The sequence below is a fragment of the Cucumis melo genome, chromosome 9 (genome assembly GCF_025177605.1).
Source record: "Cucumis melo cultivar AY chromosome 9, USDA_Cmelo_AY_1.0, whole genome shotgun sequence".
In the NCBI taxonomy this organism is placed as follows: Eukaryota; Viridiplantae; Streptophyta; class Magnoliopsida; order Cucurbitales; family Cucurbitaceae; genus Cucumis; species Cucumis melo.
This window is the reverse complement of record NC_066865.1, coordinates 24,004,923-24,060,240: the sequence shown is the minus strand read 5'-3', so window position 1 is coordinate 24,060,240 and position 55,318 is coordinate 24,004,923. Positions and strand designations below refer to the sequence as shown.

At 32.3% G+C, this 55,318-nt stretch overlaps 7 protein-coding genes across 10 annotated transcripts; 3 read left to right on the top strand and 4 right to left on the bottom strand.

Moving 5' to 3' along the window:
• Positions 1-1,284: 1,284 nt before the first annotated feature.
• LOC103482829 (bidirectional sugar transporter SWEET4-like) lies at positions 1,285-3,931 on the bottom strand. The gene is made up of 5 exons (XM_008439178.3): positions 3,684-3,931; positions 3,558-3,594; positions 2,582-2,963; positions 2,243-2,362; positions 1,285-1,841 (listed from the first exon to the last, which is right to left on the bottom strand). The coding sequence occupies exons 1-5, from the start codon at positions 3,724-3,726 to the stop codon at positions 1,626-1,628; spliced, it is 798 nt and encodes a 265-aa protein (XP_008437400.1). The 5' UTR covers positions 3,727-3,931; the 3' UTR covers positions 1,285-1,625.
• Positions 3,932-16,489: 12,558 nt separating this feature from the next.
• On the top strand, positions 16,490-20,356 carry LOC103482828 (luminal-binding protein 5). The gene is made up of 8 exons (XM_008439177.3): positions 16,490-16,699; positions 17,374-17,641; positions 17,739-17,953; positions 18,058-18,300; positions 18,609-19,088; positions 19,176-19,330; positions 19,421-19,503; positions 19,593-20,356. The coding sequence occupies exons 1-8, from the start codon at positions 16,642-16,644 to the stop codon at positions 20,086-20,088; spliced, it is 1,998 nt and encodes a 665-aa protein (XP_008437399.1). The 5' UTR covers positions 16,490-16,641; the 3' UTR covers positions 20,089-20,356.
• Positions 20,357-20,854: 498 nt separating this feature from the next.
• Positions 20,855-26,189, bottom strand: LOC103482827 (glutamine-dependent NAD(+) synthetase). 2 transcript variants are annotated; one of them, XM_008439175.3, is made up of 14 exons: positions 26,026-26,189; positions 25,695-25,914; positions 25,165-25,470; positions 24,763-24,986; positions 24,497-24,600; positions 23,891-24,025; positions 23,567-23,735; positions 23,033-23,168; positions 22,591-22,729; positions 22,178-22,354; positions 21,903-22,070; positions 21,599-21,694; positions 21,392-21,520; positions 20,855-21,278 (listed from the first exon to the last, which is right to left on the bottom strand). In XM_008439175.3, exons 2-14 carry the CDS (start codon positions 25,886-25,888, stop codon positions 21,093-21,095), a joined length of 2,163 nt encoding a protein of 720 aa, XP_008437397.1. In that variant the 5' UTR covers positions 25,889-25,914; positions 26,026-26,189; the 3' UTR covers positions 20,855-21,092. The 2 variants fall into 2 exon arrangements, with proteins under 2 accessions (XP_008437397.1, XP_016898869.1); XM_017043380.2 differs by lacking the exon at positions 26,026-26,189 and having other exon boundaries at positions 25,165-25,483; positions 25,695-25,876.
• Positions 26,190-27,028: 839 nt separating this feature from the next.
• LOC103482826 (ABC transporter F family member 3) lies at positions 27,029-35,929 on the top strand. Its single transcript, XM_008439174.3, has 18 exons — positions 27,029-27,469; positions 27,811-28,026; positions 28,292-28,481; positions 29,604-29,812; positions 29,940-30,080; positions 30,460-30,588; positions 30,722-30,823; positions 30,919-31,065; positions 32,213-32,275; positions 32,467-32,513; positions 32,610-32,669; positions 33,246-33,328; positions 33,536-33,630; positions 33,837-33,923; positions 34,884-34,971; positions 35,158-35,243; positions 35,338-35,400; positions 35,542-35,929. Exons 1-18 carry the CDS (start codon positions 27,266-27,268, stop codon positions 35,662-35,664), a joined length of 2,133 nt encoding a protein of 710 aa, XP_008437396.1. The 5' UTR covers positions 27,029-27,265; the 3' UTR covers positions 35,665-35,929.
• A 930-nt stretch (positions 35,930-36,859) lies between these two features.
• LOC103482825 (uncharacterized) lies at positions 36,860-40,089 on the top strand. The gene is made up of 6 exons (XM_008439173.3): positions 36,860-37,117; positions 37,249-37,404; positions 37,776-37,934; positions 38,379-38,639; positions 38,949-39,599; positions 39,684-40,089. The coding sequence occupies exons 2-6, from the start codon at positions 37,324-37,326 to the stop codon at positions 39,771-39,773; spliced, it is 1,242 nt and encodes a 413-aa protein (XP_008437395.1). The 5' UTR covers positions 36,860-37,117; positions 37,249-37,323; the 3' UTR covers positions 39,774-40,089.
• A 2,025-nt stretch (positions 40,090-42,114) lies between these two features.
• LOC103482824 (putative uridine kinase C227.14) lies at positions 42,115-47,685 on the bottom strand. Of its 2 annotated transcripts, XM_051089907.1 has the most exons (13): positions 47,486-47,685; positions 47,028-47,179; positions 46,885-46,928; positions 45,570-45,647; positions 44,453-44,645; positions 44,032-44,062; positions 43,894-43,952; positions 43,613-43,686; positions 43,027-43,113; positions 42,835-42,896; positions 42,504-42,532; positions 42,334-42,404; positions 42,115-42,221 (listed from the first exon to the last, which is right to left on the bottom strand). In XM_051089907.1, the coding sequence occupies exons 1-13, from the start codon at positions 47,517-47,519 to the stop codon at positions 42,179-42,181; spliced, it is 957 nt and encodes a 318-aa protein (XP_050945864.1). In that variant the 5' UTR covers positions 47,520-47,685; the 3' UTR covers positions 42,115-42,178. The 2 variants fall into 2 exon arrangements, with proteins under 2 accessions (XP_050945864.1, XP_008437394.2); XM_008439172.3 differs by having other exon boundaries at positions 42,115-42,404.
• A 2,071-nt stretch (positions 47,686-49,756) lies between these two features.
• Positions 49,757-52,523, bottom strand: LOC103483077 (short-chain dehydrogenase TIC 32 A, chloroplastic). 2 transcript variants are annotated; one of them, XM_008439509.3, is made up of 8 exons: positions 52,179-52,523; positions 51,861-52,092; positions 51,682-51,761; positions 51,422-51,578; positions 50,634-50,715; positions 50,444-50,531; positions 50,314-50,360; positions 49,757-50,185 (listed from the first exon to the last, which is right to left on the bottom strand). In XM_008439509.3, the coding sequence occupies exons 1-8, from the start codon at positions 52,294-52,296 to the stop codon at positions 49,985-49,987; spliced, it is 1,005 nt and encodes a 334-aa protein (XP_008437731.2). In that variant the 5' UTR covers positions 52,297-52,523; the 3' UTR covers positions 49,757-49,984. The 2 variants fall into 2 exon arrangements, with proteins under 2 accessions (XP_008437731.2, XP_050945863.1); XM_051089906.1 differs by having other exon boundaries at positions 50,634-50,718; positions 52,179-52,501.
• Positions 52,524-55,318: the final 2,795 nt, after the last annotated feature.

The window sequence follows — 55,318 nt, the reverse complement described above, 5'->3', positions numbered from 1 at the left end:
TATACTAAATTCGTCGGTGGTGAATGACATGTATTTCTTAGTTAGTTGAGAGTTACATTTTATAAACACTACATAGCTAAATAAATTGATAAGATCGAGATTATCGATAATCAACAAATCCTAATGAGATAAAATACAGAGGGGCCTAAGTCAACAAATATAGATGAGAGATAAAGTTGGTAAGATAGTGAAAGTTTGCACAGTCCCAACAAAGACTTGTATGGTTACAACATTAATGTATAAAGAATCTAAAAGAGCTATTCATGAGTTGATGTGTTAAGAATAACTTCCATCATTTTTTACGCAACAACACTTAAAATGCAAAATATATATATTGTTGGGTCTAGTCTATGTTTCTCTTTCAACAAAAACGACAATATATAACTCAAAGAATCTAACAATCAAAGTCCTAGCCCCTCTCAGAAGTGAGGATAACAACAATGAAAGGAAAGAAGAAGCCCAAGTTAATTTGATCGTGAAACTGTTGTTCTCTTCTCCAAGCATTTTATAGAAGGAAGAAACATTTGCAAATTTAACTAAAAGGCGAACACCTTTTGATTCATCCACAAAATAACGACTTAACAATCTAAGAGTTCGACGATTTCTAAAAAGTTCGAATTCGACTCTCGATAACTTAAGGTTAGTTAATATAAAATTTTTCTTTTGTCTCAAACAAGATATAGGTATGAAAGTTAATCAACTTCAAAATAAATTAAACTATTTCTAAAAGACGACTTTTGTTTTGTAAAAGATATTTGAATTTACCCTAAAACACGTAAAGTTCAACCACTTTTTTTCCCAATAAAACAGTAGCATTTTTCAAATTTTTTTTTAAGAGTGATAAACTATCCACAAGCAACCCCCAAATCCATACACTAACTTCCATGGTAACTTATGGATAAATAAAAGAAGAAAAAAAAAGTCATAATCTATAATCTATACACTATAACTATATGAGAATCTTTAGAAAAGATATGATAATTAAATCTCTCCTGTGATGTATTTCATGGGTTAGGTAACATTGTAATAAAAATATAAACATGAAAAATAATGTTCAATTTTGAGATATACTTTAGCAAACACTTACGTCGTTTGTAATATACAAAAATTACATCATTTTAATTAATTGCCATTTTAATTTTTTGGAAATTTGTAGTCTTTTATATCTGCCAATAGTTACAATTATATTTCATTAATTAATTGGAATCTTATAGATGTGTTAATATTAAAATAAAATTATTTATTTTCCATCCACCACACATGTTATGGGATAGTCATTTCAAATTTGAAAACTTGAAAATTCCAAAAATATATTGAAAGAAAATCAACAAAATGTAAATCAAAATGCCTTTTTATTTTCCCTCTCTTTTCTTCTCAAGGAAAAAAAAAAGACCCCCAAAAGAAAGTAAAAAAAAAAAAAAGAAAAGAAAGAAAGAAAAAAGAAAAAGACCCAACCCAAACCACAATTATTATTATTACTTTTTTGCTTAAGTAAATAATAATAACAATTAGGTTTATTCATAAAAAAACCATATAATTCCCAAAATCTCTTCTTTTTTAATTATGAATTGGGTTTTCACGCATCCAACAACTCATCCAAGTCGGCGCCGTCGTCCGTCGGGCTATCAAGCCTTCCGGGTGGCCGTCGTGTCAGAAGTAGGGGTAGTTGAAGCTCCGCCGTTCGCGGTCTTTTCCGGTAGAGAGGGGGCGCCGTTGACGACGACTTCAGAGAGATGAATTTGGGCTTTTCGTTCGGCAATTTGGCGTTGAGTTGATTTGTAAAAGGTGGCGTAGAGAAGAAGCTGAACTAGGGCCGACAATGTCCCGAGGCCGTTGGGGACCTGAAAATACGCCATTAATGTAATTTTGAGGTCAGTAGTTTTTCTTGGCTGAAACCATGGCGGATTTAAATGAAAGAAAATAAAATTTATTAATTTTTTAAAAAAACCATAAAACATAATTTGTTAAATTTTCGTCCGAGTACGTTGAATTTTAGTTTTTCAACTTAAAATTTTATTAAAATAATCATTTTGAAATTGATTAAACAATAATTTTAAATTTTATTCAAATAATTTTCATGCAAACATTAAATATGTGAATGTGAATTTTTTAAAATTTTATAGTGAAAATATCAATAAATAAAAAAATTAGCAAGTAAAAAATACACAAAGATTAAAAATGAACAAAAGTACTTTGGAACATATAGTGTTTTGATTTTTTTTTTCTTTTTTCTTTTCCTTACCGTGATGAAGGGGTCGAAACGGATGCAAGCGTAGGCAGTCCAAACGACACCGTTTGCTAATGAAGCAAAGGATAGAAAAAACGGCATATATTCCACACTTTTTGTCTTAATCACCAGTTTCTGCATCACACAATACAACACATCATTCTAATTTATTACTTTTAATTTCATTGGGAAACTAAAATTATAAATTAAGAAAACACATGTCGTTGTTTTCATATTTGTGTATAAAAAAAATATTAATTATTTTAAATAATCAATCATCCAATCATTAATAATTTGAATATTATTGACCCACTAGATCTTCATATAGCAAAAGGGAGAGGAAATTATACTAACCATGACGGTCAAGGGTGATGCATACATCATGATGTTAAAGAGAATACAAACGGTCCCGACGATAGCGGAGCGACGACGGTAAGTATGAGCCAAAGTGAGAACCAAAAGGGCTAAGAGAGCCACGAATATGACCTCAACTAACATCATCAACAACACTTTCAACCGCTTTTTCTTTCCGTCGGAATAAATCAAGAACAAGATAATGTACACAAGCTCGATGACGACTCCAGAGCCATTGATTGTCACCACGAGTATGCTACCCGGATGCACCATCGGTAGACCGTACAATGTCCACACCATGCAGTTTATCAGTGTCGCCAAATATGGTACTGGCGAGTACTGCTCCACTGATCCCTTCTTCCATATTTGAATAAATGTCGGTCTGCATAAACATATATAGTTCAACGATTAGAACATTATCATCGAATTAATTTTGAATTATGATGTTTTTATTGCAAATTAATATTAATAGTTTTGCAAATAACACACTTTTGTTTTTGGCGAATTTTAATGCTGATTTTGTCTCTTATTGGTTGGTTTTAAACTTTTTGTGTTCTCCTTGATTTTCTCTCTTTTGCCGGTGATAAAGCGGCATGCAAGCAGGAATAGATTATCCTTATCACGTATAGCATTAATAGCAAACAAGATAAACTTCAACAACTTTTTTTTAAAAAAATACACACATCACTATTTGTAATAAAGAATTTCTTTCAAAACAGAAGAAAATGTTTAGGTGCTGATTCAAATACCAAATAAAAATTTGTCAAATAAACAAGCAAAGACTACTGCATGAGATAGGAATACAGTCTAAGCTACACCTAATCAAAGTTCTTGAACAAAAAAGCCACGAAAATCGACAGTTTATGTTATAACATGGGGACAGGGGTACTCATGGGTCGATTGAGGTCGATTTTAGACAAAAATCAAGACCGTCACGGATGACTCTGTATCAATGGGAGGGGATTAAAATACTTACACTGGGGAGAGAAACAAGAAGAGAGATATGACATTTCCTGTAAAAGAAAAAAACACATAAAACTCAAAATTTTACCCAAAAGAACAAAGGGGTGTCGTTTTATGAAGAGAAAAAAATGAAACCCACCAAAAATTCCAAGAATTGTGCGAATGGCATCTGGAGAAACCATAGTGAAGAGTTAAAGAAAAGAAAAGAAGAGAATTTTGGATAATGTGTTTACAGGATAAATGAGAGAGAGAGAGAGAGTGTGTGTAATATTATTTTGTGTGTGGGATTGGAAATGGGGGGAGGAGTTGTTCTATATATAGAAGGGGAGGGAGTAAAATGAGTTGTAAGCAAGAAGGGTTAGTCACTTGCAAGACATGTACTGGGCACAGCAATTTTCAGCCAACACATGGATTCAAGAGAAGGGACCCATAAATAAGGAGAGAGAGAGTGATAAGGGGAAAGAGGTGACCAAGCAGGCACTTTATTCGAGATTTCCCATGAAAAATATTTAGTATACTAGTGTAGTATGTTAAAAATCGCTCTTAATTTCTAATGGAATTTTGGTTTGTTTGAAAAAATTTAGTCAATAAACAATTCAGTCTTTATAGCATTAGAATCGTAATTATTTAGTTTTTAATATATGTAAAATTAGTACAAAGACTTAATTAAAAGGTTTTTTTCATAACTAAACTAATCAGAGATTGGATAGTTTTATACAATATAAAATATATAACTTAAACTATTGGTATTTGAATTTTTTAGACGTTAGGGACTAAATTGACAAATACAAGAATATAAGTATCAAATTGTTACATAATAAAGTTTAGAGACTAAATAATTGGTTATAAAATTGAAAGCAATAAACTAAGTTGAACTAAAATCAAGAGATCACTAAATTGTTACTTTCATGAAATTTTAGGAATAAAGGTGTTTTATAACCTTGATCGTAATTTTACCTTTTTCCATGAATGTTTGGTATTAGCGATGGTGATGTGACAGCCAGTGAATGCATACTAGAATCTCGCGTATGAATGCTCCTCCTATTTATTATATGATATGTCAACTTTATCTTTTCTTTTTACGAGTTAAAAATTTATTTGTAAAGATAAAATATAGTGTGAACAATAGAGTAGATACTCTTAGTAATATGAGAAGTTTTATTAAAAAATATGTTCTTTAACTATCTTGACGTACTCTAAATATCTCAAATCATTTAAGTATGTGTCAAATTTTTAACGATTGTTGGAAAAAGTACTATCCTTTTCCTTTTATGTTCTTAGTGTTTGAACGAGAAAACTTATAAAACCATTTTAGTTCTATGGTATATAGTATATTGTTTAATTATGTGTCAAATTATGAATATTGAATGTTGAGTATGTAAACATGTATTATCATAGTATTAAAAAATTAATTATTTAAACTTCGTTTGATTAATTTATTTATAAAAATTAAGTACATGTCCCCCCAACTAAATATAGAGATTTTCATCATTCATAAGTAAATGGTAAAAACTACTTTTTCTTAATTTTCGTGTATTGTTTTTCAAAAATATTTATAGAAAGCAGACGATATATTAAAAAATTATAAAGGTATAAAATAACGTATATAATTTTAGAAAATAATTAAGATCTTGAACTTTCAACTTTACATTTGATAATATCTAATATTTTTGAAAGAAAAAAAAAGTGAATCAAGTCAAAAACTTATAAAAAGAAAAAGTTAAATGCTATCACTAACTATTTTATTTTTCTTTTATTCTTAAAATTCAACAATGAAATACGTTAGGACAACAAAACCTTCAAAATATCCACTTTGATATATATATATTATATTTTTATGACTTTGTTTTTGATATCATCTCGAGATGTCTCATATTAACGAAGATAATCGTTTTTACTTATATAGGGAGGTCCAAGTCCAAATCTAGGCTCCTCCAAAAACATATATACTTATAAAATAAGATTAGTAGCGGTAGAAAGAAAGGAGTAAAATATTGGAGCGGTAGGAGAGAGGAGGGGAGAGGGGGATTGGAGGAAACAGATGGCGGTTGTGCATGCAGCAGATTCCCATAGAATTTAAGTCCAGCTTATCCATAACTTTCTTCCAAGATGGGAAGTTGTTTTAACTCTCTCTCTCTCTCTCTCTCTATACTCTCACCCCCCCACCCTCCACCCTCCCTTTATTTATTTATTTCATTATTATTCCTTCTCTCTTTCTCTCTCCTACCACACTTTTCTCTTTTTCTCTCTCTCATTAGTCAACGTGAAACGCCAAATTTCATTCTTCAAAATCTTGACCAAAATCCAAATATATTCTTCCCTCATTCTCTCTTCAACCCCCACCCTCCTTTCCTATTTCTTTTAATTTTAACCTTATATATATATATATATATATATATATATATATATATATATATATATATATATATATTAAAACAAACTATTCAAACAATGTAACAAAAACATTTAAATCAATGAGAGTTGGTTTTATAATTATGATTTTCAAGTTGAGAGAAGTACACTGTATAGATTTGTTATTAACTCTAATTGATGTCGTTGTTTTGTATTAGGTGATATTTTATCCAGTAAAAAATTTTGTTATTTCTCTATTTCTGTGGGTGCAATTAAAAATACGATTTTACATATAGTTTATGCTTTTTGTTTTTTAAATTTTAAAATGTTACGTTTTTATTATACATCGATTTTATTTTTTTTTTTTGGACCGATTTTACGTTTTGATCGTTAAGTAAGTATCGTTTGTTTTTGTCCTTAATGTTTAACTTTTTAAAGCAATTAAATAAAACTTTTATAACTAAATTTAACGGCGGTGGAAAAACAAATAGAAACTAATTAATCAAACTCAAAACACAATTATAATTCTAAATTATCCAAAACCTTAAACTAGTTTGGATGAAAGAAAATTTCAATTGTATATAATCTAACATATTTAAATGTAACATTCTTAAATATTACAGATCATAAATAGAAATTACACTAATTATAAGCAATGAGTAAAATACATTGTTTTTTAAACCTATATGAGAATTAAAAAAACATATTGTTCATATTAGGCATTGAAGTTTTTTTTTTTTTTTTTATTTAATATCTTACTCATTCTTTAAAGTTTTTCTAGATGTTCATATTCTAACCCATATACTAAATACTAAGTAGTTTGATATACGAAGTAGCAATTATTATTTTCCAAAAACTGTAGTCAATGGTTGACCTACATTAAATTCATCGATATATATCATAATTATCACTCATTACCATATTTTGATTAATAATTAATGACATTGGTTAATTTGAATAAAATCAAATCAATTAACAACTAATGTGCATTTCACTTCACTTCACTTCTTGTAAATTTTGTTCACAATTGCCATTTTGTTATTTTATTTCATATACATTAAACTCTTCCCATGTCAACATGTCTTTCAAAATTATTAATTTTAACCCAAAAACGCATTACAGTGTAATTTTGATCTTCAATGATTAAAAAAAATGTCTCGTTTAATAATTTTTTTGAAAAAAATTAAAGTAAATGATAAAATGATTGACAATATTTACCATTATCTATTATCTATAAGTATTTACTATTTATAAAATCTAAAATTTTACTATATTTTTGTGAATATTTAATTCATTATATTATATTTAAAAATACTTATTTTCTAGAAAAATATATTTAAGAGTCTATGAATAAAATTAAACAAGTTCTATAACAAAAAGTATTTTAAGGTCTTCTTTTTTATATATATGTACACATACAAATAGTATATAAAAGAAATTAGAAACTTAGACGGTAGATCACAAATATGGAGTGAAGCGGCCATGGAATTGGCGCTTTTACTTCCTCGATAACATTAAACGGGTGCGTTTCGACTGTTTATTATTATATTTTCAAATTGTTATTATTATAATTAACAACAACAACAATAATATTATATTTTATTATTGTGCCTTCAAAACCCAATAAATTATGGCCACTTTTCACCTTGCTTTTAATTGGGTGGGTTTGATTCTCAAGTGCATCAAATAATTTATGTTTAATTAAGTCTAAACCTTTTATAAGAATATTTATAAAATATAATATAATTTCATATTTATATTTAATAAAATTCTATCCATATTTATTAAAAATTTATAGAAAATGGTGATTGATAACAGTAGTTTTTATTGATAAAATCTAAAATTTTATTATATTTTTCATAATATTTATTTAAATTATTGAGGTAAAATATAGTATTAAATTAACCCATTAAATGTCAAGGCAGTCAAGAAGCAATGATTAACAACAACTGCCCTGCTGTCATAAAATATTATATATATATATATATATATATATATATATATATAACTCTTTTAATTAAATAAAAAGTTAGGTAAAATAATGATGCTCATTATATTATTGGAAGAACTATGGATATGATAATAAGATAGGAATATGATTTGTTGAATAGCGTCTCCCATTTTAAACTTTAATATATATTTTTATATGTTTGACAATATGGAAAGAATAAAACAATTCGAATAGTTAGGTGGAATCTATTAAAATATGCGTTACATTGAAGAGAATAAGAGTTCTCAATTTTATTTTTTTTCTTTATGGTAAAGAATAGCACTGATTACACTATAAATTTAGGTCTTAAGTTATCATATGTATATATATTTTTTGTTTATTTGATTTTTAAACTATAAATTCTCTTTAAGAAAATTATCTTTTATCATAAAAATGATATATGTTTACTAAATTATATATTTTAATAAATTGTATTCTTATTTGTGCTTTGTTTGTAATTATTATTTTGAATGTTTGTTCTCGTAGTTAATAATCGTAATAATAAATAAATAAATAGATAAAATGAATATTTTAAAATAATAAAAATCAAAATCATTTACAAAATATAACAAAATTCATCACCACCATCTATATTATTTAATTTTTTGGTTATATTTTTATAATTACAATTCTCCTAAATAAAAATAGAATTTCAACGAATTCTTTCTACTCTTTTTTTTTTTTTTCGTTTTTCGTTTTAATTTTATAAAATTTGCATCTTATCTTATCTCTGAACTGTACTTTTTACTTTTCCAAGAATCAATAATATTTTGGAAAGAAACAGAAAAAGAGGTACTAAATTACAAATGACGTCAAATTTTATCAAGGAATAAATTTGTCAGATTAGAAAATATAAGAAAGAAAAAAAGAGTAATATATCATTTATTGTCTAAACCATAATTTATACCATTTCGAAGGGGTGAAAATTAAAATTGGAATAGAAATATAATAATTTGATATTATTATTATTATCATTATCTATTACTTTTAAATATAATATATATGCAGTTCAAGATTGAATAATCACTTGACCTTTATCCCAAATTAAAAATTTTCAAATAAGAGTTGACTATAAAGTCAAAAGACACCTTCCTAATTTGTTGCAGTTACTACTAAGATAAAAAGTATTTTTATAGAGTTTTGTTAATAGTTTGAACATTATACTTAATTTTTCTAAAAAAGATAGTGAGAATATCTTTTAAAAGATACAATTTATATATTTTGTTGAGAGTTCGTAAACTTTCATATTTGCTATAGTTGGGTAGTTTTAAAATATGTTTAGCTTGTCAACGTGAATGTTATTATGAAGTAATTGGTATAGGCTCTCTTTTTTAATTCAAAGTTTCTAATTTCTTTCATGTCCCACGTTTGTTTTATTGTATATTGTTTATAAACTTGTAAAAATATTTTTATCTCACGTATTTTTCTAAACCCTAATCTTCGAAATATAATTATTTAATTATTTTTAAATTAAGAAAGATCGATAATAATAGAAGATACAAGTCCTGAAAAATTAAATTTTATAGAAGGAGCTATTATATAGTTTCGAAAAGAAAACCTTTTTGAAAATTTGAATTTAGTTTCAATTAATTATTTCAAATATATATTACAACTTTATCGTTTAAGAATTAATTTTCATTTTAGTTTAGTCTCTAAATTTTAAGTATACAATTTAAACTTAAATTTTCACCGAATAATAAATATAATATTTAACATTAGTATTTATTAATTAATTTAAAATAATTAAGATTTAAAATTATGACATTTTTTAAAATAAAAAATATTAAAATTATTTATAAAATATAACAAACTTCATTGAATTTTCTAAGTTCTTTATAAATAATTTCATTTTCTTTTATCCACTTAAAATTAATTATTTTAATAACCAAGAAAAGTAGAGATATTAAATGAATTACCATATTTTAATTCTTTTACAATTACTTAATAGACGTTAATTAACACCGAAAGTTAATCCTTCTTTAACAAAAATTAAAGTTAAATTTACAAATCTTGAAATTAATGAATCTCCAAATAAACCAAATAAAACTATTAACCGTTTTAGAACTACACATTAAATAGAAATAAAATTCAAAATTGGAAATGAAATAAACTCAACAAAATAATAAAAAAGAAATGGTATTGTTTCCTTTTCTTTATTTTTTTTTTCTTGTTTTGGAAAGTTAATTAAAAAAAGCTATATTTAAAATAAATATTTTAATTATTGAAAAGCTTAAAAACAAATAAATATTTTCTTTAATTCCAAAGACTAAAATATAAATTTACGAAAAAAAAAGGGGAAAAAATTGACTTCGTGTGTCGGTGGAGGGAATCTAGAAGTTAATTTGGTCACCATTTTCGAATAAATGACCTTTTGTTACCAATAATTGATTTACAACTCACATGCATTTCAAAGTTTAAACAAAATATATTCGGTGAACGATTTTGACAATATTTTCATTTTAACTCTATTCCAATTTCGACATTTATATTTTAATATAAAGTTCAAACCTAGAAATTTCATTTTTATCAATTCTTTTTTAAAGTTTATTTTTTCATTCCCTTCTAAGAAAAGTTTTATTGCATCCAAATAATTGATATTTGTTCCCTTTGTAACATCGAAGATATTCACATGAACGATGGTTGATATCGAGGGACAATTAGATTTTGTTTTTTTGTTCAATTACGACGTTATTACAAACTTTTCCATTCGTTTTTGGTAATTTTGAAATTTTAACTTTAGTATTTGATTTATTGGCTTTAACCTAATTAAAAACTCTTTCCGTAAAAGATCAATGTTTTCTTTTCTTTTATTTAGTAACAAAAGATGTAGAGTACTTCCAATAAAATTACTAATAAAAGTACGTCATTTGATTAAAAGTGTTTTTATTCTTCAAAATTTTCATATACGTTGTATATACATGAGTAGAGTCATGACTAATAATTGAATTATTTTGAAGATGAAACCGAACATGTCTATCTAATATTCCAACCTAATTTTTATAAAAACTCAAAAGGTTGGGCTAACAATTAGCTAGCCAAATACCCTAGAAATGTAGTGAGCATTTCTTGAGAAGACAAATACTAAGAAGAGAGTAAAGACAATATACTTTTTTTCTAGTAGAATATGAGGCTTGATCTCTCAAAGTTGAAAATTTTCATCTTCTACCCATGTGCTTCTACTTCAAGAAAATCCTTTATTCATATCCCTATCATTCTTTTAATTTTTTTTTTCTTTTTGCTCTCACTTTTTAATCTTTGAACATGTATATTGATCTTTGTTAGATTTGCTCTAATTTAATAACGTGTTAGTTCAACTCACAATAATCGTTTTTTTTATAACTATCTTTGTGTAGGTGTGTGATGTTGCATTCCATTCATCTTCTCGAGATTATAAAATTTGAATAATCTAAACACAAAGAACGAAAAGCAAATCAAGAGAATTTTTATAAAAATTTGAAGTTTAAGTGATGACCCAGAAGAATTGGAGGAGACTATATGAAAATCCAATGGATGATTTACAATTACACACTCTCTTTGGGAGCATATATTAGTGGGAAGAAGTTTTTGAGTCAATAATATTCTTTCTTTTCACCAAAAAGCAATTAATCTATGAATAAATTCTCCATTGGAAAACAACTTCCCAACAAATCTCTAATATGGGATAGTTTATCACTTTCCAGTTAAAAAGGCTAACAAAACAACACATACACATAGAAAGAAATGGACAATAACGAATACAATAACCAAAGTACACCTCGTCAAAACTCTAGGCAATTGCAACAGTGGCATCCACCCAAACATCAAACACTTCTTGGCTATTGCAACAAAGGAATTGATTTCTAACACTTTTTTCAAAAGCAATTATCAACTATACCATCACATCAAAAGTGAAAAAGTGGGTCATAATATTTTGTAATAAGATCATGCCAAGTCCACAAACATTTTAGGTAAGTTTGAATTTCATACAAATTACATTAGGAAAAAGGTAGCTGCAGTAGCAAGGAGTAGAGATCCTTTTTGGAGGGACCAAAGTTTCACAGCACAAAAGAAATTTGAAGGCATTTTGGACAAGGAAATGGTCTCTGTTTCATACAAGGAAGCATCAAATGCTTATTCAGCTTGTACTTTCATTCCCATCTCTAAACCAAAAAAAAAAAAAAAGACTAATATACCACTTCAAATTGTTTCATAATATTGATATATATCTTTATTTGCTTTTTTGGTTTTAAGTTTAATCAACTTTTACATTATGGAAAGTGCTTTTTTAATGCTTCTAAAGTCTTGGTTTTCCAGCTTGCCAAACATGGAGAGAAAGCAGTAGAAATGTGGCCCTTGAGAAATTTGTTAATCACATCAAGAAAATGAGAGGGTTTTGTTTTTGGTCATATGGAACAATGATTGAGTGCCCTACTTTTTGGTACTTTGCTATTTTGTTTGCCATCTGTCTATTATGGGTGTATATATGAAGTGAATCTTCTTAATTAGGAGTGCAAACAAATCTAAAATTTGTCAAACAATCAAAATATATATTTATAGTATGGATATATATCTCTAGGAGAACAACCATCTTTTTCTATGAGTATAGTTGATGTCAAAATTTAGGTAGAGAAAACGAACATGACTTTCTTGTATTATCAATAGTGAATTTGTTTTGGAGTGAAGAAAAAAAGCTTGATTTACTAAAGGGAATGATATTGTGCTTATCATACCGCTCTGATTCTTAAATTAGAGTGAAAAAAATATGATGTAGAAGGTAAAGAATTCGAGAGCGTAGGATTTTCGTTATCTCGTATGAAATTAAATTATGTGTTTATGCTTTTGCAACTGCACGAATAATTACTCGGATAGTTCAGTTAAAAAGCTTAAGCACCACAACAAAATTTTATGTTGAAGAATTTTCAATATAAGAGGGGAAATCATAAAACATCTTTGAAAAGTTTTTTATTATGCAAATAACGAGATTATGTAAGCTTCGTTTGATAACGATTTTATTTTTAGTGGTATAATTTTGAAATTTATGTTGGTTTTTATTCAAATTTTCCATTATAGGTTTTACTTTCGTTAAATAAACACTTGAATTTCAAGTCAAATTCTAAAAATAAAATATGTTTTTGAAAGCTATACGTTTGTTAAGATATCAAAACCTAGCTTGATTGTATAAAGATTAGTATAAAGTGGAAGTAGTGTTTATATCTTAGTTTAAAATAATAAAAAATAAAAAAACTAAATTCGCATTTCATATTCGATTTTTTTTTTTCAAAATTAAGCTTATAAACGTTACTTTAAATAATAAGTTTTTATGTTTTGTTATCTACTTTTCTATTAACGATTTAAAAAACCAACCCACCGTTTTTTAAAACTAAATGGATGGTTTTCAAATTTTTTCCTTTGTGTTTTAAAATTTGATTAGAAATTCATACGTTTTCTTTAACAAGTATGAAAGTCGTTATTAGAAATTTTTGAGTAAAACAAACATAAATTTAGAAAACAAAAATACTTAACGATTATCAAACAAGTTGTAGATTTATATTAAGTTGAACTTTTTTCCTTTCGGATCGAAAAAAAAGATATGATTATGTAACCCAATTAACCGCTATTATTTGGTTCTTTGACTAGTAAGTGATTCTTCTTTCCCTTCTAACATTCCCTTTTCTATCTTTCAATATGTATTTTTCTTCGTCATATACAATACTCCCTTACCGACTTTTCTTTTCTTATGAGAAAATCAAACATTTGAGCTTCAAGTTCATAACATAGACATATATCACTTAAGTTATATTCATTTTCACTCCTTAGTTTTTGCTCGCTTCAACATGTCTTGATAAAATATAACGTTAGTACCACCGTAAGTTGTAAAACTTGACCGACTTGGATTGACTTTCTAAATACATGAAAACCTTTTTTACACTGAAAAAAATACTTATTTAAATAGTTAAACAGGATCAATTCAAATAAGTTGTTATTAACCGAGTACTTACCTACTACTTTCATTCTTAATTTAACACGTTATTAAATATTATAGTAATTTATTTCTCACCCACCAACCACGTAATTCTTAAATTTTACTATATGTAAAGCAGGATGCAACATGTACAGATATAATTGAAAAAAAAAAGTTAAAAATAAATGTAAATTCATTGTAATGTAATTTTGGGTTGTACGAAATTAATAATAATAGTAATTATTTACAAAATTCTATGTTTTCATTTATTTGAAAGAAAATAAAGAAAAAGGAAATCATATAGGCATCATATAATAGATCCAATGGGCTTTCTACTTTGGGCTTAGTATGTAACAAGCCCAACAAAATCTAATTAGGATGTCTTTGCAATCTTCATGCTCCCATTAGGAGTGTGAGATTTGAAAAATATTTTTCATATATTATTTGTATATTTTTCATTTGATTTTTGTTAGTTTTAAATTTTAGGTTCAATCTGTAGTAAGCTTTATATATTTGACATTACACTAATTAACTAAGATTAAGGAAACAATTGCACTTATAGTTTTAATATATTGAGTTATGCTAAGGTCGGTTATGACAAATATAATTCATATAAAGATCATCTACATGCGTGGAATGTTTGGACTAAAAAAGAAAAAAAAAAAAACCAAAGTAAAACAAATTTTCAACAAAAAAAAAAAATGATTAGTTAAAACCATAGTTCATTTATTTTCATGTGAAACTGCATTCGTTTTGGTTGGCAAATAATTTTTTGTTACAGAGTTCTTGAACTATATAGTGTAATTAAAGGGAGTACAACGCAACAACGATAATTGATAAGTTAACCATTGATTCAAATCTCCATATACTAATTGTGCAATTTGATCGAGATGTTGTTTATCCATTCCATTTAATATAATATATCAATATAAAAAGCATCCATTCGGCCGAGTGTTAGGCCCTCACATTGATTTATCCATTACTATAGAGGCCAAGCCATAGTGTTTCTTTCACCCAAATTGCACTAAATAATCCGGAAGTTAAATATAATGAGATCATACATAAAACAAATTCTTCATATGTTGCTTCGAATCACATCTTTTCAAGCTAATAGAAATTATATTAGAGTAATCAACTAGACAAAGCTTCTAGTACTCGTTGGTTATATAAATAAGGGGGAAAGGTATGTAATTAACCACACACACACACACACACATATATATTTGAGTGCGGTTTCAAGACTAAGAGAGTTAAATACTTTAAAATTTTAGTTTATTTTGTAATTATATTATAATCTATGTTTCAATATATGTAGATTCTATCGTAAAGATAAACTCAAATAATATTATATTTCATCCCAAAAACTCCCTGTGTGACATGATTAAGATTTTTTTTTGCCTAACCAACTATTGCAAGTTATAGTTAAGAGTTTATATATATATCCATGAGTGTTCAAGTCAACTTACACGTATCTTGTTTATGACCATTTTCTCTTTTCCATTTCCTTATCAAATTTTCATGGCTAAAAAAATTTTCACAACTCTAAACTCCATAAACACAGCAGCTGACACACATTAAAGTTGCATAATCTTTTAGATGTTAGAAGAACAAATGAAATGTTTGGTTCTTCGAAAATTTAAACAAAAGAAGGAGAAAGCTCATGATTGCAGTACAAGGCGCCAAATGCTAAAAAGTACAATATACCATAATATAGATAAAAATAAAAACAATAATTAACCTTTGCAAAAAAGAAAAAATAAATAGAATAATTAAAAGAAAACTAGGCTAAATAATAAAATCGTTGAAAATACCCACCAAATATAAATAAAATTTTAGATTGTATCAATGCTCGACTTTAATATTGTCCAAAACCAAACATCTCTTTCTAACCCATTTTAGTCTTTGGACGATGGTAGGTCCATCTTAGTCTTAAAGTAATGTTTTGTGTTAGATATACATAAGACATGACCTATTAGTTATTTCACTAGACTTATCACCCCGACCTTAATCAAGGCTAATCACATCTACTTTGAATTTGACACAAAATAACTCTCTCTTATTTCCAAAAGTTTTATTATTATTGGTATATCAACAACATATCTAACATAATTTATATTTTGTATATAATAACATATTTCTTTAATTTTGTTAAGATTGTATTCAAATATATAAAAATAAACCAAAATAGTTATAAATTACTAAATTTTTAGAATCTAATATTGTATTTATAATAAGTATTTTAAACGTTTTACTTGAAGTCAAAATTAATAATTTTTGTAGGTATTTTTTACGTTTGAATTTCAAAGTTGAATTATAATTGAATTTAAAATTCAAGATTGGAATATTTTAATTTAACTATTTCTATCGCTAACACTTTTAATTTGGGGGAACTATGTAGAACCCTCTTCACAAACATAGGAAAGAAAAATTAAAATGTAAAATCAAAGAGAGATCGATGGAGTTTAAAACGGGTCAACATGTACGTATCCGCTCCAATTAGATATCGCCACGTGTAATCAAAGCCAAATCAACGGCCCGCATCATCCCAACACCAGAAGCAATATTATTGGTTGAGAATACGTTACACGAAACCCTATTGGTCCACGTCATCAAGAATGACATGGTCCTGCGCAAGATGCAATGGTCGTGGCAACCAGAAATTTCCATCGACCTCTCTATAAAACCACACCTCCGCGCTTTCAGTCTCTTCCAAATTTTCTAAACCCAAAAAACGAAAGCGAAATCATTCTTCTTCTACTTCTTCATCTCAACGTTCACAGCTTCCATTGATTGCATTTTCACAAGATTATCGCCATGGCTAGCTCCTGGAGAGCTCGAGGATCTCTCATCGTTCTAGCAATTGTCTTCTTCGGTAATGTTTTTACCCTTCTTATGCCTTAGATCTGGCTTGTTCTTGTTTAGTTTGCTTTATGGAAAGTGTTTAGATCTTCTAGGTGGTGTGAGATTCGGTTTTCTAGCGGTTTATTCTAGGAGACTGTAGTGTGATTGTTTTTACTGTAACGGATGTTTGCTAGTTTCGTGGTGGTATTTGTTATGGAGTTTTAGTTGTAGATCGAGGAGTATTTTTTATTGGCATTTGCTGATATTGTTAATTTTAGACGGGATAATGGTAGCTCAATGGATCTTGATACTGTTTTTACGGTGATGGCTTTGAGATTCCTGACGATCTACACGACATTCTTTGGTGCTTTCTATGTTTATGCATTGTAATCCTTTATGTTTCTCTATCTTTTAAATTTGGTTTTGATTAGGGTATTGAGTTGGTGTGTTTTATCTGAAAATTTTGTTATAGTTGAGTTGATAACCGTGGTGGTGTTTCATTAGATGTCATTACATGTCGGCATTTTTTTTAATAATGTATCGCATTTAGGCGTATTGTTAGAGTGTAGTAGTGTATGGATGTTTGTTGAATTGCTGATTTGAAACTTTTTTAGTTTGAATGAAGGAAAATGTTGGGATGCATTTGATTTTATTTTCAAATGTTATGAGTCTATTGGTATTAACCTGGTGAAAGCTGCATTGCAGGAGGTTTATTTGCAATTTCCATTGCGAAAGAGGAAGCAACAAAATTGGGGACTGTTATTGGGATAGATTTGGGAACCACTTACTCTTGTGTTGGAGTCTACAAGAACGGTCATGTAGAAATTATAGCGAATGACCAAGGAAACCGTATCACCCCTTCTTGGGTCGCTTTCACTGATAGTGAGAGATTGATCGGTGAGGCTGCGAAGAATCAAGCAGCTGTTAACCCTGAAAGGACAATCTTCGATGTCAAGAGACTTATCGGTAGAAAGTATGCATCCATCTCTTTAGACTTGAGGATAACTTTCACTCATTGAGAATTTATTATTTAAAAAGGTTTTCTTATGGGAATTTTCTTTTTTAAATAGGTTTGATGATAAAGAAGTTCAGAAAGACATGAAGCTTGTTCCTTACAAGATTGTGAATAAGGATGGAAAGCCTTACATTCAAGTGAAGATCAAGGATGGGGAGACCAAGGTTTTCAGCCCTGAGGAAATCAGTGCCATGATTCTAACTAAGATGAAGGAAACAGCGGAAGCATTCCTTGGAAAGAAAATCAAGGACGCCGTCGTCACTGTTCCAGGTGAATAAAGGAACATAATGCTTGTCATTCCTCAATTAGATAGTTTTCTTTTTTATGTTTTTTGCTGCCTGTTTGTTTACTGAGTTTTGTTATTTTGCTTGCAGCTTACTTCAATGATGCCCAAAGGCAAGCAACCAAGGATGCCGGTATTATTGCTGGTCTCAACGTTGCTAGGATCATCAATGAGCCCACAGCGGCTGCCATTGCATATGGTTTGGACAAGAAAGGTGGCGAGAAGAATATTCTTGTATTCGATCTTGGTGGTGGTACTTTTGATGTCAGTATCTTGACCATTGACAATGGCGTTTTTGAGGTTCTTGCCACAAACGGAGACACTCACTTGGGAGGTAAGAATTTATTGCTGATTTAATATTTGTATGGCTGTTGCTTCATATACTTACTATACTAATGGAATGTCTTTGAAAAACTACCGCACATGCTTTATTAGTCCAAACCTTATCTTCCCTCATGCTTGGACTAATTTAATCTCTGCCTCTTCAAATTCTGCCCAAGTAAAAACAAATATATCTCGAAGGTGGTTCAAAGAAATGTAGTAGAGTGATTCATTTTCCTGTTACTGTTATATGATAGGATATTAATCGATTGCTTCTGAATGTACTGTCCTTGAAATGATTGTGTGTACACATTTCTGCAGGTGAGGACTTTGACCAGAGAATAATGGAATACTTCATCAAGTTGATTAAGAAGAAGCACGGAAAGGACATCAGCAAGGACAACAGAGCTCTTGGAAAGCTTAGAAGGGAGTGTGAGCGTGCCAAGAGAGCATTGAGTAGCCAGCACCAGGTTCGCGTTGAGATTGAATCCCTCTTCGATGGTACTGACTTCTCTGAGCCATTGACCAGAGCTCGTTTCGAGGAGTTGAACAATGACTTGTTCAGAAAGACCATGGGACCAGTGAAGAAAGCCATGGAAGATGCAGGTTTGGAGAAGAACCAAATTGATGAGATTGTTCTGGTTGGTGGTAGTACCAGGATTCCCAAAGTTCAACAGCTCCTCAAAGATTACTTTGAAGGCAAAGAACCTAACAAGGGTGTGAACCCTGATGAGGCTGTTGCTTATGGTGCTGCTGTTCAAGGAAGCATCTTGAGTGGAGAAGGCGGTGAAGAAACCAAAGGTAAAAATTCGTGATTCTTCTATTGCTTATAATCTAATGATAACTGAACTTGTTTTTAACAATATCTGATATTCTCTTCGCATTCAGACATCCTTCTTCTTGACGTTGCCCCTCTTACACTCGGAATTGAAACTGTTGGTGGAGTGATGACCAAGTTGATCCCAAGAAACACGGTCATCCCAACAAAGAAATCTCAGGTCTTCACCACTTACCAAGATCAACAGACCACCGTCTCCATTCAGGTACTGCAATTGTCAAAAATATCTCGAAAGCGATAATGCTCTATGTTCTTCCTATCATGTTCTTGGTTCCTAAAACACTCCTCAATTCAGGTCTTTGAAGGTGAGAGGAGTCTCACTAAAGACTGCAGGAACCTCGGAAAATTCGATCTAACTGGAATTCCTCCGGCACCAAGGTACACTTCTTCCCTTTGACCCTTCATTATTATGTATTCATTTGTAAATCTTTTCAGATGTTTAAACTATGTTTTTGGACATTGAACAGGGGTACCCCACAAATTGAAGTCACCTTTGAGGTTGATGCCAATGGTATCCTAAACGTTAAAGCCGAAGACAAGGGCACTGGTAAATCCGAGAAGATCACTATCACCAACGACAAGGGTCGGTTGAGCCAAGAGGAGATTGACCGGATGGTTCGTGAAGCCGAGGAGTTCGCTGAGGAGGACAAGAAGGTAAAGGAGAGAATTGATGCTCGGAACAGCCTGGAAACCTACATCTACAACATGAAGAACCAGATCAATGACAAGGACAAGCTTGCTGACAAGCTTGAATCTGATGAGAAAGAGAAGATCGAGACCGCCGTTAAGGATGCTCTCGAATGGCTCGACGACAACCAGAGTGCCGAGAAGGAAGACTATGAGGAGAAGCTCAAGGAGGTCGAGGCTGTCTGCAACCCCATCATCACCGCGGTCTACCAAAGGTCTGGTGGTGCTCCAGGCGGTGAATCAGCAGAAGACGATGACTCCCACGATGAGCTTTAAACGAAGTGTTTAGTAATTTTTATTGATCTCTTTCGGAAGGCTGCAGGGGTTGGTTGAGAAAATGAGGACATAGAGAAATGGTAGTAGGGAATGGCAAAAGAAACTTACTGTAATTCTTTAGATAGGATGGTTGAACTTTCTTTTTTTCTTCTTTTTTCGCGAATGATGCTTTGCATTCCCCATTATTATATGGGGTGAAGCTCTTCGAAACATTTTGGATTTTGGTTTCATTGTTATTAAAAGTAAAACTCCTATGTTCAATTTTCAATTACCTGAGTTTAATATCCCTTTCCAAGGTTAATATATTCTAATCAAATCCCACACGTCTATTAGAAATTCAAATTTAATACAAATAATTTTAGTTTATGTTAAATTTTCTAAAATTTTCCAAATTTCTACATTTATCTACTCGACAGTAAATTTTAAATAATTCTTTGGACTTTTACTTGCTAATGTTTTGTTTTAAAAAATCGACCTAAATATTGGAAGAAAAATCGAACAATTACTCCGACGACTTGCAAATTTCCTTAAAAGCGCAGTTCCTATACACAAAAATTTGAGCATGCGTAGAATCAAGCATTTTCGAAGAATTATTTACTTAAGATTTCTTTGACACCATCTTTTCAACGGTTGAATTTGAATATTTGATAAACAGACTTCAAATATATGAACTTTTTTTTAGACTTAAAATTTTTAATATTTGAAGACAAATAAGTAAATTTTATTTTTTGGTTTAATCTTGAGAATGATATTGATCTCCCTATAATTAAACTGAATTGAAATTACACTTTTTTCTTTAATTTTGAAAATTAACTTGGGTGAAAGAATATACAATAATCTCAGCTTTCTGCTGCGGATATGAAATTTTCTGTTTCCTTAAGTTACAAAGCATTCCTTATTATTATCAAAACAGATAAACAAAGACATTATGACAAATTCCGATCCCCCTGCATCCAATTCGATGAAGAGAGAGAGAAAAAAAGCTCAATTTATGCCTTTGGACGTTAAAGTCCAACCTTGGGATTCCCTGAGCCTGCTGCTACAACCCCCATACCACTTGATTCTTTGATAGCAATACCATCTCCATCCAACTCCTCTACAAGCTTATCGATCTTCCGAAACTGATATGGCCATCTTGAATTGTAGAGAAATTGACGAAGATCGAACCGATTGTCCTCCGGAGAATAGCTCTGCAACGAGATTTCGATAAATTTGTAAGAGAACGAGAAAGATTACGAGAGTAGATTGTAATGTTCTGATACCTCTTTCTACCATATATTTCAGTACAATCAATGATACCTACCTCAGCGTGATAAGATGGCGTTAATACAGTCATTTTGTGTCGATTGATGGAATAATACTTGAAGAAATGTTTCACTTTTTCGGCCACCTCAGACGGAGTTAACTTAGCACCCCACCGGTAGCAGAGGTTCTAAAACAAGAACAAAGAGTTACTAAGGTCTATAAGACTGTCTGGGCAAGGGAGTTATTGTGAAAATATTAGACGAACCTTAAACATTGACACCGGACCACAGCGGAAAATTTTTCGCAGTCTTCCATAGACTGAGAGCTCCTCGTAAGTCATTCCCATGTCAACTTCATCCAACTGTCTCGAGAGAGAAAAAAAACTTCTTCAATCAGACATATGGGCAATAACATGTTGAATGCAAGCATAGGTTGAAAGAATATATCCAAAAACATTAACATTGGGAAACAATTATTTGAAGTCAGATCTAACTCTGGGATAAAGAAAGTGCATCTGAAAATAAAATTTTCAGAGGAAAAGTGAAGTGTGAGATGTGGAAGAGAAGAACCTGACTGTAGTTGGAACGGATTGGCTCTAACTCGGCCGTAGGCGGAGCAGCTTCGATATCCGCCAATGACGAGTAGGAAAGATGGGTGGAAGCCCATCTAAGAAATGCTCGAAGATCCATCTTACTGATGCTTCCAATTGGATTTATATCTGCTGAACTGCAATCGTACTGCGTCGAGAATCCAAACACCAGATGAGACACTTGTAAAATGAAAACATGGCAGATGTATATAGAAATTCAAGAAGGGAAAAGAAATAGCTCGAATAATATCAAACCTTTGTTAAGTAACCACGCAATCCTTCGTCTACGTTGGAGCTACCCAGAACAAGGTAGAATCCTGGTTTGCTATGTACCCAAGGTAAAAGTGATGCAAACATAAAAGCCAGAACCATTCTGATTCTAGCTTGAATATTTTGCAGACCTAAATTTTCAATATTGGATCCCCCATCTACCTGCATAACAAGACGAAGATGGCGCTATAAATAGCTAATAATCGGAAAAGTCTAAATATCTAAAAGATAGGGATAAAGATGAAATCGTGTGGTGTTGCTTAGACAAAGCGAATTGACCTAACTATCTCAACATGAAGAAAGTAAAATCTGCACTTGCAGAAAAGCACCATTCACCATGCCCTGCCCTTGTGTACACAATACAATAAAACTTGAAGGAGAAAAATTGGTATTTTCACCTTATAGCGAGGACGTTTCCCAGTGAGTGTTTGGAACAAAGATAAAAGTGCTGAAACAATTCCGTCTATGGAAACATCAAGATGCCATGAACCAATCTCATGTGCTAGAACTTTTGCTCTTGTACGTGTTTCTTCAGAGCTACATGGAGCAAGCATGGTTAGTGAACGACACCAGATTTTGAGCTATAACAAAAAGAACAAAGTGCACAACCTATTAATTAAAAGATAAAATATATAAACTGATTGGAACCCAAAACCAGATCTTTCAGTTCAAATTCACGTTCATGTTAAAATGCAGACAATAAATCAAGATGAATTCGTGGATTAAAGCATTGCTATATTTTGGGAAGGTCAAGCAGGTCATGGCATACAGTTGAGGCATTCTGTGGCCCAGTTCAGGCACCTATAGTTATTAGAAAACGAACTAAACCATTGAACTCACCTATTTTCAGAACCCATAAATACTGTATAAAAAATTCGTCTGGCAAATTCTCTGCTATCGGTTGGGAACTCTCCATCAGCATAATGTCCAATCCGTATTGCATCAGCTTTCACTTGTTCGTCCCCGTTAGCAATTTCTGCAAGCCAATGCATAGAAACAACCAAGAGAGTACAAGTTGTGAGTGATTGGTGGTAAGTGTATGAATTAGTAAAACCCCATGCTTCTTATAGGGTATCAAGCAAATTTTCTAATTATCCTCCATTTATCATTAACAAAACTTGGGGTGGGATTTTGTAACGTTCTTCGAGGAACAGATTCCTTTGAATATCATTTATTTACCTTTGAATTTTTGCCTATCCTCTTATGTGATGGAGACACCATCAATAATCTAATACCTGATGACTTAATAGGCACTCCAACGTTCATTTGACTTAATCCTTCGTCGTATACTACTTTAGCCAAACTTGCAACGTAGAGATACCAGAACAATGCTACTCTATCTGTGTCCATGGAAAATAAAAACCAAAAACCAACCTTTTACGACAAGCTGACACATGCAGCCTACTATGGCTGCAACAGAGGAGCTATCAGCTCCACCAGAGAGAGGAAGCAAAAATCCAGAAGCTCCACTTCGTCTTAAATAGTCCCATAACCAGCAACCTGGTCCAAAGGCTATTTCCTCTTCCGCACAGTGATACTTAATCTATAAATCATCAATCACATTGCAATAAAGAAAGATCAGCTTTTAACAAAATGAACTAAAATACTACTGAAATATACTGAATGAGTGGCAACTCTCCTCAAGTGGACAATGAACTAAAATACTGTTGAACTGGTACTGAGTGAGTGGGCACTAACCTCACGAGGACTTGAAAGGGAAATTTTGAGGTTGAATGATTCACATAGGCTGTATGGGACTGCCACGGAAGGAACTGTAGTTTTATAGCTTGCTTGTTCTTGAAAGCTGCTGATAGATCCTCTAAGACTAGCAACCTGTCAGCAAGCAAACTTCTTGAAACCAAACGTTCATCAAAAAGGACAGGAAGAAAAAGAAAATCCCCACAGATTTATTTTGTTTTGTTTTATTTAATTTTTTCAACACTTGGGATATTGAGCTCCACCCTTCCATTATGTCATAGCCCACCACACAATTTTTCCAGATGCTCTTGGGCACCAAGAGGCCAATTTGGGGAGACAACGAGAATTTAAAACCACTATAAACTATTTGAACCCTATACTTTGTAGAGTATCTACAAATATCTAGCGTGACCCCTAAAGCATCCATGATAGAGAACACCCATAATTTAAGTTCAACAAATGACCATTCAATTGACACTAACTTATGATAAGGTGAAAATGGAGAAAGTAGCTTGAGTTATTAAATATGAGATAAGGAGATCAAGTAAAACATCACGCGCCTCATTGTTTGAAGAAGTCAAAGGAAGCTAGGAAGTATTTTCATACCGCATCAAGATCCACATGAGCAACCACAACTTCAACATCCTTCAAAGAAAACTGTGACCCTTGAGCTACAAGATCACCGTTTACAACAACACAAGCACATCCATCTGCAACCAAACATAAACTTCAATTAATCCTTTGGTTTCTTCAGCAAACTACAAATGTCAAAATCCACAGTAAACATAAACAGCACCAAGAAAGAAAATGCAATTCATCAGCCACTGTATAAGCAAGACTAACTAAATTTTATGCAAAATCATGATGCATACCATAGTAAAGGCGGCCTCCATCACAACCCTGGTGGTTACTATACATGTAAACTCCACCACGAGTATGAGTAGCACCTATAAAAGCACGAAGACGAACATCAAGTTTTCTTAGTTGGTGATGACTTCCACTGGCATTCATAAATACTTCGACCCCATTCAAAGCAAGTTCAGCGTGAGGAGGAATAGGTGTAAATAGTTCTTCGCAAACTTCAGCAGCAACAGCTCTAACACGATAAAAATAAACTAGGCATCAGACTCTTGTATTATTCTCTACAAATTTAATTACCAACAGAACATGCAAAATCCAATTATCAACTTGTCAATATGCAGCAATCAGAAGTTACATACGAATTTTGGACTTGCAAAACGAAAGAAAATTAAACCAGTATTTTGGGGACTCACGTATCTTGGAACTGAATATATCCATAGCCAAAAGGCACAGACGTCTGCAACAGAGCCTCAGCAACATCTTTAGGCAGCTGAAAATCCACAAGTTTGTCCTTTAACTTCCATGCTGTGAACCACCGGAGCTCCCGGTAATTCCCATCATTTGCTAGCCACATCTTTGGGCGTATCATAATAATTTTCCTATTGTAGCACAGAACTTGACAATTGTAACGCTCAGAGTCTTTAATAACAGGCATGCCAATGCTGCACAATATCCCATCGGTCCAAGGACCCAACAGAATATCCTTCAAGCATTCCCATCTGCATAAGTATCCTAAAACAAGAAATTTGAGCACCCCAGAAGCTTGAAACCATCAAATATGCCTAGTAATACATTTCCAAATATTAAGCTCACAGAAATGACATAAACAAAGGACCCCACAAATTGCCTTTTGTTGGAAAGTCAGAAATAATTTCCCATAACCAAAAGGGGTTATTTTCAGATAATAACAACTGAATTGAGATCAAACAAGCAGAAAACTTACGCATGAGTGACAGTGTCGAGCTCCAAGAAATGGTCTTCACACCCATATCCAGTAATCTCCAGTTCAGGGCCAAGTCTAATGACAGCCCCAGCACGTTTAGCCTCGTCAATAGACTCTTTGATGTGCTTCACATTACAATCGAAATCCATTGCCCATTGATTTAAATTACACGTTGCCACTTTCAACAACCTCATCTTTAACGATTCCTCTGCCTACCCACCTTACAATCGGGAACAGAAGTAAAAGATCAATGAACCAGTTTGAATAATCATCACAAGAGAAATAAAGGGTATAAGAAAAAAAACGAAATTGAGGACCTGTGAAGACTGACCTATGCTACTTCTGCAGAAATTTAGAGAGCTCTGCAGAGCCGACCTTATGTGACGGGGCAGATAAGTGAATGCGGTGTTCTTGTTCTTGTGTTTGATCCTTTTTATGCCTCAATGAATTATTCTGGCGCGTGGATGTTGGAATTGGAAGTTGTTCGATTCGGTGACTCGGCGGGTCAAATTGTCCTGGATCCTTGGGCGGGTTTTGGAGTTTGGAATGGACAAGTTCGACCCTTCTTCTTTTATTTGGTCATTGAATTACAAGTGACGTAAATTCCATCTTTTAATCTATCTTTATCTATCAGTTTAATCATCTGTTAAATTTTTATAAATATTTTTGTTGTTTTGTTTTATTTATAAATAATTAATTTATTATCTTTATTAGAGTTAATTTTAAAATTCAATTCAAAATTGTATTAAGTTAATTAAGTGAGGGTCAATATCACATATTTTAAATTACTAAAAGGTAAATATTTGATTAAATAAAAGTTGTAACAGCAAAAAAAAAAAAAAAAAAGAGTTAAGTTCGATTAGTATTACATGAATGTGCAATCCCTATCTCTAGTTGCTATACTAAAAAAGAGTGCACCCAAAACTCAAACATAGAAAAGAAAATGCAGCATATTAAAGTTTAAGGACTAGTTGAGAATTGAATTCAAAATTTTGTTATGAATGCCAACACAAGCGACATAATTATTACATTCAACTCTTAATTCTACACTCTAATTACCAGACCTTAAAAAAATCAAAGTTTCTTTATAAAGTGGTAAACGTGGTTTAGGTTAAAAAAAATACACGAATATAAGTAAAAATATGATCATCTTCGAATATAGAACCCAAACAAATATAGCATAATTTCAATTTCAAAATCTAACTTACCCACTTATCCGTGTCTATTAATGATATCGATAATTTATCAGTATCCATTATTAATAAAATATAAAATTTTATCAATTTTTTATAAATATTATGAAAACTTTGTGATTTATCACAATAATAATAATAATAATAATAAAAGTACTAAAAAAGAGGGGAAAAATCGAAGGTCGAAGGGAAACCAAAAAACATCCAATAGCCATCTTGGCGGTCGCTTCTCGCGTTCACAAATCGAGCAGCAGCTGCCTGCTGGAATTGGAAGGCCGACGAATCTCCGGCTGAAGGAGGGCAAATAGCGCTAAAGCTGTAGATTCAGCAACCAACCCTCATCGGCTCAAGAGCCGGACTCCATTTTGGGTTCTCGAGATGACAGAGGTTGCGAGTTCAGTGGTGCACGAGGTCCTTGGACAGAGAACTCAGGACGTGGATCAGCCCATCATCGACTACATCGTTAATGTTCTTGCTGACGAGGATTTCGAGTTCGGCGAGGATGGCGAAGGAGCTTTCGACGCTCTTGGTGAGCTCCTCGTTGGTGCTGGCTGCGTTTCCGACTTCGCCGAGTGCCGCACGGTTAGTGAATCAGTGGTTTGTTTGATAATTACTTTGAAAATGTAGGAAGGAGTTCAAGGTGATATATTTTGTCTATATTCGTTCATCAATTTCATGATGCTTGTATTGAGGATTTAATGTGGTAAAGCGATTAGCTTTTTGAGATTAATATGTTCAAAATTCCAATGCATTTTGGACTATGTGGTAGCAGGAAACTTCTACTATCAGGTTTAATTTAGAATTCGCTATACCTTTTTGCTTTGGGATAATAGTCTCCACCGAGCACCGGTTATTATGTCAGTAACTTAAAACGATTGTCTATTTGAAAATTTCTATTGTTTTGACACCGGGGAATTATGTAGGCTTGCAGTAAAATCTCAGAGAAGTTTGGGAAGCATGGATTGGTCAAGACTAAACCAACTGTGCGCAGTCTTGTAACACCCATGAGAATGAATGAAGGAATGGATGAAGAGGAGGTTCCGAAGAAGAAGCCTGAAGTTATCGATGGTCCTGTACTGACTGAGCGTGACCGATTAAAATTAGAGAGGAGAAAGAGGAAGGAGGAACGTCAAAGAGAGGTGAAGAATCTGATGTTTTATGGTCACACCTTTTCGAATATGACCTATTGTTTAAAAAATGTCATCGGTATTCTGAAATATTTGCTAGACATGCGCAACGCAGGTTGATTTATCATTATACTACCAGACAAGAAAATAATAATAATAATAATAATAATAAAAAGAAAAACGGGTGTATGAGAACTTTTCACTTGAACTGGTTTTTTTAAATGGTTCAATAGGTTGATTCCTTTACTAACTTCAGACGCTTTATTTTGATCTTCAGGCGCAATACCAAATGCATTTAGCCGAAATGGAAGCAGCCAGGGCAGGAATGCCTGTAGTATGTGTTAATCACGATAGTGGCACGGGACCTGCAGTCAAAGATATTCATATGGAGAATTTCAATATTTCTGTCGGTGGTCGTGATCTCATTGTGGATGGTACAGTCACACTATCATTTGGAAGGCACTATGGTGAGTTTAGTTTTAACACTCTGTTTAATTGGATATATATGAAATGCTAAAGGTAGAAAAGTTTCTTGAAAAAAAAATCTCAACATTGTAACTGCTGATACATAAATATGTGAAAAACCAAACCAAATTGAAGACGAAAATGCCTGATATTTTAAATGCAAGTATTGGGGAGACTAAGAATATTAAAAAGCTGGACGCACTAGTTGCCTCAAAGTGATTTGTTTTGTTTCTCGGTTTTCTTGCACACCCATACTAAAGAACGGGCCCTTTGACTTAGATAGGATTTTTTCTTGATCTTGAGCCCATCAAAACCACTTGATGTGTTCATGTTACACCACTAAAGACTTTGTCACCTCCTACATTATTTGCTGCAATCAGATTTCTCATAGATGATGATGGGTTGCAAGTTAAGCAGCTCTCTCCAATGGGTTTTATAGATTAATGCTGCTCGCCAACCTCTTTTTGTAATTAGGAGCTTCATTATGTAGAAAGGAGGCTTTGTGCTGGGGGAGTTGTAATATATTTTGAACGGAGGTTTTCCTTTAAAGGGAACCATTTCTTAACCCAATTGGCAACTGGCTTTGTGGTATTGGTAATATATCCTGTCCACCTGAAAGATGTAGTGTAAGCATCATTTTTAGATTATATTTGAAAATTTTATGGTTGAGCGGAAGAATGATACTGCAGCTCTCAACCAAGCTCCACCATGTGAAAAAGCAGAAAGATGTTCCTTTGATGGTTTTGGTTATCCTAGCCCTACTACCTCTATCAATGGTAAAGAGTTTCCTTTCTTGAACGTAACAGACTAATGGTTGTAGTTTCCCAATGAAGGGAGGGGGAGGATCAAGTGTTGGTGACGGCCAAGTTAAATGGAGAACTGGAAGGGAGGCATATGGTGAAGTTTCAGCTGAGGAAGAGGTGGATGCCAGGGTTGAGGGTGGGGAGGCCAGAGGGAGAACTCCATGAAAAGAAGAGAAAAATGTTATCTGACGAAAACCTAAAAGTTTACCAGTAGTTTAAATACGAGCATTATATGCACACACACACACACACTCAATCTTTGTAATTAGTAACTATCTTGGAGGATATTAACGTACTAGAATCAATGGTTTCTGAGTGCAGGTCTTATAGGAAGAAATGGTACGGGGAAGACAACTTTTCTTCGGTATATGGCTATGCATGCCATTGATGGTATTCCTAAGAATTGCCAGATATTACATGTAGAGCAGGAAGTTGTTGGTGACGATACTTCAGCATTGCAGTGTGTTTTAAATTCAGATATTGAAAGAACCCAACTTTTGGGAGAGGAAGCTCGTCTTCTAGCCCTACAGGTTAGAATGTGACTTTTGAGTGTTGGGGTTCTATTTTTACTTAGCTTGAGCTTGTAATTTGCTTTAATGGTTCCCTTGATTTTCTTTACATATTCAATTCATTGATCTGAATTCTAATTGTTTGAAGAGAGAGGTGGAGTTTGAGGATGAAAAAAGCAATGCAGCTGCTGACAAAGATGGCATTGCACAAAGGCTTGAAGAGATATACAAAAGGCTTGAGTTTATTGATGCTTATTCTGCAGAGGCACGTGCTGCTTCCATTCTTGCTGTAAGTTCAAGACATTTGCCTGTATGCCTTCCTCGAAGAATTTTTTATCGATTGGATCATTTCCCCACCTTGGTTCAGTGCATATATCAGCTCCTGTGCACCATCTGTTATAAATTCAAGAAAAGATTTGCTGTATCAATGTGATTAAGGCTACACTTTTGTTGATTTGATTGAAACAAAACCCTAGGGTGTTCGATGATAGTTGTAGAGATTGGGTCATTTCCTTACTCTTCCCGTCTTTGACTTACTTGCTTTGTTGTACATTTAATATTCTGTATCTGTGCTCATAACTATTTGTCAAATTGTCCTCTAACTACTGTTATCAGCCTTTTTTTGGGCATATTTGTCATAACTGATGCATCTTTTGAATTTTTGTAAGGGCCTGAGTTTCTCCCCAGAAATGCAGAAGAAAGCAACCAAAACGTTTTCGGGAGGTTGGAGAATGCGTATTGCTCTTGCACGTGCATTGTTCATAGAGCCGGATTTGTTGCTACTTGATGAACCCACAGTATGTAGTGCATCTTATCCCCCCCCCCCCCCCCCCCCCCCCCCCACACACACACACACACACACACACACACCAAAAGAAAAATGTAACCACTTCAATGTTTCAATTATTTTGTCATCCTTTCCTCTCCCAGAACCATCTTGATCTTCATGCTGTTCTCTGGTTGGAATCGTACCTTGTGAAATGGCCCAAAACATTCATAGTTGTTTCTCATGCTAGAGAATTTTTGAACACGGTAAAGTTGTTTATTACCTTGTTTCTTGCTTTACATCTTAAAAAACTACTTTCAATGTTACTTGGTTTGAGATAACCAATGGATTTTTTTTTCAGGTAGTCACGGACATCCTTCATCTTCAAGGGCAAAAATTAACGACTTATAAAGGTAACTATGATACATTTGAAAGGACGAGAGAAGAGCAACTTAAGAACCAACAGAAAGCATTTGAGGCAAATGAACGGACAAGATCACATATGCAGGTCATCAGACATGATAGCTCAATTGACTCTTTTATCTACCGTGATATTTTTTATTTTCTACAGTTGCAATGGTTTCTGTGTGGCTATATGGATAGCTTATGTGGTTATAAGTTTGCAAATTTTTAATTTACCGCATAATGCTACATTAAACAAACTTCTGTGTGCAAGCATGCTTCTTTCTGTGTGTGTGTTTTTTAATGAGTAATTGCGAGGGATAGCACTATTTGGACTAATAATTAAGTGTATAGCAATACTTTTAAAAAATTGCAAATATAGCAAAATCTATTCGTGATAGGCTTTATCAATGATAGACTCTTACCATTGGCAGACTTTATTGTTGAAAGACTCTTACTAGTGATATAGTCTATCCCTAATAGATTTTGAGAGTTAAATCTAAATTTTGCTATATTTGAAAATTCTTTTGTATTGTGCTGCATGTTCTAATACTTGAGTTTGATTTCTATATTTGCAACATCCCTTTTTTTAATGGATGAAAAACAACTTCTATTGAGAAAAATATTAGGCTACGCAGTCTTAAAATAGAAAAGAAAGCTAAACCTATACAGGAGATAGAACCCTAAAGGAAGAGGTTCTAATCAAGCAGAATAAGTCCTAACAAACAATTACAAGAAGAATTCATCATTGGTACCCTAAGAGAAACACAGAACCTAATAAGGGATCAAACATCATTGGTATCCCCCTCCATTTCTCTTTGTAAATTCTATTTCAATAATATGTTTTTGTGAACTCTAAAGGTAGTTTTTGATTTGCTGTAACTTTAGAAACCTTAAAAAGTAAAAGGCTATGGAGGACAATCACATAAAAGATTCTGCTGGTTGAGTCCTAACCTAGTTTTTCTAAAAAAATATTATTATTATTTAAAATAAGCAGGAATTTATTGAATATTATGGAGGATGAGGAATCTAGGAGGGTAATTGGGTATTGACTATTCTGGCTTTGGATGTCATTATGCCAGATGCCTGTCTTTGAGAAGTGAAATTTTCTCATTTATGACTTATGAGATGTTTTTTTTTCTACTTTGCTGATTGTTATAAGAATAATGGTCTTTTTTTTTTTTTTTTTTGGATAATATGTTTGGGAATGATATTAACCTTTGCAATTCCTGAATGTATATTTTACACTGCAGTCGTTTATCGATAAGTTCAGATACAATGCAAAGAGGGCATCTCTTGTTCAATCAAGGATCAAGGTACTCTACCCTCGAATTTGAAGAATTTAATGTGAATCACTACTTTGTTTATTACTTTTTAGGTTCTTGATTGAAGCTGTTCTGTTGTGCATTTATTTACTACTTTAGCATTTTAAAATTTCGAGGAATTCTTATGCATTGAAGTCAACAAAATCTCATGCTTTATATTTTCTGACTCTAATCTCTCTCAGGCTTTGGAGCGAATTGGTCATGTGGATGAAGTTATAAATGATCCAGAGTACGTACTAATTTCAATTAGTGATAAACTTACTAGAACGTTGAATACCATTTTCTTATATTATGGCTGTAATGTAACTGACTTTCTGAACTCCAGCTACAAATTTGAGTTCCCAACTCCAGATGACAGGCCAGGTCCTCCTATAATAAGTTTCAGGTCAGATAGTTTATGCTGCATATTGTTGATGTTGATCTTTGGAGTTATGGAATTGTTAAACTACTGCCTTTTATTATTCTTGTCCGATTAGTATCAATTTGAAAGCATTACACTATTACTTTTGATTATATTTCTCGATGGCTTCATCTTTACTCCCAGAAGGAGGAATTATCTTTGAAATTGATTTTGAGAAAGTCTGAAAGGCTTTGGATGGAAATAGTGATCTTGGATATGGAACTGTATTAGATCAGTTGATTTATCCCTTTTAATTAAAAAGGAGATTGAGAGGTAAGATTTTATTTGAGGATATCACTAAGAGGCTGCATGTTTGTTGGGGTTTTAGATATCGGTCAATTTTGTTTGTTTTACAAGAAATTTAATGAGGATGCTTTGGAGTAGTGGTATAACTATGTTTGTTTCGAGAATTCGTGCATATGAAGCATTAAAATCACATGGAATGGTGAAATGTTCGAACATTTGAGTGTTCTTATGCAGCTTAATTCGATATGAGATGGTATAGTTATCCATGTTTAGAATATTTTAAAATCCTTCTGATGTCTCTTCTTCGTGCTGCAGCGATGCATCATTTGGCTATCCAGGTGGCCCCATATTGTTCAAGAATCTGAATTTTGGGATTGATCTTGATAGTCGAATAGCAAGTAAGGGAATCTGAATTTTGGATTGTTTCACATGTCTAGGACTTTTGGGAAGTTCAGCATGTAAAACTGTTGAAATTCTGCCTTTGTTTCTTGGCTTTCATGTTCCTAGAATTTATATGCCCCTATTATTTTCAATTCTAGCATTTGATATGTTCTATATCATAGCTGTACCACACTTCTCATTGGTTTTCCAACTTTCTTCTGCAGTGGTTGGTCCAAATGGCATAGGTAAATCAACTATACTCAAATTAATTGCAGGGGAACTTCAACCTACCTCTGGAACTGTTTTTCGTTCAGCTAAGGTATTTTTTTTCCTTGGGTTTCACGTTTCAGTGTTGGATGCTATTGAAAAAAGTAAACGTTGATTCTTCTAAGTGAGATAACTAATTTTAGTGCTTCTATGTCATATTTTAATATCACCCTGCCCTTGGATTTTTATTGATATGATGAGTCCGAGACTAGATAAATTCCACTCTTTTATTGATGTTTACTAACATATTATCTACAGGTTCGAATAGCTGTCTTTAGTCAGCACCACGTTGATGGGTTAGACTTGTCTTCAAATCCACTTCTGTACATGATGCGTTGCTTCCCTGTGAGTTCATTTCTCACGTCTATCTTAATTTCTGTTTGTTGTTTTTCTTTTTTACAGACAATAAACGAGTAACATTTTTATCATGAAAAGGGCATGATTACGAATTAATCTGTCAAGTTGTTGTATTGCTTCTAGCTTCCAGATGGAATTTGATCTTGTTGATACTTTTCTCTAGATTAGGAAAGAAAATTGGTCCTTCACCTTCTAGTCTCTTTGTTTGATGCTTTTCGCCTTGCGAGAAACAGCTATTCTACAAATTTGTTTGGCAAATTTCTTAGTTGAATTTTCTAGAGCTGAAAACTTGCTTTTGGTTATATCAACTCATTAGTTTGTAATGTAAACCATTCTTGAAAATGTCATCATTGCTCGATGTGAATTACCCTTTCTGTAATTATTCTTTAGGAAACATTTTGCTTAGTTGGACTCCCTTTCTTTAGTGTCTGACTTTTTGTATGTCTTGTATTCTTTCATTTTTCCTTGTTTCATAAAAGAAAAAATATTATTTCAATGAAAGTTTGAGGCGGAGGGTTTCTATGGTGTCTACTGTCTAGCTACTCCAGATATTATCTTAGGGTTTTTTACGACTACTATTTCATAGATCAGGCAGTTGTCTGTAAGATTAATTGAGAACTTAAGATACTATGATCAATTATGATAAAACCATCATGTTTTGGCCTGGCGGTAAAAAGGGAGACATAGTCTAAAAAATTAAGAGGTTATGGGTTTAATCCATGGTGGTCACCTACCTAGGAATTAATTTCCTATGGCTCGAACACTCATGGATATATAAAAAAGATCAATTATGGTGACTAAAAGAAAAAAAATAGAAATAATATAAGGATTAGTATGGAGACTGAATGATCATGCTGGAGCCATATTGAGATGGGTTTTTAATACTTACGAATCTGCTTCACAAGAGATACTATTCATCAAACTAATTTTGTTCATATCTTCTTTCAGGGTGTGCCAGAACAGAAGCTTCGAGCTCACTTAGGTTCATTTGGTGTAACCGGAAATCTTGCTCTTCAGCCTATGTACACGCTATCTGGTATCTTTCCTTGACAGTTGCATGTAATGTATTGCATTCTAGCCTAGAAGCTTCTATTGGATAGAAGCCCAAAGCTATTCTTGGATCTTGTCTTCTTGAGCAAGTTCAATTATTTTTGGGGGGAAAATTAGTAACTCTACTATGTAGATGCCATGGAATATTCATGTATCATAACAAACCATGTAGGTGGTCAGAAAAGCAGAGTCGCTTTTGCGAAGATCACATTCAAGAAACCACACATAATATTACTTGATGAGCCATCCAATCATCTGGTCACTTCTCATTCTCTTTTCTTTTCGCTCTCGGTTTATTCTTTTGTATGCAAGTCTCGAACTTACTACTGTTTTATTTTGTCATCATGTGTAGGATCTGGATGCAGTGGAGGCTCTAATCCAAGGCCTTGTTTTGTTCCAAGGAGGCATTCTCATGGTAAGTTGGGTTTCCCACCTTGCCCTTCTCCATCCACGATCAGTTCATTTCAGTCAATCTAAGTTATCTAACCACGAAACTCAACATCGAGACCTTAAGGTCATATCCCTACCTTAACTTCATATTGATCAATATCTACAGGTTAGTCACGATGAGCATCTGATATCGGGAAGTGTTGAGGAGCTGTGGGCAGTGTCTGAAGGTAAAGTAAATCCATTCCGTGGCACATTCCAAGATTACAAGAAGATATTGCAGTCTTCGTAGAGGAATTTGACTTAAAATGAATTGTGTTCGATATGGTTGTGAGGTAGCTTTAATATACACTATGTGCGCTTGAAGCTTTTCAACAGTTTTGGAATTTTATACATGTATACCACAAACAGATATGGAATTTTCCAGGATAAAAATGCCATGTTGAAAGTGTAACTGAACTTTACTAGTCTTTGTTATATTCCTTCTCTTCTGATTGGGGTGTAACAAGGATTCTTCACATTGACTAAAAGGTAGGAAATCTGGTATTTTATCTGAATTATCCTCTTGAGAATGACCCGACTTAACCTTGTTTCTTTTTTAAATGTTTTACTTTTATAATTGATTTTTGAAATCCTGAAGTAGCTTGAAGCCCAAGCCCTTGCATCACGAATGCATGGGAAAAATAAATTGGGGGATTTGATTTTGACTGTGTTTTTTATTTTTAATAATAGTTATGAAAGAAGTTTTAATTTCAAATCTACATAGTTTTATCATGAGAAACCTGAAAGTAGAAAATAGGTGAATGGTATGAATTAATCAAATTTCTTGTTATAAATTTGACAAAGAATATCTTTCGTTGTAATATGACAAAGAATTTATTTTTATTACATTTTCTTATAAATTCTGCATTTGTATTTATGTTTTTTTTGTCTTTGCATTGTAAATATTACTACTTTGTGAGGGGGTTTTTTCCCTCTATCTATTTCTAAAGTTTTGGAAAAAAAAATCATTTTTTTGGTTGAGGTGAAATTTGATACCTTGTAAAATTCATATGTGTAACAGAAAGAAAATTGAAAAATTAAGATGGTATTAGAGAGAAAATTTTAAAAAATACTGTAGAACGATAACATTTCTAAAAAGATATGAATTTTTCGAACACGGATAATTAGTCATTGAATTAATTTCTTTTGAAAGATTAGTAACCAAAAAGTAAAAACTTCTATCCTAAATGTTCATTGATTAAACTTGTGTTCAACTTTTAAATAATTTGTCTGAGTATATCTTTCTAAAATTTGATTAAGATTTCAAGTATTTATTCGAAAAAAAAAAACTTTGTAACAACAAATGTAAAGTTAATCCAAAGTTTAAATTTTCACTCTTGTTAATCTTCTTCTTGTTGTTATTAATAATCACTATGGTTACTATTACTCACTGACTCTATAAACCCATAGAATTTTGAAAATGTTTTCTCCTTTTTTAGTTGAAAGTTTAGAACTTGAAAAGAAAAATAAAATCCAAAATTCCAAAGAGTTAGGAAGTGGAGGGAACCGGAAGCGAAGTATATATTTGATTTTAGACATGAAAGTTCCCATTTTTGCTAATTGTGGCGGGAGAATGCCGTAACCCGTTTCCATCTACTATTCCTCTCGCTTATCAAAGAGGAAAAAAAACCCACTCTCTCAATCGATTCTTCTTGTTTTGTGCTTCAATTTGATCGCCATAGAGTCTCTCAACTCCAAGTGAGGTACTTTTTCTTCTCTATAAGTTTGATGGGTCGCTCTTTTTTGTTCTAGGTCATCGTCCATCGTTGTTTTTGGGACTTTTCGTTAAAGGGTTTCGAGTGTAACTTCTCTTTTTTGGTTGTTTGGTCTTCAGATTTGGATTCTGAGAACTGGGTTTTTCTATCGGAAGTGGAGTGCTTTTGAAGGTTACTACAGGGTTTGATTTGTAATGGCGGAAGTTTCTGATGACGAAACGGAACAGACGATTTCTATTCAGGAGTATCTGAAGGAAGTTGAGGAACAGGAGCTGGTAATTCTCTCTTTCCCTCTTTGGATTAGGGTGTCTGATTATTGGTTGGCTTTCCAAAATTTTAGCGATATAATGGCCTGCTAACGTACTGGGTTTTCTATAATTAGGGTTCATGGTTCGTCCATGGCCGCAAAACTTATCGAAATTCTTCAAATCAATTGGAGCGTTCTGATTTATTGTTAGTTTCATAATCAGAAGTCAAAACACGTGTAATTTTTGCTGTTCTAAAGTTTGCAATTATCGAAGGTCATTCTGGCTTTCTATAGAGAATTTGATACATCTTTAATGTCTTCTTTTCTTGCTTCTGCTTCTCCTTTTTGGATGCATGGTATCTGATTTTCAATACTATTATTATTATATTGTTAATCAAGGAAGCGGATTTAGTTTTGGGAGGTGATGAGGGAAAGGAATGTACTTACAACAAGGGTTATATGAAGAGACAAGCCATTTTCTCGTGTCTAACTTGTACCCCTGATGGAAATGCTGGAGTTTGCACAGCCTGCAGTTTGTCATGCCATGATGGACACGAGGTATACATGTTATAAGAAAGAACTCTATTTATGATATCCGGCTATTTATGTTTATTTTGTCCTGTCCTTTGTATTGTGCCAAGCTATTGAGTTCGTGGCTTGGATTGCTTTTGAGCTGTTTTATCCGTAGGATATAAAAGATAAAGTTTTTCACCGTATTTAACTGACCCCTTTTTGGACAGCAAGTGTTTGGAGAAAATCCAGCTTGTTGTGCGTGGTTCTGTTTCTGTGGAAACATTTAGTGGACTTGTGATGTTGACAATCTAGGTTATTGATTTATGGACATACCGTTTACTTTTTGATTGTTGGTATTTTCGAGTTGCATGAATGAATGTTGATAATTTATCTCAATTTTTCTTTCATTCCAATGACGTTAATATCTCCAAGTGCTTTGCCTTCTAATATCTGCACTATCTGATTATGATCATTGTTCTCTTGGGCAAGATTGTGGAATTATGGACCAAAAGGAACTTCAGGTGCGACTGTGGAAATTCAAAATTCGGAAATTTTGTCTGCAAGCTGTTCTCAAACAAAGATGTAGAAAATTCTGACAATTCATACAATCATAATTTTAAAGGATCATACTGCATATGCAATCGCCCTTACCCTGATCCAGATGTCGAAGAGCAGGTGGAGATGATTCAGTGTTGTATGTGCGAGGATTGGTTTCATGAGGAACATCTCGGTCTCAGTTCCATAGATGAGGTGTGTTAGCACACAATCCCTTCATGGTTTTCAATAATATTTCTCTTTCTCCATTTTTGTCGTAATACAATGTTATGTTGCTTATCATTAAAAGTGTCTTGAGATTTAGTGAATCTTGCAGTTACATGGATAACTAAACAAAGTTTGCAAATATTAACCTCTTAAATGTGAAGCAAGTAAAATTTTATCTTCACGAGAGAATTACCTTGCCTTTTTTCTATGATGATGGAACTTTCTCACTACAAATTTAAGCATGTCACTTTTAAATGGTTATTGCACTTGCATCATATGCACTTGTTTGTTCTGCAGATTCCAAGAGATGAAGAAGGGGAGCCCCTGTACGAGGACTTCATATGCAAAGCGTGTTCTGCAGTTTGTTCTTTTCTGAGTCTATATCCTTCATCTATTTGGGCTGTGGGAAGGCAGTCCGATACCTCCTTGGACGTTAGCAACAAAATTGATGCTTCAGAACTTCCAGCCAGTACATCTTTAAAGCACAATGATGATGTTAATCTTCATGATTCTGCCAATGTGCATCCTACAGTAGATACTGACAAATCTGCTGGAAAGGACAGCTTGCTTAGTGAACTACCTGAAAATCCTAGTTCTAGCAAACCAATTAAAGATAACTCTCAAACTGATAGTTGTGTGCTTGGAACTTCTTTGTCTGCTTCTATAATTGTTGAGAACAAGCCAATGTTTCTTTCAAAGAATTGGAGGGGTGCCTTGTGCAGATGTGAAAAGTGCATCAACACTTACAAGCTGAATAATATTAGTTTCCTGCTAGATGAAGAGGACTCTATTGCTGAGTACGAAAAAATGGCAAAACAGAAGAGGGAAGAGAAGTTATTGCAACAAGAGGGTGCTGAGTCAAAGTTGTTTGATAACCTTGGGCATGTGGAGAAAATTGAGATTCTCAATGGCATTGCTGATATGAAGGATGAGATTCGTACCTTCCTGGTATTTTCATGCCATTATATGTTTGTTCGTTTTTTTTTTCCCTCGTATTTTGCTTGGTTTATATGTTTTTGTTCTTCTCTGCAGGAATCTTTTGACTCGTCAAAGCCTATTACATCTGCAGATATCCACCAGGTTTTTGAGAATCTAGCTAAAAAGAGACGTCGTACTGAATGAAAGAATTCTCTTAGGAGCTTCAATATATTTCAGTATCTATAAATGGAGTAGCCTGCCGTTGGTCTTGGGGTTCTCAAGTAAGCTATCCTGACTACTTGAATATACGTATTTGGGGTGGTTTCTTTCAGAAGTCTGTATGGTAAAACTGTTAAACTATGAAACTTAAGTTTCTTTGAGATCTAAGATTATGCTTTCAGAAATGACTTGTTTTGGAAACCTTGTTAACTACCGGAGGTGCCAACCCCTGTGGTTTAGGCTGTAAATTTAACTTAGTTCCGGAATCGTTTCTAATATATGATGTTAGACCTGTTTCTGATTTGTTGTGTCCCTCACTCCCTCACATGTGATCTCTGTTCTTAGCTAAATTTGATTGAACAATACTTAACTGCTGCATCTATTTTCATGTATGTGGTGTTAACTATTGATTGGATATTTGGGTGGGCTGTACAAAGATGAAACTAAAAGCATCACAAGGAGTCATACGGAGACGAGGATGACTTCTCTGTCTACACCCACGCAATATTTCCTATCCTAGCCAACGAAAACAAAAAAGAAAAAGAAAGAAATGCCAAACTTTGTCCTGTGAATGCGGATTCCTTGTGGGGATTTTTTTTCCAACTTACTAAATATTCTTGTAAAAGAAATGCTTTTATGATTTTTCCTTGAAAAATCTCCATTTATATGAAGAAATTTTGAAACCCATAATAGACAATTATTTATTTATTTATTTTGAATTTTGACTTTTTTTAATTATTTCACATTTCAATCCAAGTCGTTGAAAATATTTATAAAATATAACAAAATTTTAGATTTGATATTGATAGGCTCGTATCAATATCTATAAACGGGTATTTGATAACTTGGGTAATTTGAGAGAGTTGAGTTGAATGGTAAAAAAAATGAGTTCATTGTTTGGTTCACCAATAGTTAACTCGGTTTGTTACCTCGTTATTTGCATGAATTCATTTTTTTCACTTTTAATTACTTCTTTATAATAATTACCAACTCAATTATTTGGTTTTTTTTTGTCAATCGATCGCTCCCTAAAGGCAATGGTAGACATTAATAAAATCTAAAATTTTACTGTAAATTATAAATATTCCCACTAGTTTATGCTTTACAATAATTTCCCATTATGAATATAAAAGTATTATTAATGCAACTAAATCCAAACGCAACAACGTTTGCCTAATCAGATGGATATTCTTGTTTAAGAAGAGATTCCTAGGTTTTATATATGTACATATTTAAATGTACAAACAAAAGAAATGTCTAGTTTCAATTCGACACTAGTTTTTCTTTTTCCGAAAAGCAAATATATATGTATATACTTAAAATTATATATGTTTAGTTACTTTGGTCCATGGAGGAAACGTCCGTCGAAAATGCCTCATCTTTTTCCTTTTTAGAATATATATATATATATATATATATATATATATATATATATATATATATATATAGACACACACATATGTAAGTGTAAAAAAACTGCCCATCTCCCAGACTTTCGTTTTGTAGGAAGGCATTAAATATTGCGTTAATGTTGATCTAAACAATTTTATAATTCTGTCGAGGGATATACTTAAAATGTTTGTTTGTATTTTGCTCCCCAACCATATTTTTTCTTTTGGCAAAAGAGAAGACCACTTAATACCTTATTCCAAATAAATTTTTCATAAAATAATACAAATAAATAGACTTACTTCTTTGTCTTTTGTCTTCGATAAACACAAAATTTTGATCTCTGGATCGCAAACAACTTTTCTTTAGCACAATTCACACGCAATCTATGTTGCGTATGATTGTTATTTTTAGTTGTTTCCTTCAAGTATAAGAACACGATAAACATAAATGTAGAGAATTTTAGGGTAAGTACGTGGACTGAGAGTTTATATTCAACTATCATAGTCCTTGTCGTCCATTCAAGAGTTCTCGTATAAACTAATACACGTTTAATTTTAAAATCATATTCAAATGGTGGCATATCTAGAAATTTTGTTGACAAAGGCTCTAATTTAGTAAATATGAATTGAGAAAAAATGTAAAAAGTGGAAACTAAACCTGGGTCTGGAGAAGGCTAGAATATTGTTTTACTACAAGGCTACTAATGATAATAGTATTATATCAATTATTTATATTATAAAAAGAACATAAAATTAGGATTATTGGTCCTATACTAAATCCATCGGTGCATCCAAATCTCTAATCTTTTACTCTAGTTGATGTTTATGTTGACATTTGCAACATCTTCGTTAGCCTTATAAGAAAAGATTACAAACTAAGCCGAACTATGTACTATACAATCCCTTATCTTCAGACCAGAGCTGCTTAATCAACATGATCAAAATCAAAAGTTCTCTAATATTTCTTAAACATAACCTCTGATTTTCAGGGCTTCCAATTTATTTTGATTCCTTATCAATGACCTCCAGAGCTTGGAAAGGTCTTAAGACATGACAGAGCAGATGAAAGGAAAATTCAATTCTAAGGTATGCAGGAGATGTAAGTTCTCCAACAGTAAAGGAAAGTTAAATTCTACATTCAGAAATCGACTGACCTAATTAATAAATCTGCGTTCTTCTTGGACTTCATTATGAGCTCGGCATTGGGTCGGTCATTGTTCTCAATCTGTTGTATTTTTGAATGTTAGTTTAGGGATATGCTATCAAGGAACAATAAAACATAAACAGAGAACGAAAATAAAGCAAAGAATGAGGAGGAACTTACGCGCCATTTGGCAACGTCAGGAGGTTTTCCTATAATTCGTTTGATCATGCAGGAAAGAGTAGCGTAGCACGTTAATCAACAAATAAGGTTATTTCTCGGTTGAATTAGCAACACATAAACAGACACAAATTTTCCGTCCATGAATTTAATGGCAAAAGACTTCAAAAGTTTTTTCGATAAAAATAAAGGGAAAAAAAAAACTCTTTAAGCTTCGAAGGTTAAATAAGCTTAAATGAAACTTTTAAAGCTGCAACAATATAATTGAAACATCGACATTGACCAATTCAATATTTTTCATATTTAAAAAATGTGTTCACTCGGATATCATCACCTGTTGAAATATGTCTTTTGAGAACTCGTCCCATCGATTTGTCAATATCTATTTCTACGAACCTGGACAATCAATACCATCATATAAATCAACAACAAGAATGAAAAAGAGAATCCCAGTGCAAATGGAACACCAAATTGCATTATATGCTTATCTTTCAAGCTTGCAAGCCTCAAGGTAATGTATACTTACCATTTCTCATCAAACATTGATGAGATTTCTTTCCAAACCCCATCGTCGAGTAATAAATAATTTCCTTCTACTATAACAACCTTGTGCCTGAAAGTAAAAGAATATACTTCATAATAAAATGAAATAAAACCGTTTTCAGAACCAGTTTGTGGGGGGACATTTAATCTCAAAATAAAAAATAGATTGATTTTCCAACCAACTCGTTGTTGGTGTAGCCAAAGAAGGATCGAAGGAGAAAACCCCATGCATATTTTTTAGAAAACCTTTTCACATTATTTTGAAGAAATCAGATAGATCAAATCTTGATATTCTAAAATTCATCCTTCAGGCAGCCAATTGATACACTTTTTCAACCTAGTTCAAAAGATTAGTAGAGACTGGTATCAGCTTTCCATCTCTGGCTTTTGTAATTTATTGACTTTTAATAGCATTTCCTCGTTTATGTTGGCCCAGACAAGTGTACCCAAAAAGACAGTCCATTGGCTATAATAATGTCTGTAAGGGAAATGTTTGTAGTCTGCCAAATTATTTGCATTGATTGACTATACAGGAGCGCCCAGGTAAAAAGAAACAAGAAATCACTTACTGAAGGCCCACGAAGATGTCATCCTCAACTGGATCACCGACGCCATGATCAAACGATGGTGCATATACTGATCCCTGGAGAAGCCATCATTTAAAATTGGACTTGAAGAAAGAAATTGAAGATAAACACAGCTTACTAAAGCACGGCAGCTCAAACAGGACAGAAAATAGGGATAGCAAAAGCAAGATGCTTTTGACACAGAGAAGTTGTTCGTTACAGTTGCAACTCTACAATTAACAGCACCAAAATAAATATTCTTCCATCCTCAGTAAGCAAATTACCTGACTTCTTAGTGTCTTGAGGCATGTAAGTAGCAGCTGAGGATTGAATGTCCAAGGAGCTGATTCATCAATTAGAAATCAACCCTCCTGGTGCTTGCAAGGAATAAAATCAGCAATTAAATTAACTTGAGATCTCACCTCCTCGTCTTGCATGCGCTTCCTCCGGATTCTATTGACATGAGAACACAGGGCTTGCAGTTAGAAGTACATAGAGCAACATACTTGACATACAAGACTTGCAGGAAGAGATATGCTTTAGTATACTGATTCCCTACTCAGATTATGCACGTTAAAATATAAAATAACAAATAAGAAGCTTTGAATTAACGTGGTAAAAGATGGCTGGAATAGACTGCCGGCAGTAAGCAAGATTTTAGCCAAATTATATTCCACGTACTTCATATCTCAAGAAAATGGAACTGAATTCAAAACAAACAAATCTCCACATGTACTCTATCATCCTATAAGTTAAAAAAAAATCTGATGGTTTGCGTATCATGTGAAAATTGTTCAAACAAAAGAGCCAGGGTGACTCTGGGAAAATCGATGTATAACTCACCTCCATTGAATCAAGCTGAGAACGATAAAGATGGAAACCATCCATAGGGAGAACAGCAGCAACATCAGCAGGATTTACTTGAGAATCCATTGAAGAAGCTTTCTGGGGCCATAACTTATTTAAACGTTGCACCACTTCAGATGCTATAGTGGTTTTGCCAGCACCAGGGGGACCAGCCAAACCTACAATATATCTGCACGATCAGGTAAATACAAACAATAAAAAAAGTGAATATTTAGTATTCACACACGCAAATATAGTAATAGAATTGAAAGAGGGGAAACAAGGAGGCTACCGGGAATTCCGAAATTTATAAGAAAATAAGCTGACTTTATTCACACGCTCAAATATAAACAGATTTATCTTACTTCCAAGCATAATAATGCATTTTCAATTAAGGCTTATACAATGTAAAGTCGGTTTCCATTTGTTCCATCTGACAAGACCTCCAAAGTCATTCATGTTTGAGTCCACAATTTTAGATCAAATTTGAAGCCAAATAATCATCTCAGTTAAAGATGATCGCCCTCTTCTATACAAGAATTTGTAATACTCGTGTATATTGGGACACAGATCCCTAATTCTTGACTGAAATATGGGGTTACATGTGCTTTCACATAGCATGAAGGGCTTTGATGCCCTCCCTGCGGTGAATAGCCAAGAGGCAATAGAAACGAGTGAATAGCCAAGATGAAAAAATAGATGTCTTATTGGATATTCAAGCGTTTTTCCATTTTTCTTTCTTTTCTTTCATTTCTTCGTTTTCTGGAAGATACCAAATTTCATTGGAAAAAAATGAAAAAATACAAGGGGTAACAAGTCCCAAACAAAAATCTGAAAAAGGCACCTTACTTTGCAAGAACAGATAATCATCATTGAAATTCTACAGAGTAGATTTTGTCCGTCTATTAAAATAATGGTCCTGGTTTGAGTAATAAGATTTAAATGTTTCTAACGGGGCAATAGCAATACAATTAAATTAACAATGCAGAACGGATAGCAGATGCTACTTAGTTGACAACAATTTTGTAAAGGTTTTTTTTGTTGTTAAAAAAGTATTTATTATCTGTGTCCTCCCCGGATCCCCATTTTTTACAGCCTTGGAAGGTGTACTTACTTAAGATCAGGATCTGAAGCTGCTGCTGCTGTTGGAAGAAGACGCCTTGCTAAATCATCATATATGTCATCTATACACCTTGAGAGATAATAAAAAGAACGTCAAAATGAATACAAGAAAAGTGGAAAGAGAAAAATTATTAGTAATTTATATGGATAGAGAAGCAAATATATAAATATGTTAAAATGCATAAACCAAATATATAACTGTGTTTTAAAGTGCAGAAACCATTCTTTCAAAGTGTAGAGCTCATTTTGCATAATGCAGCAACTCTTACTCCCAAAAGGAGGGTATGAAATTCTCCTTAAGAAATGGAGAAATGAAAATAGAAATCGGCATTATGAATCAAGCAATATTTGTGAGTTGTGAAAGGGATGCTACCAAACAACTTGGTTAGTATTCCTACTTATCATCTGTCCATGGTCTGTTGGTCGATTTATATTTGCAGTGTTCTGAAATTAATAATTATTAAGACAGTCCAATATCATGCAATCTATATCTTAGAAGTAAAATGCATGATTCTTCCTCTACAACGCACAAAAATATTCTTTATCTTTTCTCGATATAATTTATAAAATTTAAATTGCTTAACAAGACTTAGCACTCAACTGAGTGAAGATTTTTAAGATACTAAAAACAGTCTCCTCAAGTTTGTAAATTAAATACCAACAAGAGCTTAGCTCAATTAACACCTATTTATACCTAAGGACAAGAGTTCCCGATTCAAACCCCACGCTCTAATTTGTACTAAAAAAAGAAGTTTGTAAATTAAATATCCATTCTTAGTATAAAAAAAATCTACTAAGGTTTGGTTGGAAGTAACCAAAATATTAGTGAGGGCTGTCCCTGATAATTGGTATAAAGCTATGCTCTTCATTTCAATGTCCGTAGAGGAGTCCTCAAGTGTTCAGCACAGAAGTGGTTAGCCTCGAAAAAAAGAAAATGCTGTGATATGTGGTTAGGTGATCTGTTCCGATGGAGAGGAGTTGACCTGGATAAATAGTTAGATAGATAGATGGATGAAAATTCAAGGTCCTTTGTTAGAGGAGATGATTGTTGGATATTCGACCAAACCCGTGCATTGGCTAGATAAAAGAGAAGATCGTGGTATAATAGTGAAGGAAATATTTCCATTACTATGAGGTCTTTGGGTGAAAGTAAAATCAGGCAGACATTCCCAAAGTGAACAATATTATACGAATGTGGAGATAGTCATTATCCCCATCAGAGTCCTATATTTTTTTTTTTGCAGTTTCCAAACCATGGAATCAGTTGAAATACAAATATGGCCATTTAAGATAGTTTGTTAGCGTACCTGCCCTCTACAACAGAAAATTCTCTCTTTTGGCTGCAAAAAACCTGGAAAAAGATAAGATTCAACAGTGACATTTCAGAGTTCATATAAAAAGAATGGAAAGCAATTATTGAGGCCGTGAGATAGAAAGAAAGAGAACTTACAGTCACACACTTATTCTTCCTACAGAAACCTTTAGTCTGACCACAGTGCAGTGATCGATACTTATAGGCTGAATTGAATGACAGAAAGTTATGATCTCTTGGTACAGGTTTTTCCTTCACGAAAGAAACCAATTCTGCAGATAAATTTATTCCTGAAATGAAAAACACAACAAGACGTTTCAGTTGACTAACTGTTGAAAATGATGATGTACACAAATCCTCTATTCAGTAACACAATTACTTCAACAATCGACTTGAGATTAAATGCAATCAAGAGCGAATTGAAGCTCCTCCTCTTTAATAACTTGAACATAATTAGTTTTCTAGATATTCAATTAATCAATAATTTGAGACAATATTTATGAACTGTATGATCGGAGGAAAGTAACCTGGTGAAGAAGAAGAAGAAGAACAGAGATGCAAAATGAAAAGAAGTAAAATGATTAGAGTCTGCAGACCTTTTGCGGCAGCTAGAGAAAACGAAGCTTCCATGGCGGAATTATGAGAGAGAGAATGTTGAGTTCATGAAAATAATTTAACTCGAAACTAGAAACTCCATGGAAAACTGATTAATTCAAGAGAGACTAAAGCGCTCGAAGCCATCTTCAACCATATCCATGATTTTCACGGCCTTTCGCGGCGTTCTGAATCGAAGGCAGAGATGACGGTCGGCTCAACCGAACCAACAAATTACGAACCGGTTGACACCGTCAAAAAAGGTAACGTGCCACGTTACGCTCAATGAAAACATACCAAATTTATGATTAGTCCTATAGATTCTTCTAATTTAATGGATTATTCTTTGTAACATAATCTATTAATAATAAACTTTTTACTATTGGCACATTTTGATATGTTTTTTACGATTTTCTTCGAATATTACTATATATATACATAACAAATCCATTAATGGGCTTATCATCTGTTCTTTAACTTTGTTAGTAGGCCCATGGAAGTATAGTTGCAAAAATATAATAATTATATTTAAAATAATTAAGTATATAGTAATATTTTAAAAGAATCGCAAATATAGTAAAATCTATATAGGAGTCTATTAACGATTGACCATGTTGTAAATATTTGATCATCACTAATAAACCATAAGAGTGCGATAAATATCTATCACTGATGGACTTTGTTATAATTGCATTTTAAAGATTATTATATACTTAATTATTATTCATAAAATGTTGTTATATATTTAATCACCAATAAACTTCCTCCAAGAACCGATCATTTTATTAAAACCAATAAATAAAAATATGTATCTTGAAAATCTATATCAAAAACACATATTATCTTGATGACTAAAAATGTAGTATTCTTTTCTTTTCCCTTTTTCTAATTTCTTTTCTTTTCTTTTCCTTATTATTAATCCATTGTATTTTCAACGAGAGTATTTTCAAAAATAGAAAAATATTAAAACCATTTACAATAATAAAATATTTGATAAATTTTATGATATTTTGTAAATAGTTTCAATATTTTGATATCCATAATAATTCTTCTTTTTTTCACTAAATGAAAAAAAAAATCTTAATTCAAGTGATATTCTTAACATTTTTTTGCATCATGAATAATTTTTTCGTAGAAATATATTTGATTCTTTGATCCGATGTTTATGAGAACTCCTCATGTTTATGAGAACTCCTCATGTTATAGAGTTAGGTATAGTTGATCTATGGACCAGACCCATGATTTAATCACATGTATTTGGATCATATTTATAAAATTTTTTTGCTCAATTGAATTTTATTCCAAGTAAATAATATTTAATTGAACCAAAATAATTAATTCGATCAAACTGTCGTAATAAAACACGTGACACCATTAGACATGTCAATTTTTAGTTAATAAAAACGTGATAATTTGTGATTGGTTCCAAAATCTTTTATTCATTGTCCTATACCATTGACTAGTTTTTAATATAATGTCATTTCTCCCTTTCTTTTTTTTTTTTTTAAGAATTAGATTAGTGGTATTAGTAACAAAACATAAAAAAACATAAATTCAAGCTTAACTTAAATATTAAACTAGTTCTTTTGAATAAATATTGATACTATAGTAGCTAGATTCACCCTACTTTGACCAATCACATTGACAACTATTTGATCTTATCATATTTAATTCATTATATTCTATGTAAGAGACCACTCATAATTTAAATCTATCTCTTCAACCAAAAAAAAAAAATCTTTTTTAAAAACTAAAAACCACATGTTAGTAGGTCCTATGTTTTGATCAAAACCCCAAAAAACAAGTCTTTTTTTTTTTTCCCCTCCAATTATTAAAGATCATTTTTAAAAAAATTAATCCCACCCACATGAAAAACTGCCACTAACCTACCCCACATCCCCCAAAGTCCAAAGATACAATACGCCGTCGTTTTCCTATTCTATACATTAAACAAAAGCATGGGTCTTTCAAATAATTGGATTGCAAAAGAAAAAAGAAAAAAAAAACTATACCAATTTGCATATTTTTAATTCTTTTATTGAAAATGAAAAAGAGCCTTTTTTTTTTTTTTTTTTTATCTCTTGCTTTAAATCTGACCCAAGAATCATAGTATCATGATGATTAAATGATCTTACACACAGCCAAATCCTCCAATACTTTTGATGGGTCCAATGATTTAATGAAAGTTTATAAAGAGAGCACTTAACTTGGCTCATATGTGACAACCAGAATTAAATTGAAAAAAATGTATATTATATTATACACATGAGAAATAAAGTTGAACTATTTGATTATATATAATATAAATCCATGACCATATTCTAAAAAAGAAAAAAGAAAACTATATATATATATATATATTCCTTCCCCCCACTACCTAGCTAGCTTCTTGCTTTTTGTCTACCTACCATCTATTAATATACTTTTATAATTCATTGTTGGACTAAGATTCTCTCTCTCCAAACAAAACAAGCAATTTCTTTTCTTTTGGAGTTATTAAATTATTCCAAGGCATTGTTTGGATCGAAAAGAAGTTTTGAGCTTGCGTTGACCATGATCTCGGAGGCGGACCAAAGACGTGCGGCCTCCGACGGGCTGGCAGCGAGTTTGGACGGTGACGATTCGTTGCAATCGACGAAATACTTGCCGGTGACGTGGCGTAGCCTCGGATTTGTCGCCACGTAGCATGTCGTTGCCGCCGCCTGTGGAAGGAAGGAGAATCAGAAATGGTGTATGTGTCAGTTCTTTTACTATATAGCCTTTTTCCTCGGGAAACAAACAGAAAACGTAAACTAATTAAAACGAGAATTAGTTTGGGGTTGTTGTATACCTGAGGGATTGTCTTCAAGAGCTTGGAAGCCATAAAGAACACCAAATCTGCAATTATATGAATTTAAAAACAATTGATTAAATGTACTTTTTAAGTAAAAGAAAGAAATAAAAGAGAATTCCATATATACCTGTGATGAAGCCTTCACGATCTCTAGTAAGTCGAGTTCTGACGATTCCAGGATGAACGCAGTTCACCGTAACGTTAGCTCCCATTTGCTGAATCAATTATTTTTTTTTTTCAAAAGAAATGTTTAATTAAAATTTTAGAAAAAAGAAGGAGAGAATATATTTAATATAATAATATAAAGATGAAAGAACCTTGAATCGGCGAGCAAGTTCGTGGGTATGAAGAACGTTGGCAAGTTTAGAGAGCGCGTAAGCACGTGTCGCATCGTAATTCCTGCTGGGAATCCCACCCACATTAACTGTATTAGATCATTTAATTATGCATTACTTCTCATAAAGTCAAATCTCATCCTCTTTTTTTTTTTTTTTTACACAGTCAATTTGTTTTATTATTATTATTGATATTACGATCGTTTGTGATTAAAGAGTTTGGTTGATTGTACATAAATACATGAAGTGAAATAAATTTTAATTTACATATTTTCAAAATTGTCTATTACGGTGCTTGTCCATTTTAATTTTAGTTTAGAATTGTATAAAGTCATGACCATTACAATTTTTAGAGATAAAAGTAACTTTTAAATGGTTCAAATTTCATAAAGAAAATAAATACTTTAATTTCAAATGGTTTTTTTTTAAATACAGCAAAAAAAAAAAATTTACATGTGAAAATAGTTTATTTTTATTTTTGATTATAAGAATAGCTCCCGAAAAAAATCCACTAAAATAATCAATCATTTATTTACTATGTTAACTAAGAAAGAACCAAATAGTAACTTTTGCGACTATAAGTGAGTAGGGAAAGATAGTTTTTTTTTTTTTTTTCTAAGTTAAAAAGAGTGCAAAGATAAAACCTCCTCTAAAAGATAGTTTTGAAAATATATGGAATGAAAATGAACTATTGATCTTAAAATAAGATTAGTACAAAAAAATTAAAAATTGAAAAAAAAAAAAAAAAGCTTTCAATATTAAATAAATACCTTTTATTCCGGCTAATCTGGCCGAGATATTTGAGGATATCGCCGGAAAACCAGCTGTGAATACTCGAAGAAACGTTCACAATCCGGCCCTCAACCCCTGTCACTTTCGCCGTCTCCACCATCTTGTTCACCAACAATTTCGTCAACAGAAAATGCCCTGAAATTATTTCATTACGTTAATTTATATCCCCTTTTCTCCCTATAAAAATTTCATAAAACCAATTATCATCATTCAAACAAAAACAAAACAAAAGGATTACCCAGATAATTAGTCGCGAATGTCATCTCTATCCCATCCTCCGTTATTGCATGCTCGTGCGAGAATTTTCCCGCATTGTTACTGTAACCCAAAAACAAATAATCATAAATACATAGAAGATCGACAAAATTAGCAATTTTTTTTTTTTTTAAAAAAGAAGGTGTGATTTAGGGAATTTACATGAGGAGATTAAGCGGGAGATTGAGGGATTCAAATTGAGAAACGAAGGTTCTAACAGAAGACAAAGAGCTCAAATCAAGTGACATAACAATAATTTCGGAATCAGAGCATTCCGACTCAATCCGAGCCTTGGTTTCTTCAGCGGCTTTAAGGTTCCTCGACGGGAGGATTAAACGAGCCCCACGTTTGGCCAGAATCCGAGCCGTCTCAGCTCCAATCCCTGATGTGGCACCTGAAGTAAAAAAAAAAGAAAAGGTTAAAATCACTTTTACTCATGGTAGCAAAAGAGGTTAAAGTTGAAGAAGTTAGTTAGGTTACCGGTGATGATGGCGGTGAAGGAAGGAGGGAGGGAGGAGGTGACGTGTTCGGCGGTAGATTTGGAGCCGAAGCCGGAGGGGCCGGGGGAGCCGGAGAGGTAGTTGAAGGAGAGGAGCATGTTATTGTTTTTTCCTTTGTTCTTCCAATGGAAGGGATATCGATCGATGTCAGAAATGGCAGGTCACGCCGTTGTTCATCTGTCAATTTTGAGCTAAGAGAAGGGGGGGTTGGGTTTGGGTTTGGACCGTAATTTATAAGGCGGGATGAGAGAGAAAGAAAAAGGTGGATAACATATTTGTCATTTTAGTATGAGAGACTGAGAAAGAGAGAGAGAGGGGGATTTGTTTAATTTATATATAGGGTAATTGGGAGCTTCCATTTATTTATTTATGTACTTCTTTTTTTCTATAATGTAATCATGATTTTTTTTAGATGGATTGTGGATTTCTCCCTTATCTTTTTCTTTTCAACTTTATTGTTAAGAAAATCATATGAAAAAAACTGATGAAGAAAAAAAAAGTTTACCACATAGTGTAAGTTGAACTAAGTTGGATGAACTTCAAAGGATGATAATTTCGATATAAAATAGTTGTTTTTTAACAACATTTTTAAGAAAAATACTTAGTCTAAAAAATATCATTCATTTCAAAATAAATATATTGATTTGAAGAAAAGATCACGCCACATATCAAATCATTTAATATATTATACAATAGATTATATAAACAATACCTAACTTTATAATTCGGACTTGGAGAATTAAAAAAAATCGGACTAAATTAATACTAAAGTAACCTAAATTGAAGAAATTACTTTATGAACACTTGAATCTACTTTAACATTTGAAAATAAAATTATTGTTATTCCAAACAGAACATTAAACTTTAATTTTTAATTTATATCTTTTGAATAAAAAGTTTCATACGCAAACTTTTAATTTTTATTTAGAATAATGTTTAGTTAAATGTTGAATTATGAAAGGTGACACATGGGCATTCCCTTTTTCGCTTTTTTTGTTTTTTAATTTTGAAAAATCTCAAGAGCTTTTCTTTCTTTTTTTTCTTTTGTATATTTAGCTAGAAACGACGACGTTGCAAGTCACTTTGACCCAATAAAAGCTTTTTTAATTTTCTTTTTTTTTGGATAAATCTCTCTACTTTCTTTATTTGCTTTTATGTGATTTTAATATATATGGTCACACTTTATATAAATGAATCCCAACTTGATTAACCATTAAAGAAAAGCTATAAGGGACATTACAATTTTCAAATCCAAATGTAATTTGGTTTTTCCATATTATTTCAAAACCATAGATTTAAAGATGTACAATAATCACTTTACAATTCACCTTTTTCTTTTAATTCTATGATGATCTTATAGGATTTGGCTCATAAAAAAAAGTAGATGTTTTATGTTGAATCTCTTGTTTATGGTAGGTTTCTATTGAACTTTACTTTGCGTACTTTTTACAATTTTTTATTTTTAAATTTGTATATTTGTATATTAAATATCATTACATAATATATAGTTTCGTCTTTTAAACTTTAAAATGTACATTTTAGCCTCTAAATTATAAGTTCATTTTTGCAAGCAAATTGTTGTATTAGTTGTACTTATATAATTAACATTTGGTTTTATAAACGTATACCCCATTTAATTTGTAATGACATGATGCCTTTAACTTAAATAAAGGATCTTGACGGTGTTATTGTTATTTTGTAGTACAACAAATGTATTTGGGTACCATAATTGAATATGTGATTTCTAACATTTACAAATTACTATTAAGTTATACTTATATTCGCAACATAGTTATTTAGTTTGTTGAGTATGTGTATGTAAATATTATCGAATGTGTAATTTTTTTTAATATTTTAGATAAAATAGCTAGCATTTAAAAAATAAATAAATAAAGTTGAGAATAATGTATAAATTTTATGTTAAATTTAAAATAGGACAAAAATGAATCAATTAATTTTTACATAAATAATCCATCTACCAGACAAAATAATTGTTGGAAAAAAAAGTTAAGAACAAAGAAAATAATTGTTACACAAATATGGAAGGTTAGGGTTATGATAAACCTAGTGTTAAGATAAACCTAGAATTATAATAAGATGTTTTTGGAGGAAGGGTTATGTATGAAATGTTATGATAATGTTGTGAAGAAGTATTGAAGAAAAGTTGAAGAAGGGTTAAGAATGTTGAACAAGGGCTGGGGAAGGGTTAAGGAGTTAAAACTAGGGTTACATAACCCTTCCCCTAAACGGGGGTTGGATTACATAACCCTAACCCCCATAATCCAACCCTTCCCCCAAACGCCCCATAAAGCTTTTTCCTTGTTGGTTAAGATAATATTCAAAAGATTTCTCACTTTTATATTTTATTCAAACTATTTCACTCTATTATTCCAAAATATAGCTATTTAGAAATTAGGTATGTTTTCTCTTTATTAATAATACGAAATTAGAAAAAAGAAAATAAATCTTATCGTCGTTTAATTTGAAGTATAATTTCTATTTAGTTCATTGGTTTCAAAATATTGCAAATTAGCTTTGGGATTTTAATCTCATTTTAATTTATTAATTTGTACTTTTTAACTTCAATTTACATAAAATATTTGCTTTCCATATTTAAAAAGAATATATATAAAAAAAAACATGTAAATTGTATTTCTCTTTAAAATTGAGATCTTTAAAAATGTTTCAAAAAAGAGTGTGGATTTTTTCTCTAAATATTTTAACACAAAAATAACATGAGTTTGCATATTATATAGAAGTTTAAGGTATTTTTAATTAGGGATTAGAATAGAATAGAACAAAATTACAAAATTAATAAAACGAGAAATGAATATTAAAGAGAGAATTATGAGAAGTTGATTGGGGGAAGAAGGGGAGGGAATTAGATTAGTGGGGGACTAATAATATAAAAGAAGGAGGGGAGGAAAAAGAGTGGAAGGGGAAGTCGCACGTGAGGGTTTGTTTGGATCGGCTGGAATGGTCAATTCCACGGCCTCGATTCCCTAAAAAATATATACCGGGAGAAGGAAAAATGCCAGCTGGCTAATCATTAATCGCCAAAAAGGCATCTTTTAATTTTTACTTATTTTATTATTATTATTAGAATACTACCACATGAAA

What these genes read in the sequence shown, in the direction of transcription:
- LOC103482824 (XM_051089907.1), bottom strand. Translation starts at nt 47,519, where the DNA reads ATGGAAGCTTCGTTTTCTCTAGCTGCCGCAAAAG. An exon ending in TCAAGACACTAAGAAGTCAG is followed by an intron (nt 43,687 to 43,893) that starts GTAATTTGCTTA and finishes TGGCTTCTCCAG; the next exon opens with GGATCAGTATATGCACCATC. An exon ending in GACATCTTCGTGGGCCTTCA is followed by an intron (nt 43,114 to 43,612) that starts GTAAGTGATTTC and finishes TTTTACTTTCAG; the next exon opens with GCACAAGGTTGTTATAGTAG.
- LOC103482826 (XM_008439174.3), top strand. Translation starts at nt 27,266, where the DNA reads ATGACAGAGGTTGCGAGTTCAGTGGTGCACGAGGTCCTTGGACAGAGA. An exon ending in GTGCTGCTTCCATTCTTGCT is followed by an intron (nt 30,081 to 30,459) that starts GTAAGTTCAAGA and finishes AATTTTTGTAAG; the next exon opens with GGCCTGAGTTTCTCCCCAGA. An exon ending in TCTTGATAGTCGAATAGCAA is followed by an intron (nt 33,329 to 33,535) that starts GTAAGGGAATCT and finishes TTTCTTCTGCAG; the next exon opens with TGGTTGGTCCAAATGGCATA.
- LOC103482828 (XM_008439177.3), top strand. Translation starts at nt 16,642, where the DNA reads ATGGCTAGCTCCTGGAGAGCTCGAGGATCTCTCATCGTTCTAGCAATT. An exon ending in CGGAGACACTCACTTGGGAG is followed by an intron (nt 18,301 to 18,608) that starts GTAAGAATTTAT and finishes ACATTTCTGCAG; the next exon opens with GTGAGGACTTTGACCAGAGA. An exon ending in AGACCACCGTCTCCATTCAG is followed by an intron (nt 19,331 to 19,420) that starts GTACTGCAATTG and finishes TCCTCAATTCAG; the next exon opens with GTCTTTGAAGGTGAGAGGAG.
- LOC103482829 (XM_008439178.3), bottom strand. Translation starts at nt 3,726, where the DNA reads ATGGTTTCTCCAGATGCCATTCGCACAATTCTTGGAATTTTTG. An exon ending in CACAATTCTTGGAATTTTTG is followed by an intron (nt 3,595 to 3,683) that starts GTGGGTTTCATT and finishes TTTCTTTTACAG; the next exon opens with GAAATGTCATATCTCTCTTC. An exon ending in CATCACCCTTGACCGTCATG is followed by an intron (nt 2,363 to 2,581) that starts GTTAGTATAATT and finishes TGTGTGATGCAG; the next exon opens with AAACTGGTGATTAAGACAAA.
- LOC103483077 (XM_051089906.1), bottom strand. Translation starts at nt 52,296, where the DNA reads ATGCTCCTCTCCTTCAACTACCTCTCCGGCTCCCCCGGCCCCTCCGGC. An exon ending in CTTCACCGCCATCATCACCG is followed by an intron (nt 52,093 to 52,178) that starts GTAACCTAACTA and finishes TTTTTACTTCAG; the next exon opens with GTGCCACATCAGGGATTGGA. An exon ending in AACTTGCTCGCCGATTCAAG is followed by an intron (nt 50,532 to 50,633) that starts GTTCTTTCATCT and finishes TAATTGATTCAG; the next exon opens with CAAATGGGAGCTAACGTTAC.
- LOC103482825 (XM_008439173.3), top strand. Translation starts at nt 37,324, where the DNA reads ATGGCGGAAGTTTCTGATGACGAAACGGAACAGACGATTTCTATTCAG. An exon ending in AAGTTGAGGAACAGGAGCTG is followed by an intron (nt 37,405 to 37,775) that starts GTAATTCTCTCT and finishes TTGTTAATCAAG; the next exon opens with GAAGCGGATTTAGTTTTGGG. An exon ending in ATGAGATTCGTACCTTCCTG is followed by an intron (nt 39,600 to 39,683) that starts GTATTTTCATGC and finishes TCTTCTCTGCAG; the next exon opens with GAATCTTTTGACTCGTCAAA.
- LOC103482827 (XM_008439175.3), bottom strand. Translation starts at nt 25,888, where the DNA reads ATGAGGTTGTTGAAAGTGGCAACGTGTAATTTAAATCAATGGGCAATG. An exon ending in TATATTCAGTTCCAAGATAC is followed by an intron (nt 24,987 to 25,164) that starts GTGAGTCCCCAA and finishes TTATCGTGTTAG; the next exon opens with AGCTGTTGCTGCTGAAGTTT. An exon ending in TTTATGGGTTCTGAAAATAG is followed by an intron (nt 22,730 to 23,032) that starts GTGAGTTCAATG and finishes TGCTCCATGTAG; the next exon opens with CTCTGAAGAAACACGTACAA.